This window comes from Lactuca serriola, chromosome 6, assembly GCF_051521515.1.
Source record: "Lactuca serriola cultivar US96UC23 chromosome 6, Lser_US96UC23_V15, whole genome shotgun sequence".
NCBI lineage: Eukaryota > Viridiplantae > Streptophyta > Magnoliopsida > Asterales > Asteraceae > Lactuca > Lactuca serriola.
The window spans coordinates 46853371-46925269 of NC_136413.1; the positions used below are offsets into that span (position 1 = coordinate 46853371).

The window sequence follows — 71899 nt, forward strand, 5'->3', positions numbered from 1 at the left end:
TATTTCCAAGAAATCTAATTTATTATAAATTATAAATTATAAATAATCACTTTTACATCTTTGTAAATCACATTCAAGAACAAAAAACAACGTATTTCCATCCAGAACCTCAACACAGGCAATGGCTACTTTTAATCACCTTGTTCTTGTTTTTGCCATACTGGTTGTGGTGCTACTTCCGTCAACAATTATGGCCACCGAATACGTGGTGGGAGATGCTAGTGGTTGGACCATAAATTATGACTATCAAGTGTGGGCTAAAAACAAAGTTTTCTACGTTGGTGACAAACTAGGTGAGTTGTTTATCATAGTGCAACTCTTTTTATTATAACACTAGGTTACAACCCGTGTAAACTACGGGTAAAATCATTATAAAATTTTATTAAACTAATATGAAATAAGTTGTGTTTAGACTTTTATATTGATTATTTAAAACTAATATCACATTTTTATTTGAATATCTGGTGTTCGTTATGTATGTGAAGACATTTAATATAATTAATTATAATTTCTCTAACAAAATATAAATTTGATTAGAATGTAAAAAAAATAAACAAAATCAATTGTAGAAATAACAATGATATACGAAAAACTAAATATAACAGAAATGTAATAAAAATAAATAAACACAACACCATAAATTACAAATTAAAAACTACAAATGATTTATAAATTTCTAAAATTTATAATTAAAATGTCAAAATTTACATGCAATATTATTATGATTAGACGTTGAGTATGTGTTAGATTTTAGGGCTACTATTTTGATATACAACAAATTTTATTTTAGATGGAAAATATTGAAACAAAAAATTTAATTGAAGGTAATATATATAAATGAACAAATCATCTAGTTTAATACTATAAACAATTAGTTCCACTCACTTGGAAGGCTACAAATATTTCAATAATGTTTACCAATCAGATATTACTGGTTGATTTTTTTAAAACTAATTTTATATACAATTAATGCTTAAATTGGTTCCTATATGGAAAATCAAAAAAATTTCTAAGAATCTCATTATAAAACAAATTATGTTATAAAATATTCATAATTTGTAAAAAAAAAAAAAAAAAAAAAAAAAAAAACATTATTTTAGCTTCTTGTTCGTATTTAATCTTTAAAATAACAAAAGCAGACAAAAATCGTACTATAAAAAGTAGAAGTGAGAACGTCAGCATCAAACCCATTAAATTAAAATCATATAAAATACATAGTGCATGTAATTCTTTTTCTTTGACAAAAAAGTGAAAATCGGAAAAACGGTTTAAAATTACACACCACAAAACTTTTTTTTTTTCGATATGGCAATTACCCAATAAACTAATATTTAAAATTACTACGAAACAAAGCATATCTTAATGTCAAAATAAGCATTGCCTTCTTCATTTACTCTTATATATTCCTATTATAGCATTATATTTTGAAAAAAGTACTCATTACAACAAATATATTCAAATAAAATCAATCCTTATTGCTATAAGTGATTATATTTTCCACATTACAATGTCCTAATAAATGAAATCTAAAAATACAATGCTATAATTGAATAAACTTTCAAAGTACAATACCTATAAGAGAAATAAAGAAAAGTGAGATGTTATTACCTGCTGCTACCTGGTTCAAGTTATATGGAATGTCGCATATCTTGACATAAACACTCTATGAAAACAATATTAAAACATATAAATATAAATCTAGCTTTTTTTTCCAAATTAGATTTTAATTTATAATATTCGAAATGTCCGTGATTATGAGAGGAACATTCAAGCTACAACTCACCCAAACCCATTGAGCAGGGACACATGGATTCTATAGACTTAACAACAAAATTGTTAAAACATCAAAATTAAAGAAGGAATAACAAAACTGAAAAAGAAAACATTAGAACTATGTGGGGATTGGACGTTGTATTTGGTTTTCATGTATTTAGAGCCTAAATTTAGAAACACGTACCAGAGCAAACCTGAAATTACTATGTATTTGATTCTGAATTTTTCTTTGTCGGATTGCATGCAGCTTCATTAGATCGGTGCATCCCTGATGCAATGCTCCTAAGAAATAGGTCCTACAACGATGAGTGGTGATGGTTGTAGTTGAGATGGTGGTTAACATGCATTAAAAGTTGTACACATGCTTACCTAGGCCAGTCGTTTTCCTGCTTCTTCTTCCGACACTTAACCTTTAATGATATACTTTAGTCCGTTCAAAGCATTAGCACCATCAAAATCTCCCCGTCAATCATGGTGGAACTGTTTAGTCCGTTTAAGCCGTCGGGCAACCCTTTCATATCCACTACGCTAGCCTTCTGTGTTGGTGTTGGTGTTGTCCTTGCTTTGAAAACCCTAAAATCCAAAAACCTAATTCATCAAAGATTTCCTCACTCAAATATTTGGAGTTAATTTTGTTAAAATTGGTGCCTGTTATATAGCAAACGATAATCAGAAACCCTTGAGGGAAATTAGTTCATCAAGCAACTATCGTGACTAAAGAGATTTCCCCATTCATCTTATAATCTTCAATAACAACTTTCAGAACAAATAATGGAGTTAATAGGTTAAACCAATTAACAAATATGGTTGTGCAACTTGATTTTCAAAATGCAAAAGGGAGGGGAGAAGCCGCGTTTTAGGGATGAACATATTTAGTTAGTCAACCTATTTGTTTCAAAATTTATGGGATTGATACCGAATATCTTTGACCATTTTTAAGCTATAGGAGGGTAGTTTAGTAATTGGACTTGAACCCAAGAAGCATAGAGAATATGACACGTAGACAAAAAGTTTCTTTTATTATAACAGGGATTTAAAAAAATATGCTAGAAATAACAATAGCATAAATAGAAAATTTAGGCTTGTGAACCCAACCTAATTTCTCGTACATTTATTTCTCATATTATTGATCAAATATAAGATTGAGTAACAATCTTGTCAAAAATCTTCACATTCTTTTTTGTATTGAAAAAAATAATAATATATAAAATAGATATATTTTTCATTGGATGCAGTGTTCAAGTACCCGGTAAATATACATAACGTTTACAAAGTGAATGCTAGTTCCTTTGCTACTTGCACTGTTCCGCCACCTAGCACCGGCCTTACATCTGGAAACGACGTTGTGACCTTAGTGGCACCGGGCAAGAAGTGGTACATTTGTGGCGTGGAAGAACATTGTGTTGACTTTAACCAAAAATTGGTTATCGATGTCCAACAAGGATCGATGTCTCCAGCACCCGCACCAAGCAGTGCAACCAAGTTTGTGTCTAAGACTTTCATGGTCATCATCGTTGTTTTAATAATGATAGTCATGTTTTGATTATAATATATGTACGTGTATTGATTTATTAGATGTATGAATAAGACTAGATAGTCCTTTTTTAGGCTATTCATGAACTTAAGTGTGCCCATGTGATTTGCCCCCTCAAAGAAAATTATTATTTTTTGGTTTGTTTATGGATTTTTTTCGAAAATAAAAATCTAATTTAATTAATAAGCCCTTAGTAAAAGGTACATTTTTATGTCAATTTATTTTTGTATAACCCTACACATAAATTATCTTTATGCATCAGATGATGATGATGATGATAATGATAATGATAATGATAATAATGATATTATATTGTTTGTCAATTAAAATGAGTTCATTGAAAAGTATATTAAACTCAAATATAACAAAATTTCCTTTTCTCGTGCTATTCATATAAATTAAGTATATACTGAGCCGATGATATTTTTCATGGCCAATCCGACAAGAAAAACTTTAAAATCCCTGATTGAAATGCTTTCTATTATTGCGTCTCTTAAATTATCTCATTCTCGTATATGTTCTTGTACAATTTTCTTATATTCTTCATATTAGTTTCACTTTGAATTATGATTATAAGTTCCAAGTTCTTCTCATTAGTTTTCCTTTTCATGCTTGCTTCTAATGCCTACAATTAAAGTAAACAACTTAATAAAACTATATATATAAAAGATACCAAAATTCATTTTTTATCTATTTTTCATAAGATATTATATATTGAATAAAGTGAAGAATTATGATTGCTTGGGGAACTATAACTCATAAATCTAAATCTTTTTTAGACAGTTATTTTCACATTTTATTAAGACAAAATTATAAAAATGGTCCCTATGGTGTACCAAAAATCACAAAGTCAGTCTCTATTAATTTGTTTTTTATGGAAATTGTCCTTGTGGTTTGCGAAACTTGCAAAGTTGACCCTTTTTACTAACACTGTTAGTAAAACGCCGTTAGGGACTAAATCTGTAAGGACTGAAATTTGTTTGAAAAAATAAAATAATTTGCTGAAGGAAGGGGGTAAGGCTCAAACTCACAACCTCCACCTCTTTTATTTGACCAAAACCTTAACCAATTGAGGTGATTGCTCGCTTGGTATAACACCCTAAAACTAATTTATATAATAACAAAAACGTTAATATTTAAATAATAAATAAATTATAAAAAAACATTTTTTTTACATAACCTTTTTTTAAATAAAACAAAAAGTATTTTAGTCGTATTACAAAAAAAATATTTTTTACAAATAATTTGTATGTATTTTTATGTATTTATTTTACGTAAAATATATTTTTTTATTTCTTTAAAAATAAGTTTTCATATAAAAAATATGTTTTCATATATTATATTTTTTTTATGTCTTTGAAATAAAAAAAAACGATATGGATCGTATAAAAATATGTTTTTGTATATTAATAATACTCTTGACATAAAAAAAACCGTATAAATTGTTTAGATACATAACATAATCGTTGTTAAGTTGTTTTTAATACATATAACTGAAAAAACGGTTTTAGAACTAGCGGTCCAACAGAATTTATACATTTTTTTATGTCATGAGTAGTGTTAATTATTATTATTTCATTGAGTAACAAATCGAATCAATCTCCATGGATTCAACCCCGTTACCACTATACACTATTTTAGTGTACAAGCTTTAGGGTTATTTATTTTGTTGGCTTCGACAACCACAAAATTTTGGCACAGTTGCCAGGGATTGGTTTATTTTTTTTTTATCACTTTGTTTCTCTATGCTCATATCTCATCGTATAGATACTCTAATCTATAATCCCGAAATTGAAAAAAAAAAGTATGGCTTGCAAATGAACACTCCTTGCGTTGAATACCAACTTTCTGAGCTAGCTCAGATAATTATGATGAGTGGAAGTGACCAAAGTTTGTAGCCCATACCTCTTCTTTTCTATTTTTGCACCCAAGATGGACATCATTCCAACATATGTCCATATTTACAAGGAGAATGGGAAGAAGTGCAAGAGAGGGGAAACTATAACGTTCGTAGATCCGGACTAGTCAATTTAGAGGTAATAGGGGTCGAAAATGACTTTTTGACAAAAGATTATTTAGAATAAATAATCTTAACCAAGTTGTACAATATGTCACAAGGTTTCCGTACATATAAAGAATGCCGAAATCCGAGTTATAACGAAGAAGTTATGACCCGTCGAAGTTTCGAGACGAAACCGGCACGACATCGGGAAACATAAGTAGTGAATTTACGATAGAGCGATATTCAGCCTTAGCAATCTAAACAAAAGTCGTAGAATACGTTAAACCGAGAGCGTCCATAAAAAGAATGCCCAAATCTGACTTCGTATAACGAAGCTATGATTTTTCGAAGTTTCGGCTTGGCAGTGTACAGGCACAACCCGAAGTTCGAATATTATACCGAACAATTTTTAGCCGACACAACCTAAACAAGAATCGAAGATCTCCTTATTTGTAGCGTAACGATAAAAAGACAGACGAAAACGAACGTCAGATGAATAAGTTATGAATTTTTAATGGATCAATCTTATTCCGGCCTGTTAAAAATATAACTTTTAAAATAGAGTCAAAATTAGCCGACAAAGTCTATACGAAAGTTATAGAGTATGTTCCCGCCTTCGCGTGGATATAAAGAACGTCAAAAACAGAGATCATGCAAAAGTTATGATTTTTATAAGTCGAAGTAGAAATTCACGAAATCTGATGTGAGATAGATGTCGTGGCTCGATCTGAGCCGTCCGATGAAGGCCAACCTCGCATCCGATGAACGCCACGTCGCTTCGCCCTACGCCCCGCGTACGAGATCCGGTACGCCCAACGTACCTTCGGGTCTTATCCATCCGGTGTGTGAGACAGCTGGGTCCGAGGTGGTGCTCTTATCCGAAGACTACGCCCAGCGTAATCCGAGGAGCTGGGCCTATAAATAAGCTGCGAAGGCAGCCAACTTTCTTGCACCATTTCCACTTCTCTCTCTAGTTTCTTTCTCTCTCTAGCTCCCCAAACCACCCCTAAACGCTAGGTAAAACCCCTAGCACCCGAGGGAAGCCCCGAGGCTCCCGGAGCCTCGAGAAAAAGGGTCTTTCGGTTTCGAAACGCTGCTCCAAGCGAAGCCCGATTTTCTTTAAAACCCGTTGTAAGTGAGCTACGTCTATTCAATTTTTAATATTGCTTTCAAATAATTATAGTAATGTTATTAGGTCCTTAAAATAATTATTTGGGCTATTATTATGAGTTATATAGTGTTGTTTAATGCTTATATAATAATAATAATAATAATAATAATAATAATAATAGTAATAATAATAATAATAATAATAATAATAATAATAATAATAATAATAATAATAGCTAGACTATTAAATTAGTCTCGGTGAATATTAAACTAAACCCTAGTGGTAATGATAATAGGTTTTGTTGAGGAAAATTATTTTAAGAGTTACGAAGTACTGTCCGAGGACTGAGTCACCACCGTATCAGGTGAGTGCATAGTTACTTTCATCTTACACATAGATATGAAGTATTTTATATAAACTACGTGTTATGTGTGCATATTATCTGAATACTTGTTGTCTATGCTGGATGAACGTTTTTATACATGTTTTAAATGATTTAAACTGTATACGTATTTTATATATACAAATATGTTGGGTATGACATCGGTAGATGAATGATGAGAGATAAAAGATGATGTGATTAACATAGGCAGCTATAGACTTAGTGCCTAATAAATAACATCGGCAACTATGGACTTAGTGCCTATTGGACAAACACTGGTAGCTATGGACTTAGTACCTGTTAGGAATTGGTAGCTATGGACTTAGTACCTATCAGATAAACACTGGTAGCTATGGATTTAGTACCCGATGAATAAACTATAGCAACTATGGAATTAGTGCTTTACGAACGAGCATTCGCAGCTATGGATTTAGTGCCAGTCCTATAACCCTGGAAGCAAGAGACCTCGGAATAAACGAATGCAGGATAGATGACTCTTAGGATAGATCCTTAAGAGTAAAGAAGATAACGGGGGTGGGTAATTGGGTTGATTGTTTGATTGTTTAAACATAATAATTATATTATTGTGGGATGAAAACCCTATGTACTCACCAGGTTTCCCAACCTGACCCACTCAATTTATTTATATCACAGGTGTTGATATGAAGTCACCTTTCACTGAGAGATTAAGGATATATAAATCACTAGTGATAATGAATGTAAGTTCTGTTTATGCTTATGTTTCTGTATTGACAATGACATCCCAAATGTTTTAAAATGAATAAAAATACATTTCTTCATAAATGCTTTGATAACATATTTATCATGTTTTACTGGGAACAAATTCCGCAACATTTTTATTAAAAGAGGTACTCTGATTTTTATAAAGCATAGACAAAATCGGTCTTTTTAGGCCGTGAAAATGGGGATGTCACAAAAACTAGTATTGGTCAAACCAATGGAGTTATAATCAGCCTCAACATGATCATTGATGAGACAACAACCAAGCTTGGGGAAATAACCAATACCAACACCCATACCAAGCTTGGGGAAATAACCAATACCAACACCCATACCAAGCTTAGGGAAATAACCAATAGTAACTAACACCACAGTTCCAACAACCCTATACTTACCTTCCTCAACAAACTGAAAGGCCAAGCATATCCTTAGAGGACAATGTGAAAAACATTGCCACTTCTACCTAAATTTTCCAAGAAACAACCCAAGCTAGCATTAAAAGCTTAGAGCAACAAATAACACAACTTTCTCAATAAATGAGTATAATGGAAGCTCAATACAATCTATCATCTAAAGAGAGCCCATGACATAGAGCATGTGTCCATTCCTTTGAAAGATGAGAAAAGTTTTGATGGCCTGAAGTGTTATATGAAGAAGAAGTAGAAGTGGAAGAGGATGTCAAGAAGGAAGAAGAAATCGAGAAAGCTGCCAATGAAACTATAGAGGGATTTTTGGGGGTTAAAGAAAGAGAGGTTGAGCCACCCATTACCATTGAGAAACTAACTCCAGCGGTAGACCAACCACAAGAGCCAAAAACGTTAAATCGGTCGGACCCTTCAAAGGATACTTATCCCGATAATGAAGATGTCCAACCGGTCACCAAATCGACCACCATGTCAAAGAGGGAAGAGTTGGTCACCTTACTGAACAAGTACAAGAAAGAATGTAGTTGGATGATTGCTATCATCAAATTTCGAAGTCCAAGATGGTTCCCTCGTAAAAAGAAAGTCAAATACAAGAAAAGAGTCCCAATGAAGGTATGTATATTAAAAAATTACAACACGACACAATTTTTCCAGGTTAATGGACAACGTCTCAAGCCATTCTATGAAGGCTTCAATGCAAATGTCCAAGACACACTCCATTTAAAGAAGAGCATTTTTGGAAAACATTGTGCTTTTGTGTTTCTAATTCGAATAAAGGACTTTTGAAGATGTTTTTTGGATCCTAAAAGAGTTGTATTTGAAGGAATAAAGTGTTTCCATATGTTCGGGGCCTTCCAATCCAAGAAAATGCAAAGAAACGGAAGAAAATGAAGCAAAAAAAAGCAATCGGGAACTGTAGCCTATGCGGGCGCGTGCTGCTGTGTGAGTATGTTGTAGGGATAGGATGCGTGGCCGAACACGATCGAGTGATGTTGTACCTACTCATAACTTCATGATATGTGTGAACCGCGTGCCCCTGGACCATTTTGACGATTTTTGACCATCTTTGACCAGATCTTTAAGTGGGTTGACTTGTTGACTTTCATTGATCATATGACTTATGAATGCAATCTTCTTCTTCATTTTTTCCCTTGTGCTCATCACATTCTTCCTCAAACTCCATTTATCTCAAGAACATAAGCTCCCAAACACCCACCTCACCAAAAAAATCAAGATTGTCGTAGTTCTACCGATCGGAATTTCACAAAATCACCGCCATGTACATTTCCCGCCATCCGATCCCCCGGAACAAGATCATTAAAAAAATGAATTTATTTATTATCTACTTTTACATTTTATTAAATAGAAGTATAATTAAAAAATTATATTTATTTATTATCATATATTAAAATTCAAACAAATTATAATGATTGTTTCAGCAAAAATAGATTATAATTTAGAAGATGTTTAAAATTTTATTTAAAACAACTTATTGACTTATTAGCTTTTTGAAAAGTAAATAAGTTAAAATAAAATAGTGTTTGATAATATGAAACCATGTATAAGTTAAGACAAATATTTTTTAAAAAAACAACTTATTGACTTACTAATTTTTCCACCATAAAATCAAATCCAGACACTTTTTTAAAAAACTTCATTTTCACCATAATAAGTCAATAAATCATTTTGAGATTTAAAATGAAATCCCAAACACTCTCTTAGTCATAGAATAGATAAAATGTTAAGGTTGAAAATTATTATATATATATATATATATATATATATATATATATATAGAGAGAGAGAGAGAGAAGGTATTCTAACTAATTATTGTGTGGATGTATGGTTGATTGTGGACTAATCAAAATTTAAAAAATAAATAAATAATCAAACAAATAAATGAGGGTAATTTAATAATTTGATAAATAATTTCTACAAATACACTCCTATAATTATGGTAATTACTTTGCATACCTTTATCCTTTTTTAAAACAATCAATAATCACTGTATTCTATCCCATTCAAAATTACCGATGATCCTCCCTAACCCTAGCTCCAAAACAGATAAAATATACCATAACAAGTTGAAGTGCGAGACAGAGCGAACGCCCGCCATCGCCATTCCCCTCACATCTCCCTCTTATCATATCTGGTGTTTCTTTATCTCCTTCAGCTTATATCGCCGTCGGAGCTGCTTTTGTTGTCGTTGTCTTCCCCTTCACCTCTTGTAACGCCCGTAGATCAGGGCTAGTCAATTTAGAGACGATAGACGTCAAAAATGACTTTTTGATGGAATATTATCTATAAGGATTAATCTTAATCAAGTTGTAGTATATGTCACAAGGTTTCCGTGTATATAAAGAACGCCATAATCTGAGTTATAACGAATAAGTTATCACCTGTCGAAGTTCGCGACAGAATCGGCACGACACAGCGTGACGTAAAAAGTGAATTTACGTTAGAGTGATATTTAGCCTTAGCAATCTAAATGAAAGTCATATAATACGTTAAACCATGAGCGTGCATAAAAAGAACGCCCAAATCTGACTTCGTATGAGGAAGTTATGATTTTTCTAAGTTTCGACTTAGCGGTATGCAGCCCGAAATACTCGATTTGAGATCGAGCGGTTTTTAGCCGAAACAATTTAAACGAGAATCGAAGATCTCATTGTTGGTATCGAAGAGATGAAAAGTTAGCCGAGAACGGACGTCAAACGAAGAAGTTATGAATTTATAACGAAGTTTTCCTGTTCGGGCCTACTAAAAATAAATAATAAAAATAAATTCAAAATTAGCCGACGAAGTCTAAACAAAAGTTGTGGAGCGTAGTCTCACCTTCGCATGGATATAAAGAACGTCGAAAACGGAGTTCGTATGAAGAAGATATGAATTTCCGAAGTTTATTAAATAATTAATATTTAAATTTAATTATAAAACCCGGTATTATCCGAAGGGGGAGTCACCGGGCATATCCGAAGTACGCCCAGCGTACTGCTTTATGCCCCGCGTACAGCGAAGCATGACGACCTTCGCACTCGAGTTCTTCGGATGACGAACGCAATGACGATTTCGGACCAGTACGTCCTGCGTACTCCGAGGCTCCAGCCTCCTATAAATAGGATGCGAGGGTTCCGGGCTTATTTGCTCATTTCTCCTCGTTTTTGTGCCGAAGCTCTGCGTGTAAACCCCCGAAGCCATCCCGACACCCCGGATCTCATATCCAAGTTAAGAAGGAAGTTTTACGCTCCCGAGATCCCGAGAAGTGCGATTCCTGAGCCGAAGCTCTGCCCGCGAGAAGTTCGATTTTTGTGGAGATCTTCCAGATCTGCCGAAGAATACTACTTCTGCAAGTCGTAGTGCTATCCGATCATCTTCTAATCAAGTGAGTGTGTGGTCACTTTCTTCTAACACATAAATATTAAATATTTGCTATGAAATACGTGCTACGTGTATAATATTTTGTTGTTTATTTGAGATGATTGTGGAACGGGTGAATTATATAAGTTTTAATGAGTTAAACTATATACGTATTTTGTATCTAAAGATATTTTGGGTAGAACATGAGTAGATGAGGTTGTTGGTAGGTGATAAAATATGGGTTGGACCATGAGATAAAAGAATAAAGAGATAAACTTGTTTTAGATCTGGATGTACGGATCAGATCAAAAGGTTTGTAGCACCCGGTTCCTGGTACGTAAATGTTATTTGAGTATTTCCTTTCTTTTAGCCTTGGACTCGGCGAGTCATAGGTCCGACTCGCCGAGTGGATGCGGGACCCGGGACACGTTTAAGTTGGTGACTCGGCGAGTCCATATCCTGGACTCGGCGAGTCACAGCTGTTGGATGAAACCCTAAGTTCCAGGGGTTTGCACCCTATTTAAAGGACTTATCAGCCCCAAGCCGGCCCCCATTGACCCTTAAAGCCCTGTATCTCTCGTTCTAAGCCATTTCTTTGAGAGTTTGAGGTTAGTGGGTGTGTTTTTGAAGGCTTTGATAGAGGAAGGAAGTAGATCCAGAAGAAGGGAAGCCATCCAAGCATTATTTGTGTCCTTCCAGCAGTTCCTTTGAGGTATAACCCGTTTTCCCCTTGATTCTATGCTTAAAACTTCATTTGGGTCCTTCTTGGTCATTTCCCCAAGTTTGTATGTGCATTATATGTCGTAATAAGGCGTTTGGCCTTTGGATCTATGCAAGATTGAGCTCCAGGAGCTCAGATCTGTTAGCTTTTTGGCCCCATGTGGCTTGTTAGCCCTAGATCTACCCTTTTGAGACATTTTGAGCCCTAAAATCCATGTTGGTGAATATCCACACGTAAAGTTGGAAACTTTACGTGTGATTCGTGTCCTAGAAGTCCAGATCTATGAATGACATGGACTGGAATCGAGCAAATCGGTATATTTAAGGAGTGCATGGCAACGACTCGGCGAGTCGTTCATGTGACTCGGCGAGTCTGCTCGCGAGTCTTCGAGTTTGTCCCCCTTTTTGTAGTGTCGAGTGAGCAGTGAGTCACAGAGTGTGACTCAGTGAGTCGGAAGCTTAACCCATCTATGGAGGTACTCGGCGAGTCGATGCCCCGACTCGGCGAGTTCAAGGCAATCTCCTTAGATCAAGAACAGACTCGACGAGTTGTTCATACAACTCGGCGAGTCTTAACATGGGTGTTCTTTGGATGAAGATGGACTCGACGAGTTGTTCATACAACTCGGCGAGTAGGATGAAGGACTTGAATATTGGTCATGAAGGCGAACCCGTCGAGTCGTCGCCTAACTCGACGGGTAGGATCGGGATTCAGGGCAGTCGTTGCGTAGGGACTCGGCGAGTCGGAAAGCCAACTCGGCGAGTCGAGGTCAACTGAAAGTTGACTCTGACTTTGACTTAGGGCAAGGTCAGGGGTAAAATGGTCATTTTACCCAAAGGTCAGTGAGCAGTGTTTGATTGAGTATATTGTGGGAATTGCAGCCGGAGGGTTTCCAGAGCGGCAACAGCAGTAGTAGGTGATCAGTTCCCACACAGACCAGCAGCTATTTCGAGGTGAGTTTCCTTCCCAGTAGGAACGGGTCTAAGGCACCAAGGCCGACCCGTGTAGACGATATGCTAGTGCTAGAGTGTGGGCCGAGCCCGTATCTCTGTTGTAGTTAAGTACGGTATATGTGTTAATATGATAGAATTGCTTATACTTGTTGTCTGCGTGATACTTGTATGATATGGGTTAGTGGTTGAGTGTGGGTAGGGCCCGTATCTCGCCAAGGTCGGAGTGTGGGCTAGGCCCGTATCTCCCATATAGCGAAGTGTGGGCAGGGCCCGTATCTTCACGAGTGTGGGCGAGGCCCGTATCTCCCGGCTAGCGAAGTGTGGGCAAGGCCCGTAACTCCTAGCTGAATAATGGTTGTTATTTGTTGCATGGTATGTGGTATTACGGGGGAACTCACTAAGCCTTGTGCTTACAGTTTTCAGTTTGGTTTCAGGTACCTCCTCAGCTAGGGGAAAGGAGCCGGCGCGGTAGCGGCACGTCACGCACACACTCTCCGATTTCCGCATTTACGAGCTTCACTGGGATTTGTACTCTGATATTTTAGTTAAATGTATGAATTGGTTTTTAGACACGGTTCACTGGTGTGATATTTTGATCAGACAATGTTTTAGCCTCTTATATTTTCTAAAAGTAATGTTTTTAAAACGAAATTTTTGGTCATGAAAAATTGGGTCGTTACAAGGTTAGTTTTAGATCCGAGAGTATGGATCAGATCAAGAGATTAGTTTTAGATCCGAGAGTAGGGATCAGATCAAGAGGTTAGTTTTAGATCCAGGAGTACGGATTATTTATTTTTGAATTACGTGTTCATTCGATAAGGTATCATGTGTATAGTCCCTTTTAGGAACATGATTTTAATACAAGAATTGATTAAAGTATGAAATATACATATGTATGTGAAGTATTTGTTATTTTCTGAAATACGTGTTAGATATATTTGATGATATACAACGTACGAATCAGATATGGTTCAATATGTGTTAAGATGTATATATATATATATATATATATATATATATATATATATATATATATATGATATTATTACTTAAATCCTTGTGTTAAGTATACACTAGTTAGTCTTTTTCCTAAACGGAGATAGTATCGGGAATTGATTATAAGTATTGTAGGTTTGCCTAGTGATGGGTTAAGACCTAAATGGGATGTTTAGTTCAATTAAGTTTGGACATTGGGTAGTCTCTTATTAAGAGTACATGCGTTGCGAGATTGATGATCGGTGGAGTACGTCCTACGTACATAAGTACATTTTATGTACGAAGTCTTTTTCAAAGCTCTGTGTCTTGGGTGCTGCTTGTGCCAGGGTACTATTATGTTCTCGGGTACGATTCTTTCGCATACCAAAGTACTATAATGTGCCAGAAGTACTATCATGTACAAAGTCTTTTTGACAATTTTGTGTGTCGGTTACGGGAGCGTACGGGAGTACTCTAGTAGTATTTCCCAATACTTTTATTTTGAGAGAGCTTTGGAGTCAGCGTTTCTTTTATGAAGTGATCGACCGAGCTTCATATGTCAGCGTTTTCTTTCACGAAGTAATTAAGGGAACTTCGTAGACTGCCTAATAAAGTGTGTCAGTTATAGACCACTGCTAGGTATGTTTGGTGTTATATTGCTGGATAGGGTGCGTCTGGGGGTTAAATACCTCATGTATTCAGGCCACTGCTATGCAAAGTTCGATGTTGGGATAGGTAAAGTCTGGGGGTATAATACCTCATGATAGTCAAACCACGCCTAGGCATTGTTATCTAGATAACTACCCCTGACTTAAAATGTCTTGTGGTTCTTTGTTTTACGAACGAAAGTTCGTGGTGAAACTCATTCTATTCCCCTCATTTGATGTCTTTATTGATCCTCGTTTGCTGCTAGGGAATTTCCAAAGCAGCTTCGTCAGTTTGTTGTTCATACCGATTCCTTAGGCTAGATCTCGTAAGATCATAGTATAGGGTCAGTATGTGGGGATCGACGGGATGGGATATATTGTTTTAGAAATATAATTTATATGTGTTTATAATATTAGTGATTTTGCAGGATCGAGATATACTTTATTATCACGTTGTTTGAACTAAGAGCTTTCATACTCCGTGTTCCTTAGGTGATTGGGTTCACCAGGGATATTCGAACTAAGTATTCATTAGATATTTGAATTTAGTGTTTATCAGAGATAATTGAACTAAGTGTTCATTAATTGTTTGTGAACTAGGTGTTCATTGGGTAATATTGGAACTAAATGTTCATTAAGTGTTTGTGAACTAGGTGTTCATTGGGTAATATTGGAACTAAGTGTTCATTAGGTGTTCTTGAACTAGGTGTTCATTAATCATTGTGAATTGCGTGTTCACTAGAGGTAATCTAAGAACCTTGGCAGCACTAGACATTGTGTCAGTTCCTTAGGGCAATCCTTAGGAATGAATGTGAGAAGGGTAATTGGTTCTTAGGATACATCTTTAAGAAATAAATGGAGATAATGGAGGTGGGTATTTGAATTGATTGTTTGATAACTAAATATAATAATTATATTATTGTGGGTTGAAAACCCTATATGCTCACCAGGCTCCCAAGCCCGACCCACTCAGTTTTCTTTGTATCATAGGTATCGATACGAAGATATACTTCACGGAGAGATTAAAGGAGATGTAAAATCTTTAGTGTAAATAATGTAAGTTATGTTTATGCTTATGTGTCTGTATCGGAACATGACATCCCGAGATTTTGTTATATAATGAAAATACATTTCTCTAAAGAAATGCTTTGATAAATCTTTATCATATTTTGGGAACAAATTCCACAACTGTTTTCTGTAAAAGATTACTCTGATTTTAAAAACAAAGCATAAACAAATCGGTCTTTTCTGGCTGTGAAATTGGGGATGTCACACCTCTTCATCCCCGTTGTCCAGCAACACAAAACCTAAAAGTCACTCAATGACGGAGGGAGAGGTATTATAGACGGAGAGTTCCATCGACCAACGCCAAAAGAAGATCGCCACCACCATCGATCAACCCAACTTCCTTCTCCTTCTTCTTCACCGCCGGCCACTTCTGCCTCCTTCCTATCACCATAGATTGAGTTTTTTTTCTGGTGATTCTGGATTGCTTAGAGTTGCTAGGAATCTGGAAACTGATTTCCTTTATTGAATATTTGTCGATTTTGGGTTTTAGTTGACTGGAGATTGGGGGGAGACATTATTTTTTGCATTGAGCAAAGCAGGTGGAAAAGCTTTCAGCAACATAGTTATGGGTTACAACAATGTTGATGTCAATGTAACAACCAAGTACGATGTTGCTATTGGAAACACTCCTATGAGTTCATGTAATGTCTGTGTTTCTGGGCTTGCCATTATTAGCAATGTAATAGTCTAGGTTAACCTTTGTAACTAAATTTGAAATAATAAAAATGTATTATTTGTGAATTATGTGATTTATGTGTTTATTTTCTTGATTTTTATAATTTAATGAATTAAAAATAAAATAAGCGTCAAAATTAAAGTGTGAGATAAGCCCGATATCTTTGCATAAAATTGTAGTGGTCGAAACAAGGATTCGGAGATACGAGGAATGCCAAAATCCGAGTTATAACAAAGAAGTTATGACCTGTCAAAGTTTCGCGACAGAACCGACACGACGCCGAGTGACGTAAAATATGAATTTAAGATAGAGCGATATTTAGCCTTAGCGATCTAAACGAAAGTCGTAGATTTCGTTAAACCGAGAGTGTGCATAAAAGGAACGCCCAAATCTGACTTCGTATGAGGAAGTTATGATTTTTCTAAGTTTCGACTTAGCAATATGCGGCCCGAATACTCGATTTGAGATCGAGCGGTTTTTAGCCAAAACAATCTAAATGAGAATCGAAGATCTCGTTGTTAGTAGCGAAATGATGAAAAGATAGGCGAGAACGGACGTCGGACGAAGAAGTTGTGATTTTATAACGAAATTTTCCTGTCCGGGCCTTCTAAAAATAAATAATAAAAAATAAAGTCAAAGTTAGCCGACGGAGTCTAAACGAAAGTTGTAGAGCGTAGTCTCACCTACGCGTGGATATAAAGAACGTCGAAAACAGAGCTCGTATGCGAAAGTTACAGAATTTAGAAGTTTGACGAGTCAAATTACGCCCAGCGTAATTTGAGTACGCCCCGCGTACTCAGGCGGATGCAAGTTTCCTGATCAATACTCGAGTGCCACAGATTGACGCATGCAGTGACGTCAAAGTACGCCCCGCGTAACCAAGTTACGCCCCGCGTACTGAGTACGCCCTGCGTAATTTGAGATTACGCCCCACGTAATCCCAGACCCTCAGCCTATAAACAGAACTCAAAATCAACCATTTTCTCTTGTTCAAACTCTTCCCTCTCTCTAAGTTTTGCCTCGATTTGCATGCCAATCATATCCCGAAGCCTCGATATCATTCCCGAGCCCCGAAGCAAGATCCGAAGCCCCGAGGATCCCGAAGAGCGTTATTCCCGAGCCGAAGCTCTGCCCGCGAGGAGTTCGATTTTGGTGAAGATCTTCCAGATCTATCGAAGTATACTACTTCTATAAGCCGTAATGCTGTCGGATCATCTTCTGATCAAGTGAGTGTGTAGTTATCTTCTTCCAACACATTATTATAAAGTATTTTATATAAAATACGTGCTATGTGTATATATTTTGTTGTTATATGTGTGAATGTATATTCACTCTCTTCTATCTCATAGATCTGAGTTATTCTCTATGAAATACGTGTTATGTGTGTGTGCGCCTCATCTGTTATGTGGAATATGTATTGATTAAAGCATGCTATATAGGTTTTAAACTATGTATAAAAATGTATATTTTTATCTACTAATATATTGGGTAGAACATAGGTAGATAGTTGGTGTGTAATAAACAGATGAGAGGCCTCGATGTTGTTTTGATTTAGTCATCTAGCGGAGTTTAGATGACGACCACAAACTTTTCTAGACAGTCATGTGGAACACTAGCAGGCTCGCCACCTGTAGGTGTTAATGAACTTGGGTGTTCATTCGCTGTACTCCATCCCCCCACGGTTGCCTTATTTGACATATATTGCCGGGAAACCCCCGAATGCATGTGTTGTCGCCCCAATGAAATATTCTTAGACTAGGTCCCTTGTGTTAGTTATTTTAGGGACATAAAGTGAGAATAACGGGAATGGGTAATCGGGTTATCGTTGGTTGATGAAAAAATTAATTTAATTATTTATTGTGGGTTGAAAACCCTATATGCTCACCAGGCTCCCAAGCCTGACCCACTCAGTTTCTTTGTATTACAGGAAGTGGCGCAAGGGCATGAAATGGATAATCATCAAGTTGTTTTTGTTTACAAGTCTGTATATGTATATATTTGTTGAATGACTTGTAATGTTTATCGTTTATGCTTTATGGTCTGTATCGGAACATGATATCCCGAGTTTTGGTTATATAATGAAAATACATTTCTTTATGAAATGCTTTGGTAAATATTATTTTATCATACTTTGTTTTTGGGAACAAATTCCGCATCTCTTTTAAAATCAAAAAGATTTACTCTGAAAATGTTTAAAAAGCATAAATAAAACCGGTCTTTTCTGGCCGAGATTTTGGGGATGTCACAGTTCATACTTCATAATCATATCAATAATATAAGTATAAGTTTTTATTATCTTCACAAAAACAACAATCGAAATTAAAACTTCAAAAATTATGATTTATGCATATGGTGTACTTGCAGAGACCACAACAGAGTTAGCAACATCACTTTCACTTGCTGCTTCAAGATGGATAGTTGAAGCTGATGGGTTCATGAGATATGGCCTATACGATGGATGGTTCTCCTGTATTGAATTGTTTAAACAATTACTCTTTATTAATTTTCTGCAGTTTTTTGGGGAATTTGCTTAAAGGACAAATTGTTGGTGTGATTGGAGTAGGTCGTATTGTATCTGCATATGCTAGAACGATGGTAAGGGTTGGAATTTACCATCTTACCCTTTTGTGATTAAACTAAACTTGAAAAAGTAAAACATTTGGTTAATTATCAGATTGAAGGATTTAAGATGAACTTAATTTATTATGATTTCTACCAAGCAACACGTCTAGAGAAGTTTGTTACAGCTTATGATCAATTCTTGAAAGAACCTGTCACATGGAAACACACATCATTAATGGATGAGGTTCTTCAAGAAGCTGATGTCGTAAGTTTTCGATAATTACTCCATCATATTTATTTTAATATTTAGATCTATTTGATGTTTCGTTTTGCTATGATCAAAGGGTATTTAACCTGGTTAAACCCAAATCAAGTAGATGCGTTTTTGGATGAGAACTCACCACCTCCATCAGCATGCCCAAGCATTGTCAATGCAGAACAACTAGGTAAGTAGAAAGAGTATATAAAAATTTATAAAAAATGCTACTTTTTATATATAATTATTATTGAATACGTACATGAATTTCGATTCTGTAGGAATTAAATGTTGATATTTCCTTTGTGATTTGTGTATTTTCTACAATTCTTGGTTATGAGTTTCGGTGCAATTCACAAGTCCGCAAATTTGTACAATGGACTTTAGTTTTTTCTTTTTCATTTTGTAATGACTTATTCTTTCAGAATTACTTAAATAATGAATCAATGATTGATCATACAAGAGAAGGACTTAGAATTGAGTTCAGTAACAAGTTAAATTGGAGAAGAGTAACAAGTTACATTGGAGAAGATTAAGTATAAACAAGTCGATTATTTGGACAATTGAAGAAGATTAAGTGTATTTGTTCAATAATTATATATTTGAGAATGTTATTCTTAAGAATCATATTCATTTTGATAACATTCTGTTAGAATATTGACAATCATATTAAAATGTATCAGTATGTAAGATTATTTATAAATTTGTATTTAAGTTCGAATGTGTATGAATATATTAGAATGTTGTTATTTTTCAATTTTAGATTCAAGAATTTTTTTATTCTTTTTTAATATTCTAATAATAACATTCTAAAAAACAATATAATAGAACAACATTCTAACAGAATAACATGCTGACAATTAAAATTGAATTAATTAAAAAAATCAGAATTCAAAATTTTGATAATCAAAAAACTATTAAAATCCGAGAATTTCCTTTTTATATTCGTGTTTCTTAATTTGAAAGTAATGAAAATGTACATTTTTACCATTCTTTTAATTAAATGATATTATTCTGTTTTTTTTTTAAATTTAATAATATGGATAAATGTCTTTTTTAAAATAACTAAAATAATTGGTCCACAATCATTCCGAGATCTACATAATATTCAGTTAGAATACAATAACTTAAACATATATATATATATATATATATATATATATATATATATATATATATATATATATATATATATATATATATATATATATATATATATATATATATATATATATATATATATATACTGACAAAAAAAACGTATGTTGTTTCACGGAAACCTGCAATTTTTTATAACAACCTGAAAAACGAACCAAAATGCAAAGAATAGTATTTTCAATAGTTTCCTAAAAATATATATATATTTTTTTTGTCATAGAACAAAAATATGTTATTATTATTATTTTTTTTTTAATTTTAATTTTTTTTAATTATGTATCTCCTCTTCGAAAATTGACCAATATACCCCTTTTAACCTAATGACACAAACATACGCAACCCTTCTCTCCATCGACAAATCGCCTCTTTCCTGTGAAGCCACCGTCGAAGCGCCGCACCCTACCGGAGACCTTCGACACCATATCTACAGGTGCGTTTCTTCTCGATGCTGTCGCTCTTTCTTCTTTTCTGATGTCTCCTTTTTTTTCATTTCCTGGTTTCGTTTTTCTTCAATTTCCTATTTGGAATCATGTTTCTTCACTTTCTACATTTTTTTTTTTCTGTTATGTAATCTTATGCTTTCAGTTCAACCTTCGTTTTTTTCTACTTTCTACACTGATTATTAGTTGGTTTGTATCAGATTTTTTGAAACAGATTGCTTGTTTGTTTATATTAGATCATCAGATTAGCCTATGAAACTTTATCAAAATATCTCAAACTTTATCGATTAGGGTTTTTTTCAGAATCCAAAGGAGCAAGGTCTCTCACTACAAAAGAGGTCTTTACACTGTATCCCGCGGCTATATTCGTTGATACAACATCATATCAATGGCAGCAGCTCCATCTCGTTCCTTCTTGCAAGTAGCAGCCACCGAGGAGGCAGTTGCTCCGCCTCTAAGAGTTGTCCAGATCGAAGGACTGGTATAATTGCATTACAACTCTTTTCTAGGAGTATAATTGTAGATCAGACGATGATATTATCGTGAACAAACAGGTTGTATTGAAGATCATCAAACACTGCACAGAGTTTTCACCTTCTCTTGTGACTGGTCAACTTCTTGGCTTAGATGTTGGCAGTGTTCTTGAAGTAACCAACTGCTTCCCCTTTCCAGTATGTAACATGAAACAGTTGCTAATTTCTTTACTAAAATTCTTCCATAATACCATTATTTAACTAACACAGTAGATTTAAATTAAATTAATAGATGAGGGAGGAAGATGAGGAGATTGAAGCAGATGGTGCTAACTATCAACTTGAGATGATGAGATGCCTGAGGGAAGTCAATGTTGACAATAACACTGTAGGCTGGTAACTTCTTTTTTCTTGACACATTTGAATTCTTTCTTTCTTCAATAAACCTGCTAAAAAATGTAAGATGTGTATCTTTAAAGGTACCAATCAACTTTATTAGGCTCTTTCCAGACTGTGGAACTAATTGAGACCTTCATGAATTATCAGGTACACACACAGCTACACTTTGTGATTTTTATTTGGTTGCAATTGCATAAAATATTCAAACACAGGTATTTTATAATTTTAGGAGAATATCAGACGATGTGTGTGCATTATTTATGATCCTTCTAAATCCAACCAAGGTGTCCTGGCTTTGAAGGCCTTGAAGCTTTCTGATTCTTTCATGGAGCTTTATCGCAACAATGAATTCAATGGAGAAAAGTATGTCCATTTTTATTATCTTTTTATTATTCTTATGTTGTAAATTTAGACTCACTTATTATTTTTTTTTTTTTGAAGGTTGCGGGAGAAGAATCTCACATGGGTGGATATCTTTGAGGAGATACCCGTATGTTCATTTTATTATCTACTTTACTTTAATAATTAATATTAAATATTAAATTAAATGTTGTTTGTTATGATATGTAAACAGATCAAGGTTTCAAATTCAGCCCTTGTGAGTGCATTCATGACTGAACTGGAACCAGATTCACCTGTTACTCAGGTATTTTATATTTATATAATTATATTTAAAATATAAAGAAAGAGTAATTAATTTAACATTTATATTTATATGGTAGTGTGATTATGATAGACTACAATTGTCAACAAATCCGTTTATGGAAAGGAACATGGAGTTTTTGATTGAATGCATGGATGATCTCTCAATGGAACAACAAAAGGTTGTCTTTTCTTTTTTCTTTTTCATTTCTTTATTTATGTAATAATATTAGCAAAAGTGACACGTGGAAAGTTTTGTATTTTTTATTTCTCAGTTCCAATTTTACTATCGGAATTTGTCACGTCAGCAAGCCCAACAGCAAACATGGCTTCAAAAGAGAAGGTAGGTTTTTATTTATTTATTTATTATTTTTTTTGAATATTTTGAAAAATGTAAAATGTTATTTTGAAGGTCTGAAAATATGGCTAGAAAAGCTGCGGGAGAGGAGGCGTTGCCAGAGGAGGACCCGTCGAACCCTATTTTTAAACCGCTTCCCGAGCCATCAAGATTGGATAGCTTTTTGATAACAAATCAAGTTTCCAATTACTGCAATCAAATCAATAGGTATTTAATTTAATTTAATTTAATTTTTTTTAATATTATTTGATTTGAATGTAATAAGTTTGAAAATTTCATATTATTTTTATGCACTATGCAGCGTTGCAGGGCAGAGTTTCAGCAGATTATATTTGATGAAGGCGTTACATGAGTGACAACAACTCATGGATAATCAATCAATCATCAAATGAGTTAATTACTTTTTTATGTAGGAGAATTTTGATATGTAAAAACTACTTGGAAATATTCTATTCGCAATTTCAATCCCTACTTGGTTTATTTATGACTATTTGTTCTCAAGAATTTGGTATGATATGATATATTGATGGTAGGAAGCTTCGCATTTTACGTGTGCTTAGGTAGCTAGGCCTTTTTGATAAATCTGTTGATCCATTTTTTTAAATAAAATTATTGTTGCATCTGTGGTACCATGTTCTTAATGAGTTCTATACATAAGAATATTGTAACAAAAAATTGCAATGTATAAGTAAAGTTATGCCAAAGATAATGTTAAACTTCTAATGATGGTGCTAATTTTTTTTTTTTTTTTTTTATTTTTATTTATTTATTTATTTATTTTTTTTTAATTTAAAACAACGGAATTTATCTAAAATTACCAATTAATTAATATTGATTTCAACAATAATTTGTTTTATATTATTATCAAAAGTAGGGGTGCAAACGAGCCGAGCTGAGCCTGAGCCTCGGCTCGGGCTCATTAAGTTATACGAGGCTCGATTCGAGCTTTCTTTTACTGAGCTTGACTCGAGCTCGTAAAAATTATACAAGCTCCGCTCGGGCTTGGGCTCGGCTCGTTTGTCAGTTGATGTGCCTAAATAAGCTTAAGCTCAACTCAAGCTCGTTAAGAAGCTCGTTTATTAATACCTGAAATCCATAATTTCCCAAATATGCTTTTATTTTAATATAAGAAAATAATAATAAATTATATTATATAAAGGCTCGTTTAGGCTCGCGAGCCTAATCGAGCTTAGTGACATAGGCTCGAGCTCGAGCTCGTTTAATAAACGAGCTTAATATTCGAGTCGAACTTTTAACGAGCCGATCCTGTGTAGCTCGCGAGTAGCTTGGCTCGTTTGCATCCTAATCAAAAGTTACCTTTAATTTTTTTTTTTGTGGGTAGTAAATTGGTAAATTCTATATGCAGAAAATATAAAAATAGTCTAATAAAATAAACTTAATTTAAACTATAAATTTTGTTTTAAATTTATAAATCCTAACAAAATAAATTGATTATCAGCACTAGATAGTGTAACTAATCAAATATAGTATTAATTAAAATAAGTAAAAGTGTCGAACTCAAGAAAATCGAGATGTACTAAATAAATATATAAAACAAAATAATTATGAAATAAACAAAATACTAAACTTGTCGAACAAATAAATAAAAGTACTTTCATTTACAATTTGAATCTCCTCATCATTATGTGCAATTCATTCAAATGTAATGAAATTTAATAGACGTTTACGAATTTCTAAAGTGATTAACTCAATGCTAATATCATTATGATTTTAAGTTATCTACGAGCAATATTCTCAAAGGTAACCCTAAAAAGTGAGAATCATATCTCAAAAAAAGATTTACTTTCTGCAGTGAAAAGACTTACCATTATGTATTTGATTATGTAACTACTAATCATAAAGGGTATGTCCATGTATGATTAGACGAGTAGAAAAAAACCATGTAGTCAATGTTATTTGTTCATTCTTGTAATTGTGAAGTGATATCTATGAGCCTCTCGATGATTTGGTGCTAACATCTGAAGTGATTGACCCAGCCCTGACTAAATTGATGTGTTTGATTTAGAAGTCAGATGTGACCGTCGGAAATCATTAATCGTGAAACAAAATGTTGAGCATTGAGATTGACCATTATCCATGTCTCATGTTCACAAATATATTTAGAATGAAGGAATAGTTGATTAATTGTCTTAAGGACTGAATTTTGACTCTAATCAGAGTTTGACTGCTGCATTGTATGACTACTCTTGGTTGATTGTTAGTGAAATATTTTGATTTAAAAAGTTAACGATTTGTCCAAATCGAAAACTGTTGTAAATAATGTCAAAATAAAAATTATTTGGAAATGAAGGATCTATAACAACAGATACGAAATCAAAAGAGACTAGAATAGAGAATCAGAAGTATGTCGATATAATAGTCAAACCATAGGTTAAAAATTATATCTTTTGGTATTTTTTTTTTTAAATTATACAATCCTAGAAGATAAGAAATCTCATGTAAATAGATATGGTTAAAGTTTTTTTAAAATTAAATTTCTTAAAAACTCAAATCCTTTATATTATTGCTAATATAAGTGGAAAAATGAAGTAATAAAAAAATTTGGATGGTGTTTGAGATAGAATCTCGTTCTATGAAGTTTTTGTCACTTTTATTTTTTTAATAATATACATGGGAATGTCATTAAATGACTATAAGAACATTATAAAAGTACTTAAGAAAATACTAAGAGAATTTATGTGAGTTAATCAGGTTAGAAGAAGATCTTTACGTAAAGGAGCTACATAAAAAGCTAACTTCAAAACACACACACACACACACACACACACACACACACACATATATATATATATATATATATATATATATATATATATATATATCTTATAATTAGATTATGATTTCATTATGAATAAAGAATGAGTTTTATTGGAATAAGCTCCAAACAAAATGTTATTGCACATTCTACTAAAAAATAAAAATACAGTGCTACTTCAGAAACTGCAATTAAATATGATTGGATGAATGACTTCATTGAAAAACTAAGCTGAGTCCTTCCATTCAAGGATAACCTAGAAATTTTTTGTGACTTCAAGAGTGTACTTAATCAAGCTAAGAGACTCTTAGTCACATCAAAACACCAATAATATTCTTCAAGAAATTTTACTATATTTAGAATAAAGTTATATATGGAGATGATCGTATTCACAAAATTCACAAAAATTAAATTTAGTCAAACCCACTAATAAAGTTTTTTCTTTAAGCTAAGCATGAAAGGTCATGCTTGAGTTGTAAGATTTCGTTATTCTAGAAATAAGATTAGATTTGGATTTAGTATTTGGATATTGAAAGATTGTGACAAAAACTATTGTATTGTTTTGATATATTGGGATATTATTTTCACATTAATACTTGTTGTGTTTTATATTAACATGTTTAATCAATGGATAATCTAATTATTCTAAAGGTTGATAGTGTTGGATTGAGGTGTCTAAGTCAGTAACTAAATTAGTATATTCTTGTAATTATAAACAAAGTCAATTTTGGGTTGCCGTCATAACTAGAACATTGTTAGAATGACATTTGTAAAGAAAGGATAATTTATTAGATTAACTAAATGGAAATTATGAGGAAATAATTTGTTAATATATTATATGATTAATATATTAATAGGAAATAGAAAATTGATTTGTTAATTTATATCATTAATAAATTAATATGAAATCAACTAGAAATAACTAATTATTAATCAGAATTAACCTAGAATTAATTTGAGATTAATTGGAATTAAATAAAGCTCTATTGGTTGAATTATAAGTGTTCATAATTGTGCAAGGAATGAAGATTCTGTTGAATAAGGTCTCTAAGTTAGTAACTAAATTGATATATTTTTGAAATTAGAAGAAAAGTTCTTTTTGGGTTGCCTTCATAACTAGAACTTGATTAGAATAACATTTATAAAGAGAGAATAATTTATTAGATTATTATATGATTAATAAACTAATTAGAAATTATGAAGAAATAATTTGTTGATATATTATGTGATTAATATATTATTTGGAAATAGAAAATTGATTGGTAATTTATTCTGATACTCTTCCTTGAAGGATTCTCTGGCCAAAAATCTCCTCTCTCCCCTATCCTCTTGTCTTCTAGTTCTAGGGTTTGGGTGTGAGCCATTAGAGGCACCATCCTTTTGGTGCTAAGCTTTCCAAGACCTACACTACAAGGAGATTGAAGTGGTTTGTTTACTACAACAAATCAATAGGTATGTAACTCTACAATTTCTAATTTTGAATTACATTAGGGTTATAGTAAGTTTAGTTGTTCATTGTATGTTGCTATCAATGTGTATGTCATAGATCTTTTATAGGATGCATGTACTCTATCAAAATATTAATTATTTTCCGCATTGTACAATTTTTGTATCCTATAAAACCCATCAGATTCTAGAAGCCATATAAGTGGTGAATGGAATTAGGAGGGATTCTAGGGTTTCCAGAAGCCTACTGGTAGTAAATAAGGAAAAGGTTTCAATTGAGATTAAATATATTATTTAATTATTCAAATATTTCTTTGTCCTTAAGTTATCTAAACTATAAATAGGGCCCATTGGGACCTTAATTTCGTTCATACTCTTCAAAGAAGGATATTTTGGCTAACATTCTCCTCTCTCCTCTTGTCTTATAGTTCTAGGGTTTGGTGTGAGCCATTAGAGGCATCATCATTTTGATGCTAAGCTTTCCAAGACCTACACTACAAGATGATTGAAGTGATTTGTTTTCTACAACAAATCAAGAGGTATGTAACCCTGCACTTGATAATTTCGAATTACACTATGGTTATAATAGGTTTAGTTATCCATTGTATGTTAAACTGTGACAACCCGAAACTTTTATCTTGTGTACTTAGCTAAATTCAATTAATGTTAAACTTGTTCTGTTGGCTTCTCGTGATGTTGATGGGTTCATTTTAGAGTTCTAAGCTTGAGTAAGTCCAGAGTTGAGTTTAGGAATGAGTCAGCAAGCCATAGGGTGACAAAACCGGGCCATACACACCCTTAGGGGGAGTGTACGGCCGTACACATGGGTGTGCGGCTGCACACTCACCTCTTGGCCGCACAATCACTTCTAGGCAGCACACCCACCCCTATATAAAGGGTAGACCCCTTTCCTTTCATTCCTTTAACACCTTGACAACACACAACGCCATTTCTCTCAAGCTTCTTCAACCACAAACCCTCCAAAGCTTCAAGAACGTGAGTAATTCATCCTCTAACTTGATATCCATGAAAGACCACTCTATCTAAGCCATAAGGGTGCAATATTCGTCATGTTCTTCGTGTTTGGAAGTGAGTGCGGCCGCACATCTCCTTTAAAGTGGCCGCACACTCTTAAAACACCCTCCAAAGTGAGAGTTTGACTTCCATACTCGAGATAGACATGACCCTACATGGTATACAACTATTTATAGTGAACTAAGTATACCGAACCTTACATGGTATACAACTATAAACATTAAGGGGGTGAAGTGCTCTAAACTAAAAGTATACTTTTAAAATATAAGTATTTTTACAAAAAGCATACAAGTATACCTACATACCATAAACATTATCATAAGTCGAAAAAAACAAAAGTATATGGATGTTGGACATTGCGGTTAAACCTAGGCAGTTATGTAATCATGTCTAGGGTCAATATAGCCTGATCAACTATATTCATTCGAGACATGACCAACATGTTCTTGGGAGTGACTGTGATGTTGTAGCAGGCCTAAAACTTACCAAGAACAAAAACATTCAACATAAAATACTATAGGAGTATTTTAGCTAGAGCCACATTCAATATATAGATTCACTCCAAGTTTTGCTACCACTTCCTTCTTAAGCGATAACTTACTTGCATTAGTAACCTTTTTGTGCTTATCGCTTGGTAGAACGCTTTTATTTTCAAGATGAGATATATCTTGTTTCATATATCTTAAGGACTTACCATCCTCTTCTTCCTGATTGTTTCTAGAACAAGATGCCTCCCCGAAGAAGACCCATCAGAAGGAACAACGACATCCCGCCACCGCCACCTCCACAATTCGATCCTACCATGTTCCAGGCAGCAGTTACCGCCGTCATGACTGCAACAATGGCACAAGTGAACTCTGGTGGGGCTGGAGGTGGAACCGACCCCCAACGACAAGACGGAAGTCAGGGACATCAAAAGGAGTGTTCCTACAAGGACTTCATGACCGTAAAACCCAAGTCCTTCGACGGAAATGGAGGTGTTATCGCTCTGACTCGATAGTTCGAGAAGATCGAATCCATCTTCGAAATTTGTGCCTGTTCTGATGTAAACAAGGTGAAGTTTTCCGCCTGCACTTTCACCGTCAAAGCTTTGACCTGGTGGAATGGTCAAGTCAAAACCCTAACCCTACCAGCGGCTAATGTCATGGGTTGGGAAAGACTGAAGGAACTCATGCTTGCGGAATACTGCCCGAGGGGCGAAGTACAAAAGTTAGAGCACGAACTCTGGAATTTGAAGATGAAGGGTTCCGACATCGCTGCCTACACCGCTAGATTCTGTGATCTGGCTCTCCTCTGTCCGGGAATGGTCACCCCAGAAAGCAAGAAAATCGAGAGGTACATTTGGGGACTGACACAACCAACCAAAGAAAATGTCCTGGCTGCTAGACTGACTAAATTTGAAAGTGCCAAGGATCGGGCGCAGACTCTGATCGATCATGGAGTTGATCTAGATGAGGCATCAACGGTCGCCGAGCCACAAAAGGAGAGAGGTGAGAAGAAGAAGAAATTTTGGAACAAACGTAAGGGTCAGTCACCACAAGAGCCCTCCAAGAAGCAACAAACAGTGGCCGTCTACGTTGCTACTACTCATACTGTTGCTCCAACTACCCAAGCTCCTACTGGTGGTTATTCAGGGAAATCACCTCTATGCAACAAGTGTACCCTTCATCATCACGGACCCTGCCGTGAATTGAACTACAACAACTGTGGAAGGAAGGGACACACGACCCGATACTGCAGGGCACCAACCCAACCAACTAATCTGACTCCTGGAGCGGGTGCCAGCCAAGCCTGCTATGGATGTGGGGAAGTTGGACACTTCAAAAGAAACTACCCCAAGGTGGCACCGGGCGGCAATACAGGAAGGGTGCTGGTGATGGGACAGGAGGAAGCGGTCGTTGATCCTACCGTTGTTATGGGTACGTTCCTCCTTGACAACTCTTATGCATGCATTCTTTTCGATTCGGGCGCGGAGAGGAGTTTTGTTAGTCATGCATTCAAACACCTAATCAAATGTAAATCTCAACCTTTAACTGAAACATTCACCGTCAAGATGGATAACGGAAAGAAAGAGAGCACTAACAACGTATTTATAGGTTGTTATCTTACTCTAGGCAATCATTTCCTTTCCCATTGATCTTATGCATGTATCCATTAAGAGTTTTGATGTCATTATCGGCATGGATTGGTTGAGCCCCAATCGTGCTGATATCCTTTGCTACGAGAAAGCCATCCATCTCAATCTTCCCTTTGGTGAAGCTCTCGTGATTTACGGTGATAAGCCCAGTTCGAACCTTCGTATCATTTCATGCATCAAAGCTCAGAAGTATCTGCAGAAGGAATGTCATGCATTCCTAGCTCATGTTGTTGATGAAACAAAAAAAGTTAAAGACCTCGAGAGCATCCCCGAAGTCTGTAACTTTCCTGATGTCTTTCCTAAAGACCTCCTGGGAATTCCTCCCGAGCGCTAAGTCGAGTTTCGCATCGACTTAATCCCCGGAGCTACTCCTGTAGCTAAGTCTCCTTATCGTTTAGCACCGGCGGAAATGCAAGAGTTATCCAGCCAACTCAATGAGCTGATCAACAAAGGATTCATATGACCGAGTCCCTCACCCTGGGGAGCTCCGATCCTATTCGTGAAAAAGAAAGACGGATCCTTCCGAATGTGCATCGACTACCGAGAACTGAACAAGCTGACCATCAAGAACCGTTATCCCCTACCCAGAATCGACGACCTCTTCGATCAACTTCAGGGAACCAGTTACTTTTCGAAGATAGATCTAAGGTCAGGGTATCATCAGTTGCGGGTTCACAAGAATGATGTGCCCAAGACAGCATTCCGAACTCGCTACGGACACTACGGGTTTGTAGTAATGCCCTTTGGTCTAACCAACACGCCGACCATATTCATGGACCTGATGAATCGGGTGTGCCGCCCTTTCCTAGACAAGTTCGTGATCGTGTTCATTGACGACATACTTGTCTATTCACGGAGCGAAGATGATCATAAACAACACCTGAGACTAGTGCTAGAAACACTAAGGGCGGAGAAACTATAAGCGAAATTCTCAAAGTGTGAGTTTTGGATCAGGAAAGTAACTTTCCTTGGTCATGTGGTTAGCGAGGAAGGCATACACATAGCCCCTTCCAAGATCAAAGCGATTGAGAATTGGTCACCACCAAAGACACCCACAGAAATCCGCCAATTCTTGGGTCTCGCTGGCTACTATCGCATGTTTATCCAAAAATTTTCCAAAATCGCTAAGCCTTTAACCACCCGGACACAGAAAGGTGTAACCTTTAGTTGGGGAGTCAAGCAAGACACTTCATTTCAAACATTGAAGCAGACCCTATGCAGCGCACCTGTCTTGTCCCTGCCCGAGGGGACAGAATACTTCGTTGTCTACTGTGATGCATCCAATCATGGCCTAGGCTGTGTGCTCATGCAGCGAGGAAAGGTTATCGCCTATGCCTCAAGTCCGTTGAAAACACATGAAGTCAATTACACAACTCACGATCTAAAGTTGGGAGCAATGGTCTTCACGTTAAAGATCTAGAGACATTATCTCTACAGAATCAAGTGCACTGTATTCACCGACCATAAAAGCCTACAACATATCTTTGATCAGAAAGAGTTAAACATGAGACAACGGCGATGGGTAGAACTACTCAGTGATTATGAGTGCGAAATACGCTACCATCCGGCAAGGCTAATATGGTAACAGACGCCCTTAGCCGAAAGGAGTATTCAGGGCGTAAGGTGAAAGCACTAACAATGACCATTCATTCCTATCTATCCGCACAAATCAAAAAGGCTAAGCTAGAAGCCTTGAAACCAGAGAAAGTGGCGGATGAAGCATTGCGGGGAATGGACAAGAACTTAGGGGCCAAGGAAGACGGAGTGTAATATTTCATGAATCGGATCTGGACCCCAAAGTACGGTGGGTACAAAGAGCTTGTCATGAATGAGGCTCACAAGACAAGATACTCCCTTCACCCAGGTTCAGATAAGATGTATATGGATCTCAAACAACTCTATTGGTGGCCAAACATGAAAGCGGAAATTGCAACCTTTGTGGGCAAGTGCTTAACTTGAGCCAAGATGAAGGTGGAGTATCAAAAGTCATCATGTTTACTTCAGAAGCCAGAAATACCTGAGTGGAAGTGGGAAAGGATAACAGTGGATTTTATCACTAAGTTACCCAGATCTCCGAGTGGGCACGTTGCCATCTGGGTAATTTTCGATCGGTTGAAAAAATCCACCCACTTCCTGCCAATCAAAGAAAACTTCAAAATGGAGAGACTCACGCAAATCTACATTCGAGAGATAGTTCACCTTCACAGGGTACCTGTATCCATTATCTCCGACCGAGATAGCAGGTTCACCTCGAGATTTTGGCAATCGCTACAGAAGGCTCTTGGAACTAAGTTGGATATGAGCACGACTTATCATCCACAAATAGATGGATAGAGTGAGAGGACAATTCAGACATTGGAAGATATGTTGAGAGCCTGTATCATTGACTTCGGCATCTCATGGGACGCTCATCTCCCTCTGGTCGAGTTTTCTTACAACAACAGCTACCATACCAGCATCAAGACTGCGCCATTAGAAGCCCTCTATGGCCGTAAGTGCAGATCCCCTCTGTGCTGGGCTGAAGTGGGTGACACGCAGCTAGCCAAGGGTCAAGTCCCTGACAACACGCTCACTGGTCCTGAGATCATCCGAGAGACAATTGAAAAGATCGTGCAAATCCAAGAACGACTGAAAGCCTCACGAGATAGACAAAAGAGCTACGTCGATAAGAGACGAAAACCCTTGGAATTCTAGGTTGGTGACCGTGTCCTTTTGAAGGTCTCACCATGGAAAGACATGATACGTTTCGGGAAATGTGGAAAGCTAAACCCTAGGTACATTGGGCCATTCGAGATCATTGCTAGGATCGGTCCCGTAGCATACAAACTTCAGTTACCCCGAGAGCTCAGCAACGTCCATCCTGTCTTCCACGTGTCGAACCTAAAGAAGTGTCTGTCCGACGAGACACTTGTGACTCCTCTCGACGAGATCGAGCTAGACGAAAGTCTACATTTCGTGGAAGAACCTGTCTAAATCATGGTCCGAAAGGTCAAACGCATGAAGCAAAGTCGCATCCCTATAGTGAAGGTCCGCTGGATTGCTAAGTGGGGTCCTGAATTCACTTAGGAGCGCGAGGATTCGATGAAGCAGAAGTACCCTCATCTCTTTCAAAGTTCATGATTGTACTCTATTCTTGAATTTCTGGACGAAATTCCCTCTAACGGGGGGATGATGTGACAACCCGAAACTTTTATCTTGTGCACTTAGCCAAATTCAATCAATGTTAAACTTGTTCTGTTGACTTCTCGTGCTGTTGAAGGGTTCATTTGAGAGTTCTAAGCTTGAGTAAGACCAAGGTTGAGTTTAGGAATGAGTCAGCAAGCCATAGGGTGACAAAATTGGGCCATACACACCCTTAGGGGAGTGTACGGCCGTACACATGGGTGTGCGGCCGCACACTCACCTCTTGGCCGCACACTCACTTCTAGGCAGCACACCCACCCCTATATAAAGGGTAGACCCCTTTCCTTTCATTCCTTTAACACCTTGGCAGCACACAACACCATTTCTCTCAAGCTTCTTCAACCACAAACCCTCCAAGGCTTCAAGAACGTGAGTAATTCATCCTTTAACTTGATATCCATGAAAGACCACTCTATCTAAGCCATAAAGGTGCAATATTCGTCATGTTCTTCGTGTTTGGAAGTGAGTGCGGCCCCACACGTCCTTTAAGGTGGCCGCACACTCTTTAAACACCCTCTAAAGTGAGAGTTTGACTTCCACACTCGAGATAGACATGACCCTAGCCTTATTGCACCTTGGAATTGACATTTGGACATCTTCATGTGGGGTGTATGACCGCACACACCCTTGTACGGCAGCACACTCCCGTGTGCGACCACACACTCATCCTAGGGCCGCAAACCCACTTCTAGAACCCTTAACTTGCACTACAATTGAGTATAGACCTAGAACACTTCGTGGATACAAGTATGGACCTTGAGAACACTTCAAAGGCACCATCTTTCATGAGTGTACGGCCGCATACCCTTGGGCCGCACACCCATGGCCACACACACACTCAAGATGGCCATACACTCCCCTCATGCAACCCTACAAGGTCCTATCACTTAGTGCAAGTAGTTCCAAGTCTCTAGAGTGGTTTTCCATCACATCTAGTGGTGAAATACCTTCATTTGACTCTTTTATGTGTCATTACATGTTATTTAGGATCAAATCGTGTTCAAGGCTTCACTTGAACCCCCAACTTTCCATATCGATCCTTCAATCAAACCACTTACCTGAGGTGAGTTCATACCCCTACATTTTCCGTGTTTTTAATGTTTTCAAGGGGGAATACAAGTCAAACTCAAAGTATTTTATTAAATTTTAAACTTATTAATACAGTCCAACGATTTCCACGTTCAATGACATATTCGGATACTTTATCCCTTTTAGTAATATGTTGAGCATAAGGGAAACTTTTAATTGGGAAATCTAACTTCATAGCTTTCAGGAAGGTTTTTACAAAGCATTTTCCACATCAACTCTAATAAACTATAATGGGTATAGTTTGGGAGAACCCTCTAGGCAGTTTCTACCAAATCATATTTCATGGATGAATATGTATAAACTATATATGGCAGATTTAGTTTATGTTATATATTTTCTCAGGAGTATAAAGTACATTTATTTAAGGATAATTACTGTTTTATACTGTCTCTAGCTTGTAAACTAGATTATACAGAATTGAGGCTCTACTTCAACACTATACCCTTAGGTGTACAGGGATAAATCCTTTTACTATAACTAGAGTCTCCTGGAGCGAGAATGTGAGATTTGTGAATAGATCTATTCGAGACTGACAATCCCACACCTGAACTGCTAGCTACAGTTAGGCGGGCACGCCTGGAGTGAACAAATGCCATTTAGCCTAACGCCTAAAGAACGTTATAAAGGTCTCTAGGTCATATCAAGTATGGTTATACGAATCGCAAATAAGTATAAACTAACTTTGGTTTACGGACTCTACTCCTCGTGGTTTTATTTTGAGTAATAAAACTACTTTCATAAATACACTGATAGTAATCAGGGATTTCTAAACTTGCATCTCTACCTCTAGGGCGGTTAACCTGTTTTTAGGGAAAATATGGGATTTTCCCAGGATAACACCAACATTTCTAAAACTGATGGTTTATTTCCTACTAATAGATACTCTTTCAACACTACTTTTCATAAGAAAATATGGGATTTTCTTGAAGAACATTTTTCAAAAGAATCAAAGAACATTTTCCACAAAAACTAAATACTTATGAACTCACCAGCTTTATGTTGATATTCTTTCAAACTGCTTGTATTCTCAAGAAATCAGTAGACAAGTACTTCTTGGATTTAGAGGAGCCGGAGCAATAAGAGTCATTTTTTTTGTTTTATATTCTACATACTTTTGGTGTAACTAAAACAAGTTTCAAACTTATGTAAACATTTTTCATATATATATATATATATATATATATATATATATATATATATATATATATATATTCATTGTAATGGTTGTGTTACAATGATTGTTATTGTACGTTGGTTGTGATGCTAAACATGACGTCCTCCACCCCGGAACGATTCCGTCGTCCTGGTTTCGGGGTGTGACATAAACTGATACCACTCTCAAGCTCACCTAAAATAAATCACATAAGAATTGAATTAGTCAAACAATTAGCATAAACAACTGAAAATAAACCACATAAAGTATACCTTCAACCAATGTTGCGATAACTTTACCTGCTTGTTTTTTTTTTCTTAAGTTATCTCGTCGTTTGTTAGAAGATCCAGTAATATTTAACAAATGAGAAACCACATCAAAGAAATCATTAATCGCCATTTTATTCTTTGCAACAAACACTAGGTCTAACTATAACTGATGAGCAAAAAAATGAACAAAGTGTGCAGATTTTGTGACATTCATAATCAAAGTCTTCAATCCATTGAATGCATCACTCATGTTACTAGCTCCATCATACCCTTTTCCTCTAATCCTAGTAGGACTTAAATTCCATTTTGAAAGCATATCATAAATGGTAGCCTTTAGTGACAAAGCTGAAGTGTCATTAACATTTCTAAGGCCAACAAACCTTTCTACAACTTCAACTTTTCTGTTAACAAAATGCAAAACCAATGCCATTTGTTCTTTACATGACACATCACGTGACTCGTCTACTAAAATTGAAAAAAATGATTTTCAGGATCTCTCCGTAATAACATTTAAAATTACATATGAACATGCTTGCACAATATCTTTTTGGATTTCACTGCATTTCATTTGAGTATTTTTTGAGGCATTCTTTAACACAACACGATCTACAACATCACATTGATCAGCTAACCACTGTAATGGTTCAAGAAAGTTACCTTTATTATTCGAGTAGTCCTCGTTATGACCACAAAATGCTAACCCTTGTTGGAGTAGGAACCTAACACAATCAATTGAAGCATTCAAACGAGTATGTTATTCTTTTTCTGTTACAGTAGTTTGTTTCCCAAAAGCAGACCTGATGGATTGTATTTGGTTCATCAAACTTTGAAACTTTTGGACAACAATAGTGTGTGGAGTTCCTTTTTTGTGTTTATCTATTCCTGATTTTCTATTCCAAGCTTTGAATCCAGATTACAAAATGATCTGATCTACCTTGATTTGGTATACTTGATTTGAATCGATAACAATATAAACAAAAGCATCATTCTCTTTTATACTATATTCTAACAAATATTTATTATCATCAAACCAAGATAAATCTTTGTGTTTTACCTCCAAAATCATGTGGTTGCACCTTATGATTTAGAGGTTGGAAAGGCCCTTTTGCAAGTCTTTTAATTTAGTCTCTTTGGTTAACATAATAAAATTCTATAATTGGTTGTTCAAATGGATCAAGGTGTGGGTAAGTTTCGTTTTCTAACGCTGTCTATCAAAAACCATTTGTACTCCTTCAATTCCAAATTTCCAATGATGCTAATTATAAATTTATGAAGATTACTTAGGAACATATCCAACATCCAAACAAGTACCTATATAGCATGCTAGTTGCTACCCTCGATAATAAAAAACAACTAATGTTTGCATTATATATGGCTCCCATGATCAATTAATTCACAGCAAATTAGAAGGAATATGATCTGTTGAAGACCTTCTTCCATGCGGCTTTCCAGTTTATGGAGAAAGATGTATGTCCCTTGATGATACTAAGAGGAGAGGGTGGTGCTGTGTGTGATTGGATTTGGAGCCCAGCGCCATTAATGCCATCCTGCTGCTGCTTCCAGAATCGAGCTCCTTTTCTCTTGGCTCTAATGGTGGATAGCACATCCTTCTTGTTGCAAATGCCCCATACTGTCACCTTTTGCTGATCATAATCCACATTTACCGAGTAAATACCTGTACACATATAGATCAATTATTACTTCAAAATCAAACAATAAAAACGTGCATGCATGACCACGTATTTGGCCCATTACATTTGCATGCATTTAATAGTAAATATCGATTGGTAGCTAACCCAATATCACCTACCTTTGAAATGAGCCAAGGCTTTCTTGATCTTTTTGCCGCATCCATAAGAATAAAGCGGCACCATGATCTCTACAAATTGCGCCTCCACATCCTTAACCATCATCGGGACTATTTGAAGCTCCTCTTGCATCTCCATCTCCATTGTCCCCAGTTTAATTTCTTTGCTCAAGACTTTACTACTTATGTGTGTGTTTTTACACTCACTATATATGTATATATATATATATATATATATATATATATATATATATATATATATATATATATATATATATATATATATTATAATTAACATGCATCATGAGATGCAGATCCAACATGTGTATCAGAAATTAAAGAACAAATAGAATAATCTTTTTCACTTTTGGTGGGTGGATGAGTAGGATGAGTGTGTGGATATGTCATCTGCTAACCTTTTGATGTGTGCATTGTATTGGACATTTAGGCTGATTGTCAATCCATGAGAAATTGCAAAATGCTCCCCATGTGATGTTACTATTAACTAGTTAATTACCCAACTATATCTAATTCTAACGCAAACCTTTTAGGCTTTAGTTAACCTTAGCTAAACATCATAGCTACTAACCTTAATGAATTAAATGAGAATGTTTCAAAAATTAATATCGGTAAAATGGAGTGTCTATATGGTTTAATTATTTATAAGTAATGCAATTTCAACAAAAAAAAAAAAATAGATTTTATGTATCTGATCAAATGTACACCTAGTAAATAAAGTAGGGCAACTCCAGTTGAATCCAACTAAATAGCTCATTAGTGAATCAACTAGCATATTAGGTGAACCAATTGCTCAATGTCTATGAACCAATTACTTAAAAAACAACGCAAATGGCATACCCAACTCTCCAACAACAAATTAGAAAAAAAAAAACAGTTTTTCTGCCTCTTGCTTTACGACATTACAAATCGTAAAAGCTTGGCTTCTTCTCCCACTAGCATAAATGTTAATCTTTAATGCTCTGATTGTTTTAGTTTAATTAGTCGTTCAAATTGAGAACCTAAAGTTAGTCAATTAGTTCTTTAATCTTATATATTTTATTAGGATTTTTTTGTGTTACCCCTAACAAAATTTTCTGGGTCCGCCCCTAACCACCACACCACTTTAAAAATGAAAAAATAATAAAATAAAAAATGATTTGTTTCTTCTTTTCTTAATCAAAGTTGAGCAATGTTGAGAGGGCACGTAGCTTGAAGGCGGGTGGTGTTCAATGGGCCATTACGACGTTAAAAAGCTCCACTTGGGCCAAGAGGCCCATAGCGACTAGTGTTTATGGATCTTCTTAGCCCATTTAAGAACTTGCTTTAAGAACTTTTCCTAAGCCAACGACATACACTTTTTTATTTTTTATTTTTTCGTTTTCCTAAAACCTTAATTATAACCAATATGTTGGCTTTTTTTAGCATATATTGATCAACTTTTTTCAAAACCACAAATCGATTTTAATTGTCCCTTTCATATTATCCTTTTTTTTTTTTTTCAGTTTTTTATATGTCAGTTTTATTTTATTCCGGCATATATATCAGTTTTTTAATCGATTTTTGAAGCCTTAAACCTGCTACAATAGTCATTTGGGTACTTATTTATTGTTTAGATTCCCATTCGGTAAATCCTCTAAAATATTGTGGTTCCTATTATTAGAAACAATACAACAAAAATATAAAATTTAATCATTTTATTCATAAAAATAAGATAGGTTCAACTTTTGTTAATTTATAATACCTATCAAAGTTCTTTTAAATAAAATGTTTATTTCTTTAATATCTTCTTGAAATAAACATGAAACACTTTAAGCAAACTGGTCCATTAGTTAAGTTTGCAATAAAATTGTAAACTTAGTGACTTAACTAAAAAAACATAGTTTTAAAATCGAAATTTTATGTAAACTTAATGTTTTTTATATAATTTTTCATTTTACAAAACATAAGAAAACTTAGTTATTTTTGTTAAAAACCTCATTTATAATTCTTAGTTTAATTAATATCCTAAAATTTTAGTTAAAAGAAGTAAAGGACAAATTTGTGTATACATGTGAAACCTATGTGGCATCATAAATCATACGGGTGTATGACATGGCAAAGAGGCAAACATACTCTTTCTTCTCCTTTTTCTCCTTCCTTGCCTCTTTGACTTTTTCTCTCTTCTCCTTTCCTTTTTTGGCATGAAGCACTCCCATTGATTGCAGAACTGCCTTGGAGGGTTTTTGCCATGCCATTTTCATGGATAAACCGTTTGACTTGACTTCCTTTTTCTAGCATACTACCCATTTTTTCAATGTTTTAAAAATATCCAGATCAATGTACAAGTTTTACTCCGTAGTGTGCATGTTAGTAAAGCGTAAAGCATTGACATTTTGATTAATGAGAAAGATTTACCACCTTCGATCATCTTTCCCTTTATATCCGCTCCGAACATGATTAATTATCGATCGTTCAGCAATGTGCTGATCACTTCATGAATGTGCTTTTTGATATATAATAAGGTGGGTGCTAATTGAATCGAATTGGAGTTATGGGGTTCGAAGAGACGTTTACAGCTTATTTAGTGGGAGATAAAAGGAAGGATCCGAAGAACAACATGTGTCACTTTGAGTACAAGAAGCTCAAGAATGATTTGAACTTTTGCAGGCATCATCGACATATTGAAGCTTCCATTGATTCTCATGGCGATGAAAATCCTGAAGATGATCTCAATCAGATTCCTCCACATGAACCCTGCCATCGTAAGTTTCCTACATCATTATCACATCAAAGAATTAGAAATGAATTCTCAACTCTTAATTAAGATTTGAAGTAGAAGATGAATTTGAAACAGTTCTATTGGATTTATGATGTAATAGGGTGTGAAGGGATATTCTCAGAGTTAACGACTGAAGCTACGAAGATGGCTGATTATATTAGTTTGAGAGTCAGGAAACTTGTTCATCTTCACTTTACTCCTGGTTTCCGAAGATTCTTATGGTGCTTGTTTCGTTATTTCAAAGATGATCAAGAAGCACTCCTACGTAAGGGATGGATCCTAATCCAATTTATGATTATGAATGCTATCGCCCTCAGGAAGATTCTCAAGAAATATGACAAAGTAAGCCCATATCATTTTGGAAAACCAAACATGTTGTTTCTTCTTCTTGAATCTTGATTATATATTATCTCTGTATCTGTATCTATCTATCACAACAGGTGCATGAATCTGCAAGTGGTATGAACTTTAAGTCCAAATTACAGGCAAAACACTTGGATGTGATGCAATCACCATGGTTGATTGAATTAGTAGCTTTCTATATTAATCTAAAGGGTTCAAACAGTTTGACTTCTGATGAGCTTTTTGGTCAACTCTCTTACGATCTCAATATCTCGGATGAAGAGTCTTTACTGACTTTGACACTTCTAGGTTCTGAAAAGCTGGAGTATAGTCTCACATGTCCTATTTGCTTGGTATAAATGTTTGAAAATTAAATAAACATGTTAATTAACTTCAAATTACAATTATATCTTTTATAAAATTATGATCAATTGTTGATTCAGGACATTGTTTTTCAACCATATTCTTTGAGTTGTGGACACATTTTTTGCAAGTCTTGTGCTTGTTTGGCAGCTGGTGTATTGATTATTCAAGGGTTTAAGTTTGCAAATCAAGATTCCAAGTGTCCAGTTTGTCGAGAGGTTAGATAAAGTTGGATTTTTATATATGATCATGTTATGTAACAAAATATAGATTAATGGTATTGTTTATATATCTTTGTTACTGTAGAGTGGAGTGTATGCTAAATCAGTTTGCATGTCCGAACTAGGTTTGCTCTTACAAAGAAGGTAATCAATATCTTATATCTCCTTATTACTTTACGATAGATATGTAAAAATGGAATGGATGGGTAAAGTGTTTTAGAACGGTGGAATATATTATTACTAATAAAGCACTAGCCAAAAACTAGAAGCAAAGAAAGATAACAAAGCATAGGAAGAAAACGAGGAATATATTAATGTTTTCGGTTATATTATTTTGTGGTTTGTTATAGACATTTCTGAAAAATGTTTCTTTTGCTTGAGATACAATTTTAAAAATTTTATAACAGTAGAGGTATTTGTAGGTATAAAGATGGATTTAAGAAGAGACGAATGGAAGAACGAGAAAAAATATTGATTCAAACTAAAGAATATTGGGAGTTGCAAACAAGTTATGTGATGGGATTATGACATTTGAAGTGTTGGATTTGTTGGTTCTTTTTGCAAGATTTATTTTGTATTCAAAATCTAACGTAATAAATAAATAAAGATTTTTTTATACATGTTATTTTTTGTATTCTTTTTGGCGTATTACAATTTTTGGGATTTTTGAATTAATTTTTTTCTATTTGTCATTATGGTGTGTTTTTTTAATCATATTAAAATTTCATATGAAACAATGCCATCTATTAATAAAGATTTATTTATTTAATAATGATTGTGTACGCATGATTTTATAGTAGGGGTTGCACGGGAGACTTAGGGGTTGCACGGTAGTAGAAAAAATAAAAATTTTGAAAAATTTCAAAATTTTTTCCACTGCGGCCGGAAAAATTAGGGATTGTCGGTGCCACCATGGACCACCCCTAGGTCCGCCCTGATTGTGTATATCAACTAACATATAATATAGAGTTCAAACAATAAGCCATTTAGCTCAAATGTCAGTTCCAATTATATAAAAATGTCATGTGACACTAAAATCACCAACATTCGTCACTTAACTTGCATGATTAAAGATGATTAAAGATTTTAAGTCCTAAACTGAAACCAAATCAAACAATTAAACATCACACTTCAATAAAACTAAATTTATTGCTATGACATCAACTCTTTTTACTCGAAATTGTTATTACCTCTTTTAAACTTTAAAGTATCTAATTAACACATTATCCTGTTACTGGAAAATTAATTAATTTTATGTATTAAACGTCGAGATAAGAAAATGACATATTGTAATTATTTTATTTTTTGAAATAAAACTATGACAAGTCTTTATACAAAAAACAAAATTAGTTCCAATCAGAGCAATATACTTTCAAAGTACCTTGTTATAGTTGGGAACCCCACCCTTAGATTGGTTCATTAAAAAGCCATCTAAGTTTTGCGGTTGATGATAGTTATTCTTCCAAACTTGAGTGACATGATGACTTGACGAACATGTTGTATTTAACGACATTAAGTTTAAGTTTTTGTTGCATCGATATATATATATATATATATATATATATATATATATATATATATATATATATATATATATATTCGAAAATGTTTTGATTCTTTACCTTAAAAACTGCCTTTATTCTCAACTTTCAACAAAATTTTCAAATCAACAGGTATTCTAAAAATGACATCGTTTAACTATTGAGAAGGCTAAAGGCAAAATAGTCAAACACATTGGTGAGTATCTAAGTTAGACAATATGATATAAAGCAATGGTATGCATAAAAAATCCTTAATTATACTCTAAAATAGCAACCAACTTTAATTTCTTTGTTTATTATAACATCCTAATTTAAAAGTTGGTTACTATTTTAAAGTACAATGCCTTAGTAAGATGATGGTGAATTTTAGTTTTATTGACCACGGGTCTTAGATTAAAAGTTGGTTCAAGCTCTCTAATGGAGGTATAATCTTATATTATCATCTTTTTCTTATAATGTCATCTAGGTTTCAAGTAGATTTTGTCGATTAAAATCTAATATTTTGATTACTGGATGTGAAATTGGTTTAACCTTGCAATAGTTATATTTATATGTATTTTGAAGTTCAAGTATGTTACACTGTCTAATTGTTGTTGTTTTGTGATGACAATATATAAGAGTAAAGGATAGCTGCTATAAAATGTGAGGTTGTTTTCGAGGCAATTGTGTAATACATAGATCTCACAACTAGTTTTTTTTATGTATATCAAAACTTTATATATTTTATAGAAGACCAAGTTATGAAGTAACTAATATAGCTTGACGGGTGGCTTGATATTAACGATACAATGTAGATGGAAATCATTGTTGTATTTATGTTCTGTAATTATCTTTTCCATATTATGAAGCTCTTGTACATTTATATATTGTTAATAAGATATTCTCCATCTGTGTGATGACTTTTCCTAAACCCTACATGGTATCAGTTTAAAATCGATATCTCTCTTATTATGGTCATCATCGTCGATTTCCTCTCTCCATTATGGCCTTTCTCGATAGTCATGACACCAACCTTCTTCTGTCCACTCTTCTCCATATGATCACAATTAAATTATTCTCTTATAACTACCTTCTATAGAGAAATGAAATACGTTTGTTAGTTTCTTATAAAAAACTACCTTCTATAGAGAAATTAAATTATTCTCTTATAACTACCTTCTATAAGTACCATATTGGCATTGTCTTGTTACCACCTACCACCATATTGAATATAATGGAAAACCACCATTTTTCTTGCTTTTTATTCCTGGAAAGAAAATGAATAATACGTCCTCATCCTTCTTCAACCATCCTTTTTAAAGAATTTATGGCTAAAGTACTCGATCTCAAGACCGAGATACACCTAGCCTTACCTCCAAAAAGGCTCTCTTGGTTTTTAAATATGGCCTCTAATTCATATCTTCTTGTGATCAACCATCTGCGATTTTTCACCTTGTTGGTGATCTAGACAACTCTTACTAGTTCCTATACGATCTTAGCTATACATTTGAAACTTTTTCAATATCCCATCACAAATTTATGGTTCTTTCTCTGAAGTCGAAGGTTAAGAGGTCTTCCTCAAGTCCATGCACATATTTATGGTTCCCCAAGCAACCTTTCTTACAGGACAAAACTAAACCATCAATCCCTCAATCTCAATGATAGTGGTAGATCATCTTTAAGTTGTGGTACTTTCTCTAGAGGTCGTGGTTGGAGTCTCCATTGTTAGGATTTAGAGCTTCAAAATGACATTTAAGGCCCAACTCAAAAAAATATAATGGTGATATGAGTGCAGATTCATGAACACGTAATTAAAACCAAGCTAATGATCTATTGCAAAGCCCCTAAACATTATAAATATAGAATTTTGGAAAACCCCAAGTACAAGATCAAATTTAACTAAAGGAGATGAATGAATTATACATGTAAAGCCTTCGAAAGGTGATTCTTGCTTCCAAACTTCATCCTCACTTTAAATCCACTTCCAATTTCTTTATAAGTTAAAAGAATTACCATGTTATATATGGATGATGAGATTCCATTTATACATAGCTAATTCCAATAGACTTATTGCAGAGTCTCATTGGCGTGCATCCAGTAGGAATTGAACCTACAAATTCACCAATTGTGAGTTAAGTTCTTTAACCATTCGGTCATGGATGTTTAGCGGTTCATAGTGAATGAATCTATTTTTTTTTCTAACTTTCAAAATTGGTTAGAGAAGCTTTTGTATATTTTTTACTCTATCAACAAAAGTCCCTTATTTTCTTATTTTCTCAAATATCTAAGATTCTAATTAGTACCCAAAAAGATAAGAAATCCTATCAATATGGTCCCTTAAATAAGTCACATTATAAAGAAACTTTCTTCTAATTTATATACTTTAAATTAAATTAATTTGCGTTATTTAATTTTCACATAAATTGGTTTTGAATCGACTAAAATGGGCAAAAAATTTAGACTATGAGAATGTAACAATTACTCACCTTTTAGAATGATTTTGTCCTTTTGAAGATTAAAGGTGATGACTTTCCAACTTTAACTAATTTAAAACGCACATATACTCTCCTATCACTAGTTTATAACCAACATTAATATCACTAGTTCGACTTTTTCCAAAAAATTAAGGTTGCCAGATTTTCTAAACGATGTATTTTGCTTTATTAGATCTTATGCAAATATCATAATTCCTATATTGATAAATGTTTCATATGTTTTAAATAGTTTAATTAAGCATCTAAATATCGTATTTGTCCGGTAATTACTGAAAGTTATTATAGCACAATAAAAGAATAATAAAAAAATAACATCTTCAAGTGAAACTTGGGCTTATCTCCTAGTTCGGGCCTATCTCCTCGCTAATATGATCTATCAACGATTAACGGGGTGTTTGGATAAATAGTTTTTAACTTATTAACTTATTGCTTATTTGCTTATTGCAGTGAGAATAAACATTTTTTTAAAATGTGTTTGGATTAGCTTATTGCGGTGGGAATAAGCAATAAGTAATAAGCATCTTAAGTGTTTGACAAACAAAACAGCTTATATGAGTAAAACGACCAATAAGCAATAAGCAATAAGCATTCCCCTCTTGCTTATTAAAATTAACTTATTCCTACCGTAATAAGCTGATTTTTAAAGACTCATATCCAAACACTTAAATTTACTTATTACGGTGGGATTAAGCAATAAGCAATAAACAACCTATTAAATAAGTCCTTCATGGTTTCTTATACATATTTAGTGCGCCATGATGCCATCTACTTTTCTCCGGGGGTTCTAACCTTAATCGTTATGAAACAAATGATATTTTCTATAATCTTTTGTCTTATAATTATAATATTGCAGAGTATCTATTTAGTTGCCCATTAGGTCGTATTAGTTATTGGAATTTTACAAAATGTCCTTTTCCCACATCATAGCATTAGAATATGGCCTCTTCAAGTACTACAAAGTAAAACCAAGAAAATGACAAATAAAAGCCGGAAAAGAAAATATCGAGTATAACAATCTCATTGTATACGGTATATATGTAGATATTTACAAGAAATCTAATTTATTATAAATAAGCACTTTTACATATTTGTAAATCAAAATCAAGAACAAAGATAACATATTTCCATACACGAATCTCAACACAAGCAATGGCCACTTTTACTCACATTGTTCTTCTTGTCATATCGGTTGTGGTGCTACTTCCGTCGACCACTATGGCCGCCGAATATGTGGTGGGAGATGATAGTGGTTGGACCATAAATTATGACTACCAAGTGTGGGCTAAAGACAAAGTTTTCTATGTTGGCGACAAACTAGGTGAGTTGTGTATCATAGTGTCACTATATTTGTTTACATTAGAACTTTATTAGAATACTAGTAAAATGCTAGAAAATGAAAAAAAAAAAAAAAAAAAAAAAAAAAAAACACATTGCAAAATAGCAAAATTTGGGGTTGTGAAGTCAACCAACCCAATTTATCTTAAATTTATTGCTCATATTATATATCCAACTATAAGATTGAATAACAATATTGTCAAAACTCTCAACGCTTCTTTTTGGTATTGAAAAAAATGTATCTCAAAGCTAACAAATATTTTTGTTGGATTCAGTGTTCAAGTACCCTGTCAATGTACACAATGTGTACAAAGTGAATGCTAGTTCCTTTGTTACTTGCACTGTTCCGCCACCTAGCGCGGCCCTTACATCTGGAAATGATGTTGTGACCTTGGTGGCACCAGGCAAGAAGTGGTACATTTGTGGTGTGGAAGAACATTGTGCTGACTTTAACCAAAAGTTGGTCATCGATGTCCAACAAGGATCAATGGCTCCGGCACCCGCACCAAGCAGTGCAACCAAATTCGGGGCTAAGACTTTCATGGCCATGATCATCTTTGTTTTTGCAATGATAGTCATGGTTTGATTTTGATATATACATTTATTGATTTACTACATGTAAGAATAAGATTACATGGTCTTTTTCTAGGCTATTCGTGAACTTAAGTATGGGCATTTGATTTGCCCCCCTCAAAGAAAATTATTATTTTTGGTTTATTTATGGATTTTTTTTGGGGAAAAAAATCTAATACAATTAATAAGAACTTAGATAAATAGTACATGTTTATTCAATTTGTCTTTGTATAACCATATATATAATTTTAATTTGTGTATGTGTCATGATAATGATAATAATAATAATGTTATATGATGAATTAAAGTGAGCTCATGAAAAGTAGAATAGATTCCAACTCAAATATAACAAAAATTTCCTTCTAGTACTATCATACCAATATGGATATATAAATAATCATATGAATGAAGTACATTACCCCTAAGTAAGTCGAAATGTCATAATTTTTCATAAGTCATTGTTACTTTTCATAATCAATCCGACAAGCAAATCTCTATAATCTCCGATTGGAATGCTCTCTATTATGGCATCTCTCAAATCCATCTCGTATATGTTCTTGTACAATTTTCTTATATTCTTCATATTAGTTTCACTTTGACTCGTGATTATACGTTCTAAACTGCTCTCATCGGTAGTTTTTCCTTTTATGTTTGCTTCTAGCGCCTGAAATTACAACTTAACAAAACCATAAATATAAAAAAAAAATACTTAAAAAATTTGTTTTATATGCTTTTTTATATATTGAATAAACCGAGGAATTAGGATTGCTTGAAGAAACATAAAGTCATGAATCTAAATCTTCTTTATATAGTTATTTAATTCCATATTTTATTAGGATATAAGTTATTTTAATATAAACTACCTTTCTTCAGGATCAAAGACTCTTTAACTTTTACATGAAAAAAAAAGGTAAATTGATCACCTTTGCATAATATTTTGGAGGGTTTCTTAGGAATTTCACCACAAATCGTAGGGCCTCTTCAAACTCCCCATGATATTTATTTTTGAAATGCTGCCAAAAAAAAAAAACAAAACAAAACAAAAAAACAAATTAGTTAATCATCATGTTTCAACTATTTTGATATAGTAACATAAATTTTCATGTAAAATAGTAGTCAAAGATTTGACCTTTGTATAGGAATGGCCATAAATATGCTTATATATTGAAAAAGTGAGTTTGAGTTGTGGAATGCTTCTTTTACTTAGGATTTCAAGGACAATTCCCTCATCAATCTTGAACCCTCCACTTGTTGCTTCTCCTGTTTGGAATAGTCTTTGGGCATCACACTTGCCAATGTGTACACTAACATCTGCACTATGAGCCTTTTGTGATGCACTCAATGCCATTAAAATCTGCATAACAAAAAAAGAAGAAGAAAACAACTTCTAAGCAACCATCTCTTATATGGGTTGTTGCACGCAAAGTTGTACTTTATCAATATGTACAACTATTCATGCATAGAGTACATATGTCGATGCACAAGAAAAGAAGGATCAAATTGTAATTAACCATTTCTCAGATGGGTTTGTACCCAATGTGTAAAATATTGTACTTTTCAAAAAGTAAAACATTTATTGCACAATATACAACCATTGATGCACAAGTCAAGAAACCATACCTTTTGGTAAGAGTGTGGGGGTTCAATGCTCATAATGTCTTGATCCAAATGCCTTCTGAATTTACTTTGATAAGCTTGTTGAATGAGGAAAAAATGGCTTGATTTCCTACCAACATAAATCTCAATGAGAGCCTTGTAGTTGACACAATCCCTTTCTTTGAAGATGGCATTTTTAGCTACAATAGCATCGCGTTCATGTGGATTAATCATCAACAATGACAAGATTGTGCACGTTTTTGATGCCCCACCATCAATCTTGTTATGTAGATGATCAAATAAGTCTTCATTATACATCTCCATGTACTTTTCTCGGATCTTTTGGCATTCATGTTGGGTTGATTGACTCATGAAAACCCGAACCAAGAGGGTAATATTTCCCAAATTGCCATGAATTTGTTTGCAAATATCTTCAATTGAGCTTTGGCTTATTGATTCTTCCATTGTTGGTTTAAGGTTCAATTCAATGTATGTGTTGTATATATAGAAAAAGCATGACTTGGAAGGCAAGGGTGTGGTCTCATGGAGTCATGGTCCACTAGCATAAATGGTTACTTTTCTTTTGTTTTTTTTCTTGAGAAAGTTGTGTACTTTTCCCATGAGAAAGTTGCTCCATTCCAAGTGTGGTCAACTATGATTAGTATAACAAGAGTTGCTGAATTTGATTATGTTACATATACGTTGTATATTTTATTTGATTAATCTTCAAATGAATTTGTTAAGCAAGAGGGAATGCAATAATATATCTTAATTCTAGTTATATATTTTAATCATACCAAATTTCAAACTTCCAATATTTTAATATTTTATAGGCTAATCCAACAAAAAATGAATAATGTGATTTCTTGAAAATTTAAGTGCCTATTTAACTACGCATTGTCATTTTTACTATAAACATATTTATTTTAATGATTTACTTGATTACAAAATAAAGGGAAAAGTAATACAAAAGAAGGGTTTGTCTTTTATTTCCTTTTTTCCATTGTGTAGAGACCAAGTGTAGGCTGGCAAGTGATATGTGAGTGTACTTTCGTTTTGTTATGCAAAAGTGCATCAAGAAGCTTTTGTATTTTAGTGATTTAATGGATTTCCTTGTAGACATTGAGTATGAAATTGACTAACCTCATCATAACTTAAAAAAATTTACCAAGTGGTAGGAATTTGTTAACTTAACTTAGAGCTTTAATTTATATATTATGTTTATGTATTATTAAATAAATTATATACAAAACACATCAATAAATCAAAAGGAGTAAAAAGTACATGTAAATCAAAATTAGATCAAGAAAAAGTTAGGTATGAATGAAGTATGAATGGGTTGTGTGTGATGATAGTGTAATCCTCGAAGGACATAATAAAGGTTACCTTTAGGTGAGAAAAGTGAGATGATGTGTACATGGAAATGTAATAACATACATGCTTAAAAGTTGAATAAATTATTAACGTGTCAACTGCAACCCCAATGATAATTTTTTTTTAGTAGTCGTGAGCACGGTATTGTTATTGGCCAAAACATCACCACTAACCGTAAATGCGGTTAATCTATTTTCAAAACCGTTTGGTGCGGTTATTTTTGCGGTGTGGTTTTTTTTTTTTTTTTTTGTATTTCGGTTATTAACCGTATGAATTTGGTGTGGTTATTTTTTGTGGTTTTTAACCGCAATTTAGAATTCAAACAGTTTTAAGAGTTCAAATATATTACTTGTAATAATAAATAACCATAAGATATAAGACTACTAACTTAAATCACAAAAGACAAATATCTTAAGAAGATCAAATCACGAGTAATTAACAATAAACATCTTAAAATTGTCACATTTCACCATCTTCCAAAGTTAAACATAATAGAAAATCAACACTTTGTCTCTTAGAATTTTATCATTATTTCATCCATGAAACTTATCTTATTTTTAATATTTAATATATTAATAATTTATAAAAAAACTTATAAATATATGCGGTGCGGTGCGTTTTTTTTTTTTTTTGTGGTTTTTAAAAACTAATAACTGCCCTGCACCGCAAATTTGCGGTTTTTGAAAAATAGAAAACCTCACCATCGGTTTTTATTGCGGCTACGGTTTATACAGTTAATTTTAGTTGCGGTGCGTTTTTTGTTCGCCCTCGTTTTTAGAACTTTTAAAACATTACTGGTCTAATGTACTAATATTATATATAAAAAAGCATGGCTCGGGTCCCACATGAACCACACTATGTCTCATGATATTTAGGTGCACATGTATGACAAAACCTTCTCTTTCTTGTGTTTATTATGATCTCTCTCTCACATAGATGTGTATGAAAAATACACCATGACACCATTTAACAGAAAATTCGATGCACATTCATAAAAGAAAATCCAGGAAAAAAAATTAATTTCCATAAATATGTCAATTACAATAGCTTTTTTTTCTTTTTTGTGTTTGGAGGAAAACAAGATTGCATTGGTGTATCATGTTACTCCAAAGATCAATTATGCCAATAAATTATTTTGTCATATTACCATTTTACCTTTACTTTTCCACTTTTTAATGGTAATTTGACAAGGGTTTAACAGATTGCTACTACCGGTGTTAGAAACAAAGTCCAAAAGCTTTGTGTAACCCTGAAATTGAGATCAAAGTTGATAAAATAGTTCTTTTTTCGACCAAAATTAAAAAAACAAAAACCACATGCTTACATAAGAAACTAAAAAGAATTGCACATAAACGTCAAACTAATGTAAATTCATTTCACTTTTATATATGATTTTGTAACCCCATGCTTACATAAGAATCTATCCCACATTTCACCATATTAGGTAGCAACTCATGTATCGAATAAACATCACCCACTACATGAAAAGCATACATCATCACTGTATAAACCCTAATATCAGGAACTACACCATTGTTAATCATCATCCTCAAAAAACCCTTTGCTTCATATGTCAAACATCTTTTACACAACCTATTAATCACACCACTATAATCCCTAACACTCACTTCAAACCCCATTTCCACCATTTCAAAGAACACCTCCATTGCTCGATCCACATCACCCTTCACACAATGTGCTTTAATAAGAATCGTATAAGCAGCCTTCTTCAATTCAAAATCATGCTCCCTTAAATACAAAAACAACTTATCAGCATCATGTAAATCACCATACACACATAACCCATTCATAAGAATGTTATATGTAACTGCATCAGGCTTTACATTATGTGATATCATTTCATCATGTAACTCAAACGCCTTTTCAATTTCTCGAGCTTTACACAAAGATTGAATCAAAATGTTGTATGTAACTTCATCAGGAAAAATCCCATTTGAGAACATATGATTAATCAGTAAAAGAGATTCTTGAAGCTTTTTTTGTTTACAAAGACTTTTTATAATTACAGTGTATGTGACATGAGTTGGATCTACACCATTATCTTCCATTTCCTTTTTCATATCAAACACTTTTTGCATATTTCCCTCTTCACAAAAAAAGTTCATAAGAGTGGTGTATGTTATCGCATTAGGTACTAATCCATGATCCTCGATGTTATGAAATGACCTCATTGCCCCTATCAAATCTCTAGCTTTACAAAATCCATATATTAAAGAATTAAACGTGACAATAGTGGGATCGATTCCTTTCTCTATTATTTGATCAAACAATTGTTTACTCTCACGATTCATACCGAGTTTTGCATACTTATTGATCATAATATTGTAAAGAACAATATCTTGAATATCAATATCATCACTACTAATTAACATATCAAAGTGCTTTCTTGCTTCAAAAACCGATCCTCTCCCACAAATCCCCAATAAAACAGCTCTATGAGTGAAAACATTAGGAAAGATTCTATTGTTGCTCATTTCCATGTATACTTGAATAGCTTTTTGGATCTCCCCTTGTTTACAAAAACCATGAATGATGATTGAATACATAACAACATCGGGTTTTAAACCATCTATTTCCATCTCATAAAGCAAACACAAAGCTTCATCAACACGCCCAATCTTACATAAACTACTTACCAAAACACTATATGAAATAAAGTTTAGTTTACACCCATAAGAAACCATTTCATTTTTCAAGTTTATGCTTTCATCAACTTTTCCTTCTTGACAATTCCCACATATGAGTAATGTATATGTGATACTATTAGGGTTCTTCAAACCTTTTGAAAGTGTTTCTTGAATCATCTTTGATGCTCCATTGATCTTACCAAGAACATGAAACCCTTTAGCAAGTGTGTTGTATGTTATTGAATCAGGGTTTACTCCATGTTTGACCATGTCATTGGTCAACTTCAATGCATCTTGAATAGAACCCGCAATGCATAATCCATTTATAAGAATATTGTAACTATATGCATCGGGTTTTACTCCAAACTTTAACATCAAACAGAAAATCGATTGAGCAATATCTACAAATCCCATTTTGGAGAAACTTGACATGACTGTGTTAAATGAAGCAACATGAGGTGAGGAATCTTTGACATGAAGAAGGGTTATTGCTTCTTGCATTAAGGATTGTTTACATAAACCATCTACAAGGATGGAATTTGTTTGTTTGGTTTCTTGGATTCCACTCTCTTTGATGTCATTGTACACATCCCACATGCTATCAGAGTGTCTTAAGTTGTGTAATAAGCTGTTGTAGGTTAGTATTGAAGGTTGAATGTTGAAATCTTTCATTTTGGCTATAATGCAAAGGGCATCATGAACCATGTTGGATCTAGAGTAAGCAAATGCCAACATGTCCCAAACAATTGCATTTGATTTCCAATCCTTGAAGTTAACTGAAAGTAACTCACAAAGTGAAGAAGAAGAGCCAGAGCCTATCAGAAGAAACAATAAACATGCATATTGATTTCCGTGTATAACATTTTCAATTGATAACAATTTATAAAGATTTGAAATGAAACAGAAATTGTGATTATAAGCATTGGATTGAGAAGTAAAATTTTCAATTCATAGCAATTTACTAATCTGTTTTCAGCTGTTTGCCATCTACGACCTCTTTTGTCAAATGCCTTAATAAGAGAAACATTATCATTGTGCACATAATTTCGAATTCCAAAGTGATTTTTAACTATTATTATAAGTACAGAGCAATAGAGAAACTTCAAAAAAAAAAAAAAAATACCTTCTTCTCGAAGCATTTGCATGAAGTTAGAACGCAGCAACTTAAGCCTTCGCTGACTAGCCAGCACATGAGCAATAACGAGCTGAGAAACTCTCGAATGCTTAAACCCATACTCATTCTTCAATAATTCAAACAACTCGACAGCAGAATCTGGGTCGTCGTTTCGTAATTGATCTATAATTTCATCAACCTGAGTGGAATTCAGGTCAGAAACAAGGGTTTTAAACCGATGTTTCACACCGAGTAATTTGACACCAGAGCTACCCAATACTTTAAACAGGGAGAGGATACCAGAAGGAAAGGAACCGTTTGCAGCTGGTGAAGTGGTTGAAGGTTCTAGTTCAAGGGATTCCGCAGATAACAATGATGAAGATTTAGTTAAAATGAGGGTTGCAGGACTTAGCGAAGGAAAGGGAAGACGAATAAGTGATTGGCATTGATGTCCAATACGATTGAGCATGAATCGATTGTGGTTCAGTCGAAAGGGGGTATTTCTGGCGCCAATTACATCATAGGCACCGAGAATCTGCGAATGAATCAACAAAGAATTAGGTTTTTAAGAAGGAAGTGGAAATGGTTTCAGTAAAAGTGTAAAACCCAATAAGGGCAAGGGGCAACGTTTAATCTTTTCGGGGTTAATATCATAAAACTTTTACATTCTCATTCTAAATTAGCCCTCAATTATTTCTTTTGTTGTTTAAAAGCCATTATTTTTTTGAAAACGCTAGTCACTTTTAATCTTTAGTACTTTGTATGTCACAAAATGTCTATGTGGCGGTTTTTGCTGATATTTCATACTTTTCATTGAAGCATGCTGACTAAGCTTGTCACATCAACATCAGTATTGAAAAAAAAAAGGAGAAAAGATAGTAGAGGAAGGGTCGAACCCGTTTTTTTCTAAATCAGACCAGTTTAGAAAATCGGTTCGATTCTAGTCAACCAGGTCAAAACAGTTCACCTGGAGAAACCCTAGATAGTTATTCTATGAGAATAACTAAAAGAATATGTTGTTTGCTAATATGAATACGTTCAACCTCACACAAGTATCGTCATTATGATGTATTCTTACTAATTCTTATTCATTTTTGTTATTACACATCGTTTTTTTACTCATTTTCATTCTTACAGAATACGATCCAATAATCATTCTGACATAATGAAAATAATAAAAAAAAATCTATAATAACATTATAGACGATTTAATTAGTAAGAATACGTGATAACTGATAACTACAATAGTTATGTAAGGTTGAACGTATTCACATTACCAAATAACATATTTTATTTGTCATTCTCACATAATAGCATTGTCCATACGTCCGCACAATAGATATTCATCCATATTTGAACCTAGCCTTATATATATATATATATATATATATATATATATATATATATATATATATATATATATATATATATATAACACCCTGTTTTAAAATATTCATTTATGGATTTCAGAAGCCAAAGCTAGGGGGTTTTGGTCATTTATGGGTTTTGAGTTTTATTCGAGAAGGTTTCGGGTCGGGGTGTGTTGTTCTACGCTTCGCGCCACCTTTTCGTAGATATAAAGTTCATCGGAAACGGATCTAGAATGAAGAAGTTCTGACACTTTGAAGATTTTGGCAATAATGGCCCTTATGGAAAAAAGTTCGCATGGAAGGCCATGCATGCATTTTTGGAACACGCGTGGGTACACCCAACGTACACTCAGAGCCTCAAACCCTATTTTTAGGGTGTGCCGCTATATAAAGAACATAATGGCTCCAACCCTAGCCTCCTTATATGTCCCTCAACCTCAGAGAAACCCTAGATAGTCGTCCTTCCTCCATTGTTGTGGGTGTTTGACCTTGTGGAGCTTAGTTTGGCAAAGAAGAGCTTGGAAGAAGAAAGAAGAAGTCGACAAGGAAGGATTTGGGTGGCTGGAGCTTATAGATCTGGGATAACATCATAATTTGAGACACTCTGAAGGTAAAAAGCTTCCAACTTTCCTCTTAGAAGCTTAGATCTAGCTATATGGAGCTTTGGACCTTTTTAGGTCCAAAGATTGGGCCTTTATGGTAAAACTTCGTCCTTGAGCTTGGGATTGCCACCCTCATAGCTAAAAGTGTCCCATGAGTAGTAAAGTTGTCATCTTGATGGTCCATTTGTGTTCATGCATGAGATCTAGCCCTCTTATGGAAGTAGAATATCATTTTTGGGGTTTGGGTTGGTTTGGACTAAGTAAAGTTATCAAGTCAATGACTTTATGGATTAAGACATGAAAAAGGACCTAGATCTGAGTTTGTAGCCCCTGGAGTGGAGGAATAAGCACTTAATGGAAAAAGGTCTTAACATGAGGATTACGCTGAGCGTATGTGTAGGTACGCCCATCGTACTCACCATTGTGCCTGTACGCTTAGTGTACGCAGATGTACGCCCCGCGTAATTTGTCTGTATGGGCCATGTGTTATTGGGCCATGCTTTGGGTTCTTGGGCCTTAGTGGGTCATCAATAGTCTGATATTATGGGCCAAGGAAATAGTTGGGCTTAGAGTAAGGCCCAATAGAGGGATTGGGCCCAATTTAGCAAATTGGGCCATCAGTGGGCCATTAGTGGGCTTGGGAAGCTTACATAATGTTGGGCATTAGTCTTAGGCCTTAGATATGGACCAGGTTGGTTTAGGGGTAGAATGGTCATTTTACCCCAGAAGGGTTATTGTATTGGACTAAGTGATGTTTGGTTTTGGTAGTCAGGAAGCCGAAGGGTCAGTAGTTCGGGAATTGCCAGTCAGCAGTCAGAGGGGTATCAGCAAGGCTCAACAGGGCAAGGTGAGTTTCCCTTTGTGTGAATGGGTCTACGGCCACAATCCTGGCCCATGTAGTTATGAGTAGGAAGACCTGGGGGTTAGCCCTAGGCACTATTTGGTAGTATGATATTCAGGACCAAGGTCCAATGTCGGGCGGGTGAGGGGTATCAGCAGGGTTCAACAGGGCAAGGTGAGTTTCCCTTTGTGTGAATGGGTCTACGGCCACAATCCTGGCCCATGTAGTTATGAGTAGGAAGACCTGGGGGTTAGCCCTAGGCACTATTTGGTAGTATGATATTCAGGACCAAGGTCCAATGTCGGACGGGTGCCCAAGGAATGGTTTGCATGATAGAGTATACTTGTTGTCTGTGTGATACTTGTATGTGCTTGGTAGGAAGGTGAGTGTGGGAGAGGTCCCGTATCTCACCATTAGCAGAGTTTGGACGGGGTTCCATATCTCAATAGTAGCTAAGAAGGGGCGAGGCCCGAGTTAGGAAAGGAGTGAGTGCGGGCTAGGCCAGTATCTCACTATCAACAGGAGTGTGGACGGGGTTCCATGACTCATCAGTAGCAGGACAGGGGTGGGGCCCAAGATAGGCAAGACCTTAAAACAGTAATGCGGTAGGGTATGTTTAGTTTATGTGTTATGTGTCATGGTTATATGTTTGCATGTGTTTAGCGGGCGGGGCGTAGAGACAGGCGGGGCCTAAAGTAAAACAGATCTGTATACCGAGCGGGGCTCAGAGACCAGCGGGGCCTGATGTAGCGGGCGAGGCCCGAAGTAGCGGACGTGGCCTAGTGCTTGCAGCATGTGATTATGTATGGTATGTGGTAGGTTGGGGAACTCACTAAGCTTCGTGCTTACGGTTTTCAATTTTGGTTTCAGGTACTTTTGGTAGCGGAGGGAAGAGCTCGGGGTAATCGCATGACACACACCATTGTTTAGTCAGTCTGGGATGTTTTACTCTGATATTAAGAATATGTTTTGAATTAACACTCTGATTTTATGTTATGATTTATGTTATGGATTGACAAATGTGGTTTAAGTAACGTTTTTCAAACGAAATTTTTAGCCATGATTTTTGGGCCGTTACAATATATATATATATATATATATATATATATATATATATATATATATATATATATGTCAAATTTTTTTCTTTTGTTTCTTGTTTAATAATATCAGTGTTCTAAAAGGCGCGCGATGACATGAGGCGTGACTTCACTGTTACGAAAAGCTTCATAACATTGTTGTTAGGCGTGGCGCGTGGCAAGACATGATATGGCGCGCCATGGCGCGTTATGACGTGTTTATGGCGCGTGTTTTTTTCGTTTGAGACACCGTTTTTTGCTATTTGTTATGTCTTTTCAAATTGGAGATACAAGTATTGTAGTTTTTGTTAACTTTTTGTTATTAGTTATTGATCTAACACTTCTAAAAAGTAATTATATTTAATATAAATTTATATTTATGTGGTAATATAATTTTAAATCAATACAAAATCGTCGCCTTACATCACACATTGAAAAATGTCATGGCTCGCCATTGCTCGTTAAGCTTGAGGTTTGGCCTTGTCGCCGCGTCACGCCTCACGCCATTTAGAACCTTGAATAATATACATACTTTTTGATGTTTCTTTTTAAATTTTTTTTTTGTTTTAAATTTGATGTTTGTGTATATGAAAACACACACACACACACACACATATATATATATATATATATATATATATATATATATATATATATATATCATTTTTTTTTCTTTTGTTTCTTGTTTAATAATATACATACTTTTTGATGTTCTTTTTAATTTATTTGGTTTTAAATTTGATGGTTGTGTATATGAACAAAAACATAATGTATGCACAAAATTGTTCAACTTGAATCAACACATTTTTTTGGAGCAATTTTCAACCTTTTTTTTTTCATTTTTTTGTTTTTATATTGGAAATACATAATACAACTTCAAACATAAAAACACATCCAAATTGTCAAACTAATACATCTTCAAGCATAAAAACACAAAACATCCAAATTGTTAAACTAATACATCTTTAACTTGAATCAACGTATTGTTGTCGTCGTAGTCTTCATTCCAGGTCCGTAGTCATTGTATTTATTTGTCATCCTTCGTGTCGTTGCGCAATCCTCTCTCATACTCGAGCTCTTCTAGGGTGAGTAGCAACGACATTTCCATCGCTACTTCTTCCTCATGTACTTGTGCTCCGGCATGCAATGATGTGCCTTCTAGTACTTCAATGTCTTGTATCCGTTCCACGCCATCAAGGTAACATTTCAAGCAAATGCACACTTCCACCAACAAAGGGTGAGTTTTGTTCTTCTTGGTGATATAACCCTACCACTAATAGAAAAAGCTGATTCCGAAGCTACCTTAGAAGCTTGGGAGCTTAGTAGATCACGTGCCATAGCGGCTAGAATCGGAAATTGGGTTTCCTTTCCTTTCCACCAAGCCAACATATCAAAAATTTCAAACTCTTGAATACTCATTTGTGACAGGAAATCAGAACCAATGTACCTTCCGAGCTCACTACTAGGGGTGTTAGACCGAACTCGTTTGGAATTTTCATTCCTCAAAGTATTACAGAGCCTAATTGTTTCGTTATTTTGGTGAGAAGTGGATCCGAATGCCTCCGTATTTTGCATCATGTCATGAATGTGTGTTGAACCATATTTTGTTAAATAAACTTCAAAAAAATTTAAAAACTTTGAAACTTTCTTTGATGCATAATTCATGTCATTATCCAATAAATCGAAATTGTAACAAATATTTCTCTCCCCCCCCCCCCCACACACACACACATACACACCACACATTTAGAGTCGGATTCAAAGCGGCGGAACAAATAATAATGGGAGACATTTCATGAAAATATTTTTTTTAACTTTGCTTTCATCGGTTTCATCATATTAGCAAACATTGTGCTAATTGTCTGAAACATTAACATTTTACCGGTTTTCGGTTCAGTGACCGGTTCGGTTTGTGAACTGGTTTTTTTGCCCACGCCTAGGTCGAACAGGTGACTAATTGTCTGAAACATTAACATTTTACCATTTGAACTATAGATCAAATCGTTTATTAAATGCATGACTAATTTACTTAACCTGATTCTGAAATTTAAAAGGAACGGGAATTTAATTATGTGAACACGTGACCAACTATCACCCATTTTAATTTTTATACTTCTTTCAGCCCATATATATATATATATATATATATATATATATATATATATATATATATATATATATATATAAAACATATTTTTATTAAGGAATAACTACAATAAAGTCCTTATATATTGAGCTCATAATCGATTTCATCTTTATATTTTTGTATTCAATTAAGTCCCAAAAACCGGTAATCGTATTCAGTTTAATCATTTTTATCCGGTTAACAGGTCATCCAACTTTCAAAAATTACATTTTTGGCCCAGATTTTAAAATTAATTACAAATTTAGTCCAAAATTTACACTTTTGTCCCAAATTTTCAATTTTATTAAAAATTTGGTCCAAAATTTATCTTTTTTGTCAAAATCTTCGGATTTTGTTATGAATTCATCATAATTTTAGTTTTTTTTTACTAACTTTTTTCTCAAAAATTTGTTTCAAATATGTTTTTTCTTTATAAAATCATATTTATACAAAAAAAACATTAACGGTTCAGTTTAAATACATCACTTCAATATCGGTTTTAACGATTTAGTTTAACTGACCTAATTTATTTTAAAAATGGTGATTCGTTCTACTTCGGAAATAGACCTAAACCGGACTAGTTGAACCGCTTCCCTTCTCGACTTTCAGTCAAACCGATTCGAACCGGTTTTTAGAACAACTTGATTTAAGAATTCCAATCTATAATTAGTGCCATCTTCAATTAATATTTATAATATTAAACATAATGATAAAACATCGCATTCTTTTGTTACGCCCTTTTTAATATATTTAGTTTATGTTGTCATTTTTTTTTTCAAACTTCTTTTCTCTTTCGTTTTCGCCAGCCAAACACAATGGATGAAGCACACTCCAATTATACATCGTTATGATGATTTTCGTATTCGCTTGCACCATTTTGAAGCTATGAGCTACATAAAAATCTTTAATTGTTTTAAGGTGTAACTTATCAAATTGTTTATAAATATTTTAATTTATCCCATAGTCTTGGAGGCTCCTTCCTTCTTGGAAGGAAGTGCAATAAATCTTTGCATCAATGCAAGAAATGCCTTTGTTATCTGTACGAAAAATTTCTGATGAATCACCTGAAAATTACCCAATGTTGTGGTCACAATCTTTTAACAATTCAAACCAGACTAATAAAAAAGGCAAGTTACGCTAAATAACAATAAATTTTACTATTCTTATCAAAAGTTCTTAGTAGAGATATATAACTTGTTCGACAGGTTATTTGTCAATATTATGTTAGCTTGTCAAAATTATGAATATATATATATTTTAAATTATTAATTTAACCTACTTCTAAATTACTCTTTAAATCTATCTATATCCACACCAAATTTGAAAATTCAACCTGAGGAAGATTTTTATTTTTATGGATATGGTTAACAAATGAAATTCAATATATATTCAATTAGTTGTTTTGATTATCGTTTATAACTTTTACTTAATTAGTCCACGTATCTTGTCACTATCGCCAACATACTTCTTTCGAGATTTTCCTTTGATTATATCTACTCTAATGAAAAGTTTTTTTTTTGTCACATGTCACACTCTCATTCAATTTGTCAAATGTCTTTTTGTGATTATTTTGAATTAATTTTTTTTCCACATGTCGTTTTATAAGTTTTTTTTTATTTTATTAAATTCCACATAAATTTTAATGTAATGATTGCAATAAATGTAGTAATTAATGAATATCAATTTCATTAAAGAACTTACCTTTTAATCTCAAAATTTTAAAATTAAAGCTCATTAGTTTCTTTTATTTATTTATTTAAATTATTTGTTTAAATTTAAAAGATAAAAAACATTTCAATTATAATAATTCATTATTATTTTTATTATTTTCTTATAAATTCAAACTTCTCAAATACTTTGACCTTTATATTTAACATTTTTTAATATAACTTATGTAATACATGAGGCTCACAACTAGTATTCAATAAATAATATTCGTGCCATGGGTTTATTGATTTGGTTACCACTCAAAAAGCTCTCTTTAAACATAAAGAATATGGTTCCACAAAATTACTTGGAAATCTAAAATAATAATAATAATAATAATAATAATAAAATAAATAAAATTGGTTGGCATCAAAACCTCGTAATATCTAGATTTGTATAAGTCAATAATCGTATTTTAATTAAAAGTTCGCCATATTTAATGGCATAGCATGTTTTTATTTAAATATTTTATATTGGATATGTAGTAATTTATATACAAGTGCACTTGTGAAAACCAAGTAAAAGAAGGGAAATTAGAATTTGAATTTTTGAGATAAGGTTACTGTTAAATGTGACTCGAGCATTTGGACCATGCTCATGGAGCATTTGGATCATATTCATGGAGCATTTGGAGCACGTGGAATTCAATGGAACATTTGAGGTTCATGGAGCATGTGACAAAGGAACAAATCATTTGAGAAAGAAATGGATCGTTTGACAAAGGAACATATCAAGTGTCAAAGGAACAAATCATATAGAAGAGGGTTTGGAGCACCTGAAGATGTTTGGAGTACTTCGGAGTGATATGGAGCAATAAGGGGACCTTTTTGCACCATTGATGTGTGTAAAACACACTAGTTTTAAACCTACTTTTAATTATCAAATAACACACAGAAGGCAGTGAACCTATCAATTGTGGTATAGCTAAATAAGCAGGGTGTCGAACACAGGGAACGATAAATTAAACTAAAAACTAATTTAATCTAAGTTAATTAAAAAGCAGGGGTTGTTCTCTAGTTTTACAAGACAGAAAATCAATTATCATTCACACACAAGGTTCTTTAGCAAGCTAAAATAACTAAATTAACCAACATAGAATTAATCCTACCAAAAATCAAACCATACTACCAATTTCGTATCCCCAAATAGAAGTTTAAAGAGTTTAACTCATCATTGAAATAAAATTAAGCAAACAAACAGAATCTAAATGTTCAAACATAGTAATTAAACACAGAGATTTAAGAAGTATGATAAATTTTGCCTCAATTACTCTCCGGAATTGAATTCTAGCTTCCTTCGTCGTCTTCTAGGGTTTTTCAGGCTTCTTAATCGTAGCAAGATACTTCTGAATCGTCCCAGAACTCCTTTCTCTCGATCTGTGGAATTATCTTTAAATAAGCGGTCCGACTCGTCGAGTCAAGTGGTGACTCGTCGAGTCCCTCTCACATTCCCCGTATTGCGATAACTATCTGGGATCCCGAGTCATTATCCTTCTGATTCCTCGACCGGACTCGCCGAGTAGACGATCTGACTCGCCGAGTAGGTGCCTTTTTCAATGTTTTTCTTCTTTATTCCATTCTCAATCTTCTAACTGTTTCTCCCGCTTCCTTTCACTTCCGAGCTTCATATTTGGACTGAAAAACATAATTTAACACTTTTAAGTACCTTTTGTCCATAATATGCGATAATTTAGCTAATATATGAATAAAAAACTATACTAAATACACACTAAATATGCACATATCAAAATACTCCACACTTGTCTTTTGCTTGCCCTCAAGCAAAACTGAATTTTAACACACTAGAACTATGTATAACAACTCCAATCTAACCCAGCCATTATGCCAAGACCGCAACGCATGCATTTGTGTCTAAAATTTTTCCTAAAGAACCCCCCATATTCCAAATACTCACAATCCTCATAAACATTCGCCCACTCACCCCGAACTATGCTCATTTTATGCAACCCTCCGAATCCATCCGCAGAAAACCTCTTTACCCTCAAGGTATTTTTAATTGAGCAACCCAAGCATACATATTCTAGAAAATTACAATTTTTCGATACCACTATGGAATTCTTTGAATTCTTCACTTTCTTGATAATTTGATCTTTGATATCTTTGAATTCACCAACTTGTATTGACTTTTGGCATCTTCAACTTTTTTTGGATTTCTTGGAATTTTGATCTTTTGATCTTCACTTTATTTGCTCCAAAATTCTTATAACTTTTCTTGTAATTCTCTTTTTTTTTTACATGTACCTCTCTTTTTTCACTCAAATCCCTACATGCTTAAGCAGGGGCGCTCAATCTCAACCTTTATTGGCTAACGATAACAATCTTCCTGGATACATTTCAGGTTTAGGCTGCTAAACATATTGCATCCCTCGGGCTGAGCAAGGTCGTGTTTTTGTCTCATGATTTCACTAGAATAAGGAAGCCACAAATGCACTAGAACGTATATAGGCTCAACTAAACATTTGGGTTATCATGCAATTATCAACACAACTCTAACATGGAATCCTAATTTTTACCAAAGTTTTCTAATTAAAAACCTAAATAATACTTTTGGTATGCAATTTTTTTTTAAAATTGACTATTATGTAACCAACCCCCTACCCCACACTTATGTGATGCAATGCCCTCATTGCATATGATGCATAAAAACATAAAAAGAAACTAAAGAGGGAATTGGAACAAACTCCCCTGGGATAGCAGTGGATAGGCTGATCACTTCCATTTTAAGCTCCAACTTCAACTTTAGACATGGTAACATCTCATCCATGCCTTGGGTGTCAAGACTCGTGTGGGTCGCTCCAAATACACGGAAATCAGTGCAAGATCTTCAAGAATGGATATGGAAGAATAAGTGAGCAAGTGGAACAAGTAGCAGCATCAAATCAACAGTCCGTCGGTATAAAAAGTGAACGAATCGTCGAGTCTTATGGTGGACTCGTCGAGTACCAGCGCGCCTTCTCAAAATGTGTAGAAATACAAGGCGACTCGTCGAGTCAGCTTAGTGTACTCGTCGAGTAGGCCACTGAACGAAAAAACTTGGTATTTTTCAACTGTTTTAGCCTCTAAAAACTTCTTTAACCCTTCCTCACATTTGGACTCAATTGCTCATACCCCTAGGACCGGACTCGACACTTCGACGTTAAAAACCCGCTTCCTTGACTCGCTCTCACTCTCGAAAACATCCATGCTTTACATCTCTAACCCATCCTAAGCAAGCAATCATAATTCAATCCTGAAAAATAACTGAAGCAAACAACCATTAAACATAATAAAATCTCAAAGCATACACACCAAATAAAAAAAATAAAACAAAACAAAAAAAAATTAAAATTGTTTAATTAAAAACACAAAAACATCAAAATCAATCTTCATCCTCCTCATCATCATTGGCGGCTCTACTTCCTCCGGCTCCACTTCGTCTCGCAGCAATCACCTCATCCCAAGATGGAATGAATGGGTAATTCCCACCATCAATATGTGGAATATTGAAGTGGTCAAAAAGTCGTATATGGGATTGATTGCTAAAGTTCAGCCCCCTCGCCATTTGATCCTGCATCCGCCTCATCTCTACATTGTACCAATCCATTGGTACGTCTTCATTCTCGACCGGAATCACTGGCGGCTCGTCCTCCACATCCCGCTCTCTTCTTGATCTTACCCTCCTTCCCGGTGCTTCGGGACCAACAACGGGGTCATCATTTGGAATGGCATAATGGCCACCACCATAGTCTTCAATAATCCGTGCTCTTCGGAAAAGAATGGGATTAAACGGGGGCGTCGGGATCAATGTCATGAAGTTCCAGGCACCGCGGTTCATCAACCCGAATGAATTAGCCAATCGAGTGACAAACATTCCACCATTAATACGGGAGGTTTTGCGATCTTTGACCGCACCCTCCGAAAGGTATGAAGCTATACACCAAGGGATGTTGCAAAAGACGCCGGGTGTTATTATGCTCCATAAGTAGAAAACGTCAAGGTTGGAGACCTTGTCATCGTCTTTCCTTTGGTTGATGGTGGAGGAAATAAGGCGGTGAATGAGGCGGTGAGTTGGGGATCGGATGCTCCCTTCCTGTGCAGACTTCGGGATGTAAACTTTATTTCCAATGGTATTCCACCAACCCGTGCTTGTAACTCCATCGGGAAATGCCATATGTGCTTGGCTAAAAAGGCCCGAAAGATGTTTGTTGAAACCAAGGGCTGATCGTAAATCCCTAGTCGGCAGGCAAGATCCACTACCGAGCATTGACGAAATTCTCCCCCAAGGCAGAAACTGAAGCTCGTCGGGTGAAAAACATCTACTCCCCCGGTAAAAGACACCGTGGAAAAGAATTCTAAACATAGCTCCAAATAAACTGGTTCTTGAATACGGAAGACCCGGCTCCACCCGTCACACACCATAGTTTCGCCTTCATGTTGGAACTCCTTCAAAAGGTAAGGAGCTAGTTCTTCTTCATATCTAACACTTTGCAGCCATTCCCAATCAATTATGTGCGGCACATACACCTCCTTCTTCTTAATGTCGGAGAGCTTCTTCTTCCACTTCCTCATTGTTGAAGCGGATTCAATTTGCGGGAAGTTTAGCCATGGAAACTCCCCTTGGCTACCACTTGAAGATTGTCCTCTTCTGAACATGATTTCTGCAAAACATATAAACAAAACCCATAAAACACAGAATATAATTAAAAACTGGATTGTATCTGTAAATCGACTGGACTCGTCGAGTCCATGCCCGACTCGACGAGTCTCGCAACCTGCACGAGTCAGTCGACGGGTCGCAGTAAATTGGACCATAAAACCTGTAATTTCTGTCAAGGGTTTTGTTCAGGGACTTCCTACTAAGTAATAAGGCCAAAATAAACGTTCAAAACAACAATATTCATGAAAAATCGAAACCCTAGAATTTCATTACTTTTCAAAAACGGGTTTTTCATGCAATTGCAGGTATAGATGTCCTTATAATCACATTCTTACTAAAAATCAAGAAGAAAGTTGTTACCTTTTGAGTTTAAACCTTGAGAAATTGGAAGAAAATTTGAAGAAAACTTGAATGCTTGAGAGAGAGTTTGAGAAAGAGGTACCCGGCGAGTGTGGTGTGGAAACTGAATTTTAGGGTTAAAACCCTATTTACCAGATGTAAAAGTAATTTCGAAGTTATTATTTTTTTTTTTTGTAAATAAAACCGACTCGTCGAGTCAGGGTCAGACTCGACGAGTCTAGTCGCGCAGTCAAAGATTTTCTGAAATCAATATATACTCGTCGAGTCATGGTCAGACTCGGCGAGTCTCTTGTAAAACATTTCTGATTTTCAAAATTTTGTTATTTATTCAAAATCTTTTCACCCCACCCTTAAGCTAGGCACACTCTCAAGCAGACATGTCCGATGATTTGGAAGATTAAAATTGTGAAACGAAACAAAAACTAAAAAAAACTAAAGACTAAAAGAAAGCAAACTCTAACAACGGGTTGCCTCCCGCCAAACGCTTCTTTTTAAGGAGTCATTAGCTAGACTCCTTCCCATTTACGTTTTGTCATCTTCAAGCATCGGGAATGTACGCCTTACTTTTTGTGGTTTATACTTGGTCTTGTAGGCGTGAATCTTTTTCTTGTAAGCCCTCTTCAATTCGTCTCTTTTTCTTTTCATTGCTTCATCTCCAGCTGCTTGGGCTTGCCTTTTCCTCTTTTTCTTCTTCACCCCCTTCTTTTTCACCAACTCTTGAACCTCCTTCTCTTTAAATTTAATAACTTCATATTTCATAATGGTCCGTGCTCTAGGTTTAGTGGTGAATAGGTGATCAGCTTCCTCCCTCCTTTCCTTTATGTCTTCATCCTCTTTTGTGCTCAACTCTTCTCCAAATGACATCATATCAAGGCATGCCACATCAGCGTGTTGGACCTCCATTCCTTTTACTTCTTCTGCCGATTGTTCTTCCAAAGAATCAAAAATAGTAACTGAACCCAGGGTATGTGAAGAACTATCAACAAACAAATCAGCTTTGGTCAAGTTTTTATCCAAATCGATCGGACTCGTCGAGTCCATTATGGTGACTCGGCGAGTCTTATCGGGTTCCATCAATCCTGGAGTGTTTTCTGAGTTGGCTCCTTCCAGTAGCTTTTCTAGCTCCTCCAAGTCTTTGTTAGCATCTTCAACTCCTTCAGAGTGTAGCGTGAACTTACTTGGGTCTTCTTTTAGTAAAATTTCAAGCTCTTTTTGTAATACCTCATCATCCAATTGGATAAATGAGATTTCTTCTCTCATTTCTTCTTCTTGCTTGACTTCTGGATTAGCTTTAAACATCACCGACTCATCACCCACTCTTAATGTCAATGTAGACTCACATATGTCAATTAGGGCACACGCGGTGTTTAAGAATGATCTTCCCAAAATAATTGGTATTTCGGGGTCTTCTTCCATTTCCACCACCACGAAGTCTACTGGAAAAATAAACTTGTCCACTTTGATAAGGAGATCTTCACAAATGCCTTGTGGATGAATTATTGTTTTGTTTGCCAAATGGATTCTCATATTTACCGGCCTTGGTGCTGGTAAATTCAACTTCTTAAAGAATGAATAGGGCATCAAATTAACGCTTGCACCTGAATCAGCCAATGCTCGTGTAGAAACTTCATTACCAAATTGGCACGGAATTACTATGTTACCCGGATCACCCTTCTTCTCAGGCAGCTCACTCATCAATATCTCCGCGACTTCAGCCAGATCTTTCCTAGCAGCAAAAAGGCCTTTAAGCAAATTAAAGTATTTAGGAGTTTGGAGCATTGTTTCCACAAATGGCATATTGACTTGTAAAGCTTTAACATGCTCCATGAAGGTTCTATAGGCTTGAACTTTTTCTGCAGGCATGGCTCTGGTTGGGTATGGCAAAGGAGGATTGTATGGCTTTAGAAAACTGGCAGTATCTTCATTCCCGACTGGACTCGTCGAGTCCATGAGAGTGACTCGGCGAGTCTGGTCGGGTTTTTCTGGTTCTGGTTTTTCTTCCTTTTTTGCCTTCTTCTTGGAGACTCTTAGTGCTTCTGTAAGTTTTTCTTCACTGCTGGAGGTTATTACGCTCACGTTCTCCATTCTTGGATTGGGCTCGGTGTTGCTCGGAAGTTGACCCAGTCTTCTTTCATTCACTTGATGTGCAAGCTGTCCCAGCTGTTTCTCAATGTTGAGAATGGAAGCTTGCTGATTCCTCAACATGTTTCTGGTTTCTTGCATTGCTACATCGTGATCATTATGTCTTTTCTCGGACGCGGTTATGAACCTTGTGAGTATTTCTTCTAAATTTGCCTTCTTTTCCGTCACCGGCTCTTCCTTTTGATAGAATCCCCTCTCCCTCTGTTTGTATTTCTCCTCCTTAGCCTTTTTATACTCTTCGTATGGAAGCCATTCCTTCTTTGGTTTCCTCCAGTCTTCGTCGTATCTATCGCCACTGGAATAAAATACTTGAGCCTTTTTATTTCCATTCTCGTCTCGATCACAATCCTTGGTAAGATGGGGGCCGCCACAATTTTCGCATCCTACCCTAATAGCATGGATCGTTTGATCCATTTTCGTCATTCTTCGGTCTAGGCTATCGAGTTTAGCTATTACCGCCGCCATGCCATCGTTCACCGAGTTTACTGCTCCACGACTCACTTCATTCCTCGGATTGTGGTATTCTCTAGAATGCTTAGAGAATTCTTCAATTAATTCCTTTATTTCCGGAGGTGGCTTTCGGGTGAGTGGGCCTTGTGAATCGAGTAGTTGCCTTGTGGTGACATTAACTCCATCATAAAAGATGGAGACCTCTTGTTGGCTATTAAGATCATGGTGTGGGCAATTTCTAAGTAGGCTTTTGTACCTTTCCCAAGCTTCATAAAGAGATTCTCCGGGTTGTTGCTCAAAGTTGGCAATGGCTTTCTTTAGCTTGGCTATCTTGGAAGGTGGGCAGAAATGGTCAATGAACTCTTCTTTCATCTTGGCCCATGTGGTGACCGATCCGGGAGGAAGTGATTTTAACCAATCTTTTGCAGCGCCTTTAAACGTGACAGGGAGCATTCGAAGAAGCTGGGTCTCGCGTGGAACATTAGGCACGTTGAAGTAATCGGCCACATCATTTACTTCGTCCAAATGCTTGTAAGCGTCTTCATGATCTCTCCCGTAAAAAGGGATCTCCTTGAGTTGAGCGAGAATATGGCCCTTTAGCTCAAACGTAGCGGTTGCGGGAATTGCGGGTTGCACAAGTCCCGGCCCGGTGTCATCACGCATCCTTTTCTTCCACTCCCCCATGGGGACTTCATCGATGTTAGCCATAGTGATAGCTAACTCTTCTTCGGAATCGGTTTCGTGCTCGGAAATATGCTCTTTTTCTTCCTCTGTCTCGTACTCGATATCTTCGTGAATTGGTTCTTCAATTGTTAATGAGGCACTGGATGCTCCTGATTTGCTGCCTTTCTTCTTGCTGAAAACGGATTTCAAGTTCTTGAGTGGTGAGTTCTTTGAAGTTGCGGTTTCTCCTACGGCTTTTCCCTTGCTTCTCTTTAGTGCGGATTCCGGGTCTTCCAAAGGTGGTACTAGAGGTGTGTCCGATCCTCGGGTCATGAAACAGCTGAAAAAAAAAACAAAAGAAACGAAACGCGTAAAAGGAATAAAAACGAAATAATAAATAGGGACTAAAACTGCGATGGACTCGCCGAGTCTGCTCGAATGCACTCGGCGAGTTCAAGGCCAAAACAGAAAAGAAAATTTTCTAGTTATTCTAAAAACGGAATTTATTAAAACTAAATTTACTTACTGATTTGCTTTGTAAATAACTTTGTGTAAGATAAATCCCACACAAAGGATCGATTAAACTAGATTTTAATATTAGTTTTAGAACCGTTCCCCGGCAACGGCGCCAAAAACTTGATGTGTGTAAAACCCACTAGTTTTAAACCTACTTTTAATTATCAAATAACACACAAAAGGCAGTGAACCTATCAATTGTGGTGTAGCTAAATAAGCAGGGTATCGAACACAGGGAACGGTAAATTAAACAAAAAACTAATTTAATCTAAGTTAATTAAAAAGCAGGGGTTGTTCTCTAGTTTTACAAGACTAGAAACTTACTAATTATTACTAATTTAAGCTAGAAAATAAAGATTCTGACTAGATTCAATAACGGAGAAGTACTTCTATTTAGTTCAACTTAATTGATCCTATGGTTGATTTCAAGGTAAAAGTGCAATGGATTAATTCTTTTGCTAGTTACCGATTCAATTGATTAGTTCCGTATTCACTTCATTAATCCTTAGCAAATAAATCAATTTAAACAATGGCCAGTTGTCTATTTCAATTAAATTTACTAGATATAATATTCGGGTTAAGTTAGACTTGCAATAGCTAATTAATTTATCCCTTTAATTAATTTCTTGTTTAATGGTCATCTCACAAGCTTGCACATAAATTTACTTGATTTTCTTATTAATCCTAGTTTCATGTTCACTACACTAGACATATGACAAGAAGTGTTCACTAAGCATATGAGATTGATAACTAATAGATGTTCATGCTAATTAATTATCTCCCTATTAACAGAAAATCAATTATCATTCACACACAAGGTTCTTTAGCAAGCTAAAATAACTAAATTAACCAACATAGAATTAATCCTACCAAGAATCAAACCATACTACCAATTTCGTATCCCCAAATAGAAGTTTAAAGAGTTTAGCTCATCATTGAAATAAAATTCAGCAAACAAACAGAATCTAAATGTTCAAACATAGTAATTAAACACAAAGATTTAAGAAGTATGATAAATTTTGCCTCAATTACTCTCCGGAATCGAATTCTAGCTTCCTTCGTCGTCTTCTAGGGTTTTTCAGGCTTCTTAATCGTAGCAAGATACTTCTGAATCGTCCCAGAACTCCTTTCTCTCGATCTGTGGAATTATCTTTAAATAAGCGGTCCGACTCGTCGAGTCAAGTGGTGACTCGTCGAGTCCCTCTCACATTCCCCGTATTGCGATAAGTATCTGGGATCCCGAGTCATTATCCTTCTGATTCCTCGACCGGACTCGCCGAGTAGACGATCTGACTCGCTGAGTAGGTGCCTTTTTCAATGTTTTTCTTCTTTATTCCATTCTCAATCTTCTAACTGTTTCTCCCGCTTCCTTTCACTTCCGAGCTTCATATTTGGACTGAAAAACATAATTTAACACTTTTAAGTACCTTTTGTCCATAATATGCGATAATTTAGCTAATATATGAATAAAAAACTATACTAAATACACACTAAATATGCA

General features: G+C 35.0%; 6 protein-coding genes and 2 pseudogenes across 8 annotated transcripts; 5 read left to right on the forward strand and 3 right to left on the reverse strand.

The window, feature by feature from the left end:
- The first annotated feature begins 121 nt into the window (after positions 1-121).
- LOC145059723 (blue copper protein 1b pseudogene) lies at positions 122-3316 on the forward strand (annotated as a pseudogene).
- Positions 3317-15942: 12626 nt separating this feature from the next.
- On the forward strand, positions 15943-19622 carry LOC145059724 (glycerate dehydrogenase HPR, peroxisomal-like). The gene is made up of 7 exons (XM_079007525.1): positions 15943-15957; positions 16180-16319; positions 18716-18844; positions 18879-18960; positions 19040-19192; positions 19238-19373; positions 19609-19622. The coding sequence occupies exons 1-7, from the start codon at positions 15943-15945 to the stop codon at positions 19620-19622; spliced, it is 669 nt and encodes a 222-aa protein (XP_078863651.1).
- Positions 19623-20615: 993 nt separating this feature from the next.
- LOC145058183 (eukaryotic translation initiation factor 3 subunit H-like) lies at positions 20616-23137 on the forward strand. 2 transcript variants are annotated; one of them, XM_079006094.1, is made up of 12 exons: positions 20616-20771; positions 21085-21262; positions 21336-21452; positions 21547-21650; positions 21734-21800; positions 21883-22016; positions 22095-22143; positions 22228-22299; positions 22376-22477; positions 22571-22638; positions 22708-22860; positions 22955-23137. In XM_079006094.1, exons 2-12 carry the CDS (start codon positions 21170-21172, stop codon positions 23007-23009), a joined length of 1014 nt encoding a protein of 337 aa, XP_078862220.1. In that variant the 5' UTR covers positions 20616-20771; positions 21085-21169; the 3' UTR covers positions 23010-23137. The 2 variants fall into 2 exon arrangements, with proteins under 2 accessions (XP_078862220.1, XP_078862221.1); XM_079006095.1 differs by having other exon boundaries at positions 20628-20771; positions 21073-21262.
- Positions 23138-36977: 13840 nt separating this feature from the next.
- On the reverse strand, positions 36978-37741 carry LOC145058186 (Heavy metal transport/detoxification superfamily protein). Its single transcript, XM_079006097.1, has 2 exons — positions 37552-37741; positions 36978-37416 (listed from the first exon to the last, which is right to left on the reverse strand). The coding sequence occupies exons 1-2, from the start codon at positions 37691-37693 to the stop codon at positions 37145-37147; spliced, it is 414 nt and encodes a 137-aa protein (XP_078862223.1). The 5' UTR covers positions 37694-37741; the 3' UTR covers positions 36978-37144.
- Positions 37742-39735: 1994 nt separating this feature from the next.
- LOC145058185 (putative E3 ubiquitin-protein ligase BAH1-like) lies at positions 39736-41816 on the forward strand. Its single transcript, XM_079006096.1, has 6 exons — positions 39736-40289; positions 40407-40648; positions 40747-41001; positions 41092-41229; positions 41318-41376; positions 41655-41816. Exons 1-6 carry the CDS (start codon positions 40079-40081, stop codon positions 41758-41760), a joined length of 1011 nt encoding a protein of 336 aa, XP_078862222.1. The 5' UTR covers positions 39736-40078; the 3' UTR covers positions 41761-41816.
- A 4580-nt stretch (positions 41817-46396) lies between these two features.
- LOC145059725 (blue copper protein 1b pseudogene) lies at positions 46397-47168 on the forward strand (annotated as a pseudogene).
- A 331-nt stretch (positions 47169-47499) lies between these two features.
- On the reverse strand, positions 47500-49233 carry LOC145059591 (annexin D8-like). Its single transcript, XM_079007419.1, has 4 exons — positions 48776-49233; positions 48285-48509; positions 48079-48168; positions 47500-47819 (listed from the first exon to the last, which is right to left on the reverse strand). The coding sequence occupies exons 1-4, from the start codon at positions 49214-49216 to the stop codon at positions 47604-47606; spliced, it is 972 nt and encodes a 323-aa protein (XP_078863545.1). The 5' UTR covers positions 49217-49233; the 3' UTR covers positions 47500-47603.
- Positions 49234-51486: 2253 nt separating this feature from the next.
- On the reverse strand, positions 51487-54489 carry LOC145058196 (Tetratricopeptide repeat (TPR)-like superfamily protein). 2 transcript variants are annotated; one of them, XM_079006106.1, is made up of 2 exons: positions 53897-54489; positions 51487-53549 (listed from the first exon to the last, which is right to left on the reverse strand). In XM_079006106.1, exons 1-2 carry the CDS (start codon positions 54354-54356, stop codon positions 51508-51510), a joined length of 2502 nt encoding a protein of 833 aa, XP_078862232.1. In that variant the 5' UTR covers positions 54357-54489; the 3' UTR covers positions 51487-51507. The 2 variants fall into 2 exon arrangements, with proteins under 2 accessions (XP_078862232.1, XP_078862231.1); XM_079006105.1 differs by having other exon boundaries at positions 51487-53588.
- Between the last annotated feature and the right edge of the window lie 17410 nt (positions 54490-71899).

Bases quoted from the DNA above. Each gene is read 5' to 3' on its own strand.
- LOC145059724 (XM_079007525.1), top strand. The intron at 16,320-18,715 runs TATGAGTTCATG...GATTTATGCATA, and splicing joins GTTGCTATTGGAAACACTCC to TGGTGTACTTGCAGAGACCA. The intron at 18,961-19,039 runs GTAAGGGTTGGA...GTTAATTATCAG, and splicing joins CTGCATATGCTAGAACGATG to ATTGAAGGATTTAAGATGAA.
- LOC145058183 (XM_079006094.1), top strand. From the start codon at position 21,170: ATGGCAGCAGCTCCATCTCGTTCCTTCTTGCAAGTAGCAGCCACCGAG. The intron at 22,639-22,707 runs GTAGGTTTTTAT...GTTATTTTGAAG, and splicing joins ACATGGCTTCAAAAGAGAAG to GTCTGAAAATATGGCTAGAA. The intron at 22,861-22,954 runs GTATTTAATTTA...TGCACTATGCAG, and splicing joins TACTGCAATCAAATCAATAG to CGTTGCAGGGCAGAGTTTCA.
- LOC145058186 (XM_079006097.1), bottom strand. From the start codon at position 37,693: ATGGAGATGGAGATGCAAGAGGAGCTTCAAATAGTCCCGATGATGGTT. The intron at 37,417-37,551 runs GTAGGTGATATT...ATATGTGTACAG, and splicing joins AGCCTTGGCTCATTTCAAAG to GTATTTACTCGGTAAATGTG.
- LOC145058185 (XM_079006096.1), top strand. From the start codon at position 40,079: ATGGGGTTCGAAGAGACGTTTACAGCTTATTTAGTGGGAGATAAAAGG. The intron at 41,002-41,091 runs GTATAAATGTTT...TTGTTGATTCAG, and splicing joins TCACATGTCCTATTTGCTTG to GACATTGTTTTTCAACCATA. The intron at 41,230-41,317 runs GTTAGATAAAGT...TTGTTACTGTAG, and splicing joins AGTGTCCAGTTTGTCGAGAG to AGTGGAGTGTATGCTAAATC.
- LOC145059591 (XM_079007419.1), bottom strand. From the start codon at position 49,216: ATGGAAGAATCAATAAGCCAAAGCTCAATTGAAGATATTTGCAAACAA. The intron at 48,169-48,284 runs GTCAAATCTTTG...TTTTTTTGGCAG, and splicing joins ATGGCCATTCCTATACAAAG to CATTTCAAAAATAAATATCA. The intron at 47,820-48,078 runs GTGATCAATTTA...TTGTAATTTCAG, and splicing joins CTCCAAAATATTATGCAAAG to GCGCTAGAAGCAAACATAAA.
- LOC145058196 (XM_079006105.1), bottom strand. From the start codon at position 54,356: ATGCTCAATCGTATTGGACATCAATGCCAATCACTTATTCGTCTTCCC. The intron at 53,589-53,896 runs GTATTTTTTTTT...TTCTTCTGATAG, and splicing joins GCAAATGCTTCGAGAAGAAG to GCTCTGGCTCTTCTTCTTCA.